We start from the raw sequence: 71,434 nt of genomic DNA on the forward strand, positions 1-71,434 counted from the left end.
TTAGAGCTCTGACTAAAATCAAAGAAATTGTTCATAAAGGAAGAACGATAAGCGGACCTGCAATCATCAGAGCTGGAGGTGAAGCTGCTGCAGGCGAAGGTTGCGTCGAGGTGTAGTCGGAGGTTGTGTCTTAGAGAGATGTAGTCGGAGGTTGCGTCGAGGTGTAGTCGGGGAGCAGCTTCGCAGGCGAATCAGGTTGTGAAGGGAAGAAGAATCGCACAGAGGGGGAGGAGAAGAGGAGGCGTGTTTTGGTGAAGGGTCGATGTTAGGGTATATTGGGAACGCGTCTTTTTTGTTTAAATTCAGATGATGTTTAATATCTGAAAAATTAAGAGGTATTTAGAGTTTTAAAAGGTAAATATTAAGAGGCAAACAAACAATCTTAATCTAAATTTTTAAGACATTGCCTCTTAATTTTTACAATTAAGAGGTAAACAAACAGCTCCTTAGTGGCGCAACTTGTTACCCGTTTATCTTCTTATTTGTTGTACGATGATAATTAATATGAGCCTATTAAAAAATAGATAATTATAATATTGTGATACGTTTGTTAAAATTACTATCGAATAGATTAATGATGCGTTATTATTAGTTAGAATAACTATACGTTATAAATATATGTTCTTGAATTAAATAATGTTTGTCCAGCTATAGTCTTTTAATTTTTTTTATGCCAGTCTTAAGTTTTTTAGGTATACAATTTCTACTAAATATTGAAAATTTAGGTGGATAAAAAAAAACAAACCTACCGAATACTAAAATTGCCATGTGAGCAGCTACTTTATAAATGATTATATAGTGTCTTGAAAAAAATGGTTAGATTTTATAGATATTGATACATTTTTAGAGTATATTGAAAGTAAGAAAACGTTGTTGATCACTTGATTGTCATTACAAACATCCAATTATGTTAAGCATATTTTATATAAGGACAATCACAGCATAGCTTTAAAATTTAAAGGACTGAAATTGCACATTAAACAAAATTAGAGCTGATTATCACCGTAGGTTGGTTGATACAAATCTGATCAAGAAAGAGCAACAAATCATTTGGGGGGAAATGGCGGCAACCGTCGTATCGAAAGAGATGCCTCCGGAAACCGTCGCAAAGGTCACTGGATTCTTCATGAGCGTCGGCGGTGGCTCCGTAGTTCCAGAGAAGTATGAAGGCGAGCGAGTCCACCCCGATTTGATCCGAAGCCTGCTTAAAGTTCAACACATCCATCGTGGCCGGCTAACCTGCATCCTCACCGTCAAACCATACGTTTGCGTAATTTATCTCTCTCCCTCTATCTCTATATATCTCTCTCTCCCTCTATCTGTGATTACAGTTCTTTGATAACGATTTATTTCCCTCCCTCAATGTTTCTATTTATTTCTGTAATTTGTGGTTATTTTGGTAAATTCGAATTTGGTCAAACTATAGATCGAGGTCACACGATCGTTGGAATAAGTTCGAAATTGCAGTCGAAATCTCGATTTAGTTCCTCTATAAATGGTGGAATCTCTATCATCAATTCAGTTCATATGAATAGTCGAATTTAACCTAATAAAGTGATATTAACTTCCAAACTCGTGTTGAAATTTGGGTTTATGATGCTGTAATGTCATGTTCATTGTTACTTCAGAACGCTTACAACACTTTACATGGAGGAGCAGTTGGATCAATAGCAGAGATTGTGGCCATAGCTTGTGCTAGAACTGTTGTACACAAAGATAAAGAGCTTTTTCTTGGTGAATTGAGCGTCTCTTATCTAGCTGCTGCTGTGAACCAAGTATGTGTTTGATCCAATTAAAGCTGTTGTGATTATCGAGTATTGAGTGTTGATATGATATTGAAATGCAAATTGTTTGTATATGAACAAACAGGCAGAAGTGATGATTGATGCGTCTGTGGTGAGGAGTGGAAGGAATTTGACAGTAGTTGCTATAGAGTTCAAGCTAAAGGATAAGGAAATATTGACTTACTTGTGTCGTGCTACCTTCTATAACATGCCTGTTGCAAACCTATGAGGAATATTAATATATTATACAAATATTACAGATTAATTGTAATATATATCTCAATTATGTGCTTTATTTCATCATGTTATTGTGTTTTAAGTTATTGAAACATAAAAATCAAATTTAATATATATCAGGAACTACTAGTAACTCAATTTATAATATAATACAAGTAACAAAACCTTTGAACTAAAGGTGTTATGATTACCAAACATCCGTGACCAAATTTTAGTTTGGATTAGGAACGATCTTCAGGGTTCATATTGTGGTTTTACCTGTTGAATGTCCACCTACACGATGAGGAAGATCTATCAATGTTTTAATGCATTCTAGTACCAAGAAAATCATAATAATGACGTTTTTCCCATAATAATGACCCTTAACTCTTCTCGTTAACCAAGAAGCCATCAAAGGGACAAACTTTGCAAGAAACAAAATATTTGAACTAAAAGGTGTTATAATTAGCAAACATTTGGGACTAAATTTAATTTAAGTTGGGGATAATTGTCAAGGGTCATATTGTGTTGAAGGTTCACTCACACGATGAAGAATATATATCAACATTTTAATGCATTCTAGCACCAAGAAAATTTTCATAGAGACCTTTCTCCCCTAACAATGACCCTTAACTCCTCTTGTTAACTAAAGAACCAATAAGCTATAGCTTAACTTCTATTTATAAATAATTAAACCAAAGATTAAGAAGCACAGTTATAGAATATGACATTTCCACATAAAGTTTTTGTTGGCTTTGGAGGTTTAGAAATGTATTTTGTTTTGAGTTTTTAATATATTAAGTGGTTATCGTTTAAGCTTCGAATCACCATCAAATGAGTACAAGGAAAAAAGTCAAATACAAAGGATGAGTGTTTTATCTAGGATTAAAAGAGCTTTCAATCTAAAAACGTCACTGAAACCATCTTTTTGAACCCTTCTGAAACTTGCTTTATGGCATCTTAGATCCTTCTGAATGAGAAAGGAAGAATAAGGGGGAGAAAAGGGAAGAAGTGAGTAAATTGAAGATCTATTGATGGCGGCAAGGATGTTTGATTATGCAACTAAGAAAGATAGATGTTGAACAAGAAGAACGATAGAGAAGATAAAGGGTCAATGTGAGAGGGTGGAAAACCACGTCAGCCATTAAGCTCAGTCAGCTACCACAATGGCAGCCATGTGGTGTAACGTCCGCAATTTCGGGCTAGACGTTTAAGATATAATAAATAATCTTAGCTAAAGATGTATCGTAATTAATATCTCGTGGATATAAGGAGCGCTTAAATCCAACTTCGTATGAAAAAGTTATGCTTCTTCAAAATTTCACGATCAACCCAACACAGATATGTGCGTCATAAAAAGTGAATCGAAGATAGGTTGCTTATTATCGTAAGTAAACAAAATGAAAGTTGTAGTATTCGTAAAAGCGAAAACGTACATATATTAAGAACGGCTAAATCTGACTTCGTATGAGGAAGTTATGATTTTTCGAAGTTTCAGTATAGCAGTGTGCGACACATATATCGAAATTTAAATTTGTTGAGTGTTAGCCAAAACAATCTAAACGAGAATTGAAGATCTCGTAAATATGAACTCGTTGATATAAAGACAGTCAAGAATGAAGTTCGTATGAAAGAGTTATGATTTTCGCATAAACTTTAATAGTCTAATCTCTATTAAAATATGAATTTAAAATGGAGTAAGAATTTGCTGTTGTGATCTAAAGGAAAGTTGTAGAGCTCGTCGAGAGGATTTTGGGATATAAAGAACGTTGAAAACGGAGCTCGTATGTAAAAGTTATAGCCATCCAAGATGTGCAAAAATTACTTAGTCTGATGGTGTGGCAGCTGTTAGAGGTGGCACGTGTCCATGTTATGTTGTTCCATTCTCTGCGAGACAATGTGACGTGGCACCACGAGATTGAGACACGTGGCAGCTTCTAGAAGAGGCAGATGAAGACACGTGTGTGTGTGTTCCATTGTGTGATTGAAGCTTGAAAAGAGGATTTTGGAGAGAGAAGGCTTAGAGGAGAAGGGTATTGGAGCAAGTGGAGTGTGGAAATCAGCTCTTATCTCAGTCATCGTCTTCTGGAGGTAACCAAATCGCCTTTCTTATTGTGAATCTCTTGCATTGTTGAGTTTTAGGGTTTTTGGTGAAGTATTAAGTTGAAAGGTTGAGCAATGGGCTAGATCTGAGGTTGTAACTTCAAATTTGGACCCTCCCTGGATGCTAGAATCATAAAGTTGTTGTATTGGTTGTGATTGAGGTCCCTCTTAGACTCGAAGCTTCATTAACGACTTAAAATAGACATTTAGAGCCTTTATAGCCATGCATGCACGTAAAGTTTGCAACTTTACGTGATAAGTATGCCCTAGAAGCTTGGATCTGTGATTTGGGGCCACTGCATGGCTCAAATCAAGTCTGTATGTAAAAAGAACTGAATGGACTCGGCGAGTCGCAAGATGACTCAGCGAGTCATATGAAGATGGTCGTGAAGTCGACGAGTTGGATAAATAACTCGGCGAGCCCGATGAAGGTCACCATAAGACTCGACGAGTTGAAGAACAACTCGGCGAGTCGGATGAGTTTTCCCTAGATTATGTATGCGTATGTATCTGTCGAGTTGCAAGGAGGGAACTCTACGTGTGACCTTAAGTTTGATCGAGGATCAAAGGAACTCGACGAGTCACTCCGATGACTCGGCGAGTTGGAATGTACTTCGGGGAAACTCGGCGAGTAGCCAAGGGTACTCGGCGATTTAAGGTCAACATGGACTGTTGACCTTGATTGAGGACTTTGACTTTGACCAAGGGTTGACTAGTGGTTTATTAAGTACCTCGTAAGGTTAAGGACTTATGCGTATGATGTACTATGATGATAGGTGGTGGAACCTATGTTAAGTGATCCGAGAGTTGGAGTTTACCTTTCGTGTCGACATCTACGAGGTGAGTTATCATCACTATATCGATAGGGTCTACGACACCAAGGCCGACCCTTTAGTTGTTATTGTTATGGTATGTTGCATGTGGTTATGATTTGTTAGTTCAAAATCGAGGTAGACAATATGTTATGCTTTTATGATCCATAGAGATTGGTGTGTTAGAGACCTGATAGGTCGGTACTCTAGTTACAGGAGAATTCTATGATTATGATCAGTGAGATAGATATGCTTGATGTTTGTATATGCTAGTATATGATAGCTATGCGCACATGGTTATTTGCTTGTTGGTTGGGTTGAGGCGGTCCTGCTTTGTGCTGAAGGCTAACATACCCTATGAGCGGTCCGGGGAGACTGTAGGCCCACGTGGCGGACCAGTCATGCCGAAGGCTCAGGATAGATTCAGACAGACTGTAAGCCCGATAGGGCGGTCCAGCCAGGCCGATGGCCCAGTATGCATGATGATTGATTGATTATTACTGATATGGTATTGTTAGTGTGGTATTGGTATTTTCAGGGTAGCTTACTAAGCCCTCGGGCTTACAGTTTTCAGTTTATTGTTTCAGGTACTTCAGGAGTCCATGGAAAGGCGAAGGCGTGACCGTACCGCTCCTCATCCTTATGTTATGATTTTTGGGACACTCTGATGGAAAATGATTTAAAAACATTTTGTAAACGATGCTTTACGGTTTTATTTATGATTGAAAAAGTTTAAATTTGACGTAAAATTTATGGATGTTACATATAATTATTATAGTCACTAGGATTATAAAACTAGACTAAGGTTTAGTGCTCTATACGTATAGGCCTCTTTAAAAGTGTGAAGCGAAGCGCTGCTGAAACCATTAGTCACCTATTTTATCAAGTGAGGGCATAATCCCATTCATGAAACCGTTAGTCACCTCATAGTTGTTGATGTCGACTTGTGTAAGACTGTTGAAACCATTAGTCACCCATTTTATCAAGTGAAGCAAGCAGCTGTAGATGAAGAGAGACTTGACATGACACATGGCCAACCGTGATAGGGTTATCCTCATCACATATCCAACTATTTTGTTATCTTCTAAGGTGTCTGCAGCTATAAATATAGCTCTCATGGATCTGTATTCCACACACAAAATCTAGTTCCTTTTGTTATCCGATTAATCGCTTTGCGTTTATCTCTTATTCTATAGTTGTTGGAACGAGGGATATTCTGCATCAAATCTTGGCTTTTACTTTGAAGCTTACAAACTTAGAGCGACGTAAAAACCTTTAAGGATAGGAGTTTCTTTTAGGGGTGTTGCTCGGGTAAAATTTTCGGGTTTCGGGTAGAACGGGTCAGGTAGTTAGGGTATTTCCTTAAAATAATAATACCCGATACCCGACCTATATTGTAATTCGGGTTCGCGGGTTTCGGGTATTCGGGTTTTAGGTCGGGTCATGTATTTTCGGGTATACCCGAAAATTACTTAAGTGTCACTTTTGATTTTTTTAAAAATTCTTTTTTACATTTCGGTTGCTTTAATAAAAAATTAGATAACAAAATATTTCATACAATTAACAAGTACATATACGATAACAATACAATTCATTACAATAAGTTATGTGATTTTTGCATTCCATTTTAAATTTTGATAAAAAAAAAACTGTTTATGGAGTACATGATCAATGTTTGATCAAATTTCAATTAACCAAACATGTTATATGATTTAATGCAAAAGATGAATACATAAAAGTTATAAATAAACAAATTTAGCATGTTATTTAAATCGCAGGACCAATTATATACCTATATTTCAATTCACAAAGAAAAAAATGACAAAAAAACAAACATGTACATAGTTGAAAAAAAGAAATAGATCCTTAGTGCACAAAGAAAATGAAAGAGAATCTAACATCTTATTAATTTTCGTTATATTTGTTGTAATATTTTTGTTCAAAACTTGATTTCATTTTTAACAATTTCTTTTGTATTTATTATATACCATTCAAATAACGAAGCCATATAACATTTGGTTTAAACTATAAGGAACACTAATTATGTAAAATAATGATACAACTTTAATAGTTATTATAGTTTTTTTTTTTTTCTAAATCGGGTATTTGGGTGTACCCGAATTTTTTTAAACCTACCCAATAAACGACCTATTTAAATATCGGGTTACCCGATTACCCGAATTTCAAACCCGAAACCCAATTTACCCGACCTAATCTACCCGAATTCAAAACGGGTCGGGTCGGGTAATCGGGTATTAGGTATTTTCAACAGGTCTGGTTTCTTTGGCCTTCGTGAAGTCTTACACGAGTCGTCATCAACAACTATGAGGTTGGTTTTACTTTACTATTTCGTATTTTAATTTCGTCCGACAACAGAACAATCTTTCTTTTACATTTCTTATAATCAGATCTGATCGCGGATGATTGATCTAGTTTTAAGATGAAACTTGATAACTATATTAATAATCATTGGATTTATTATCTGCAACTATCAACATATAATTTTGAATATTATTTTTGCCAATATGATTGTTTGTCTTTTCAATTTAAGAGGGTGTTTGACTTAGCTTTTCACAGCCCAAAAGTCTTTTTTGGAAAAGTTACAAAAAATCAGAATTTCCTGACTTTTCCAAAAAGTTCATTTTCCTTGTATAAAACTCAAAAAATAACTTTTGCCAAACATATTTTACTTTTTTTCTTTTGCAAAAAGAACTTTTGGACTGTGAAAAACTAAGTCAAACACCTCCTAAAATACAATAGATAAAAACTTCCTACCGTATATAAGATGTTGGTGGCTTTTGAAAAGAAAATATTGATTGCAGAATACCAAGAAAAGAAAAGTGAAGCGATTTGGGGCATACAAAAACCATGAGAAGATAAACAGATATAAAGACAATTCTCTTGAGCCTTTAAATATGGGATAATGACTTAGGAGGGTAATAACGTTTCCTGTTTGTTCATTTTAGGTCCCTAACGTATTTTTTGTGCGTATTACACCATTAAGGTTATTATAACCGTTTACAAATAGTCCTTTTAACAGGAAGAAGCCGGTAAAAGGATTATTTATAAACGGTTATAACAACCTTAATGGTGTAATATACACAAAAAATACGTTGGGGGACCTAATATGAACAAACGGGAAATGTTATTACCCTCCTAAGTCATTATCCCATAAAACTATAAACCCCTATAGTAAATTTTTACTTTTTAAATAAGAAACTTGTAGGTCTTGAGGTTGGTAGTTTGGATGTTTTTAACCTTGGTCTTCTTTATAAATGGAAGTGGCGGTTTCTTATTGACAAGAGAGCTCTTAGGGTTAAAATTGTCAAATTTTGTCATAGGGAAGGTGGTGGTTTTTCGGAAGATTCGAGAATAGGAATTAGAGGGGGTGTTTGGAAAAAGATTGTAGGATCCATTAATCACCTCCATGAGAATGATTGTATTCCTTCTAATTACATGTATAGAGTGGTGGGAGTAAGACTCAAACGAGGTTCTAGAAGGATGTTTGGTGCTTGGATATTCCTCTTAGGGAGCGGTTCGGGAGGCTCTTGGGCCAATGAAAATTACATCCCTCCGGATCCCATTATTCACTTACTCGAGCATCTTGATTAAAGGCCAAAGCAAAGAGCCTCCCGAACCGCTCCCTAAGAGGAATATTCAAGCACCAAACATCCTTCTACAAGATAATCAAATTGGGTCAATTCAGCCCCTCCTCTAATCCCCCGACGCCAATGAAAATTACACCCCCCCCCCCCCCCCCCCGGGATCCCATTATTCACTTATTCGAGCATCTTGATTAAAGGTCAAAGCAAAGAGCCTCCCGAACCGCTCCTTAAGAGGAATGTCTAAGCACCAAATATCCTTCTAGAACCTCGTTTGAGTCTCATCGCCCACCACTCTATACATGTAATTAGAAGGAATACAACCATTCTCATGGAGGTGATTAATGGATCCTACAATCTTTTGCCAAACACCCCCTCCAATTCCTATTCTCGAATCGTCCGAAAAACACCACCTTCCCCATGACAAAATTTGACAATTTTAACTCGAAGAGCTCCATTGTCATTAAGAAACCGACACTTCCATTTATAAAGAAAGGTTAAAAACATCCAAACTACCAACCCCAAGACCTATAAGTTTCTTATTTAAAAAGTAAAAATTTATTATAGGGGTTTTTAGTTTTATAGGATAATGACTTAGGAGGGTAATAATGTTTCCCGTTTGTCCATATTAGGTCCCTAGCGTATTTTTTGTGTATATTAAGATTGTTATAACCGTTTATAAATAATCCTTTTACCGGCTTCTTCCTGTTAAAAGGACTATTTGTAAACGGTTATAATAACCTTAATGGTGTAATACACACAAAAAATACGTTAGGGACCTAAAATGGACAAAAAAGAAACGTTATTACCTTCCTAAGTCATTATCCCTTTAAATATTTATCTTTACAATTACTACAATCCCTAAAAGAATGTTATAACGAGTTTTTAAACTCACATTATGAAATTTGCTTTCACAACTTTTGTATTTTTGTTTTACTTTATGTTATGAAACATTTTTTCTTATATATTGGTGTGACTGATTTTTTTCTTTTATCGTATTTTGGGGCCATGACATTGACGGATGGTCTAAAATATGAAAAACTGGAACTGCACATCAAATAAAAGTAAAGGATTTGGTGGTAGACGCAAACGGCAAATCTGTCAAGCAAGAGGGAAAATCCATTTGGGGAAATGGCGGCAAGCGTCGCATCTAGAGAGATGCCTTCGGAAACCGTCGCAAAGGTCAACGGAATCATCATAAGCGCCGGCGATAGCTTCGTACTTCCGGCGAAGTACGAAGGTGAGGGAGTCCACTCCGATTTGATCCGCAGCCTGCTCAAAGTTCAACATATCCATCGTGGCCGTGTAACCTGCATCTTCACCGTCAAACCATACGTTTGCGTAATTTCTCTGTCTTTCTCTAGCGGTGATTTCACTTATTCCGTGAAATTTTCTGTTTGCGTTATTATTCTAGTCGATAACCTGGAATTTTGTTTGTGTAATTTGTGGTTACTTTTACACGTTCGAATTTGGTCAAAGTATAGATCAAGATCATAGTTGATACGATCGATATAATTTAACGTAAAAGAACGATACTCACTTCCAAAACCCTTTTGAAATCCCAATTTTAGTTGCTCTATAGTTCTGGAATCTCTTCAATCACTTATCTGTGTAAAGGGTGTTTGGCTCTGTGCAGAATAGGTATAACACTTTACATGGAGGAGCAGTTGGATCAATAGCAGAGATTGTGGCCATAGCTTGTGCTAGAACTGTTGTACACAAAGATAAAGAGCTTTTTCTTGGTGAATTGAGCGTCTCTTATCTAGCTGCTGCTGTGAACCAAGTATGTGTTTGATCCAATTAAAGCTGTTGTGATTATCGAGTATTGAGTGTTGATATGATATTGAAATGCAAATTGTTTGTATATGAACAAACAGGCAGAAGTGATGATTGATGCGTCTGTGGTGAGGAGTGGAAGGAATTTGACAGTAGTTGCTATAGAGTTCAAGCTAAAGGATAAGGAAATATTGACTTACTTGTGTCGTGCTACCTTCTATAACATGCCTGTTGCAAGCCTGTGAGGAATATTACACGTACGTTCTTTTATAATACGGTTTTCTATATAGCCTTATACAAACAAAGAGGAGGGAGGGAATCTATAACAATGGATGTGTGAGCGTGTGAAAATACCAAAATGCCCTCATGTCACATGTGCAAGGCATATGAGGAGGAGTTAAATGGAAGCCACATAACGGCAGTTGGGGTTGGGGTGAGGGATGAAGAGTGCAAATCTTAGTTTGGATTAGGGACAATCTTTGTAAGAAACAAAACCTTTGAACTAAAGATGTTATAATTAGCAAACATGTAGTTTTTTAGTCCAACTATAATACATAGACAAAATTACATAAATTGTTTTACAAAAGTCAAAAGCTCAGTCCTTAAACATAAGGTAGGCGCTTTCACGACTCACTAACCGGGGGATCAAAATCTTTATACTCAGCCGGAAGAATAACTATCGCCTATCTCTGGTGATTATACTAGAGGGGTCCTTTTTTTCAACTTTTTTCCTTTTTCAATATTGTTTTTTTCTTTTTATTTATTTACAACAAGATCACAAGAGGTCAAGATACTATCAATAATATCAAATTAAATATGGCTGTTAGTACTAATGATGCTTGGTGATGTTTCTTTCCATTGCGACAAAACCAAAATGGCTATTAGTACTAATCATGCTTCTCCATTAAAATGGCTATTAGTACTAATCATGCTTCTCCATTTACATGATATGATCGCTTTTATATTGTCGTCTGAGAAAATAAGAAGATTGAGCATAAGCAGAAGAACCAAGAATGGGGAGATCTTTGTTTCTTTTTTCTTTTTTCATATATTAGTGTTTCATTAGATTTGTGCGTTTTTTTTTTAAAAAAATGTTTAGTATTCTCAAGAATGTATTCCAATATCATTGATAAGAAACTAAAATATTCGTGAATAAAAACTTGAAATTCATTTTTCAAACGTAACAGATTCTAAAGAAATTAGCGAGATAGTAAAACAAAAGCACCAGTGGTCTAGTGGTAGAATAGTACCCTGCCACGGTACAGACCCGGGTTCGATTCCCGGCTGGTGCATATCAAGCTATGATGTTATGTCTATTCTGATGGCGGGGGGTCTATCAGGTTGTCATGTTCTTACATTGATAAAATAGGCACTTCTGAGCTTAAGTTTTTGTAACAGCTTTAACACCCGTTTTTGTGTAGTCGTTTTCTCCAGTTGGTTTTTTATTGCTTTCTTTCTTTTTAATCTACTCTCACTTCACATAACATGGTAGAATAGTATTTTTTGCAATGAATGTGTAAACCACTAAACCTATCTTCGTGCCTTCCTTCAATTTTTGTACATAATTATGTTCAACTAGTTTAACATTATTTGGATATGTAAGATGATTTTTTTTCAAATCTAAAATATGTTACGCTTATTCTTAATACACAAATTATATCATTATAACTTATAAGAGCTAAGAATTTTTTGTTTTTCTTATATCATCGTTAGTATATATATTTTGAAGCTAAGTTGTAATTTACTAAAACAAAGTTAAACCTGGATCATTCACCAACAAAGAAATGAATTTTTTTCCAAAGCTACTTTAATCTTTTTTTAGAACGGCTAACACATATTTATCTAACCATATTCCTAAATCTACATCTTTTATCTGCCATTGAAGGGGTACAATCAACAGCATGAGAAGAGACATCATTCCAACACACATGACACAGTTAACTGACAAATGTTTTGAAAGTTGATAATTAAGTTTAAAAAAAAATAGTTGGAACCATGCGTTACTACTTGATATCGAATCAAAAATATCAAATGTTGGTTTTTGTATAACTTGTTTAATTAAATAGTTAAAAAATAAACGTTTTTATGGAACAACAGAATTTTATTAAAAAAACTATCAAGAATCTAGAACAAAAAAAATTATAAATAGGCTATAGCTAAATTGAGATTACACATCCAAGTATGAAGTATCCAACAGTCAAATGTCTCAACACCCTTGCAAACAAATCATTATTTGCACCAAATATTATTACACTGTTTCTCATGCAAAAAAATGAATGTGCTGCCATGAAGGCAAATAGGGACGGAGCAGGAGTTTCATATAAAGGGGGCTTACGTCTATATTTTCTTTGGCAATATTAGAATTAACAATTCTAAGTTAAAGACAATAATCTAAACAAGTAAGTTAATAATCAAGTCATAGATCAGAATATATATATATATATATATATATATATATATATATATATATATATATATATATATATATATATATATATATATATATATATATATATATATATATAACTAACAACCCCAAAAACTCAAGAACAATTAAGGCATAAAAGTTACATAGAAACATAGTCAAATATAGAGCTATAGAGCCAAGGTGTGTGTGTGTGTGTGTGTGTGAGAGAGAGAGAGAGAGAGAGAGAGAGAGAGAGAGAGATTTTGCAAGCGAGAAAAAAATAGAGAGTTACATACAACGAGAGGTCGAGAGTTCAAGATGGAAACCGATGAGATCTCAAGACAATAAGACAACGTCTACAGAGAGTAACGATTTACGAACGGCGAATTATTATCGGTGTTATGAGGGATTGATGGATGGTGCGGAGATGACATAGAGTGGTTAATGTTTATATTTTTTAATTTGAGATTTTTCTTCTTTAACATTTTGTGGATTTAAAAAAACGTTATGTGTTTTCTTGAACATAAGTATTTTAAATTTTTGGTAGAGTCAAATTTCTAATTATGATTTTTGAGACTTTGAATTTTAAATTCAGATTATCTTTTGTGATAACTTTTTGAATAAAATGAAAACCTGAAAACAAAAATCGATAATTGTCTGTCATTATTTGTTAATTTGTAATTTGTTTAAAAAAATGATTTTGAAAGATAAAGGGGCGTGTCCATTCTTTAACCACAAAAGGGGCATGTAAGTTCTATACACAGAGAATGCATAATTATTTAATATATAAAAAAATCTATTAAGTGTTAGGGGTGGCAACGGGCTTAAATGAATTAACAACCAGTCAATGTAGATTATACGTTTATGGCTATTAGGCTTTACAGCTATATAAATTGAAACTCTTGGGGGAGGCAGTGCACCGGCATGCCCCTGCATTGGCTCCGCCATTGATGGCAAACACATAGTTAAAAAAACATGTGTAACGCTTGAATGACATCAGGATAAAGGAGTTTTTTGTGGGAAAGGCACTTATTAAGTGAAGCTTAATAACATTGTCACTACACTCACAAACATCCTTGCAAACAAGAGTTATATCAACAACGAGAAAAGACACTTTGTCAGGAATTTTTGTTCATTAATACCGCAAATTTGCAATTTTTTTTTTTTTTTCAGTTTTACCCTTTTAACAAGTTCAACCGGTCACCGCCACGTGTGTTTTGAGTGGGTTTCGTTATATGAACAACGAGAAAAGATAATTTGTCAGGAATTTGCGGTTTCACCATTTGACAGAATTTTGATTTGTTTATACCGCAAATTTGCAATTTTTTTAGGTTTTACCTTTTTAACAAGTTCAACCGGTCACCCGCATACGTGCTGAGTGGGCATCATTATGTGAACAACAAGAAAAGACAGTTTGTCAGGAATTTAACAAAAATTTTATACCGCAAACTTGCAATGTTTTTTTCGGTTTTATCCTTTTAACAAGTTCAACCGGTCACCTGCATACGTGGCACGCTATGCGTGTGTTAAGTGGACGGTAGACACGTCACATGGGTGTGACAGATCATTTTTATTTTATTAAATACTCACAAAATCTTAAGGAAATGGGGTGCATGGATTGGAACCTCCCACTAAATAATGTATATTGTGAATATCGAAACATTTTAGATGACAGTAATTTTTTATATACCCTTATTAAACGAGTTACTATCGTATTTGTACGGCTTAAACTTTAAATATCATATTTGTCCTTATTAATGTTTTAAAATATTAAATTTGTCCAAATCTATTTTTTAATAGTTTTTAACTTTTTATTATTTAATAATTTTTTCAATAATTTTAAATCATTGTAAAAAACACTGTATGGACAATAATGTCCTTACCATCTAAATGGTTTGGCAATTAAATAACACGATCGTATGACCCTCTTCCTTCCCCTGTTGCACCTTTCTTCTTACAAACAACTATTCACAGTAGGTAATTGTAATTCCTCAATATTCCTATTTGCCCTCTCTCCATCCCAATTCCTGCTTTTGATCAATTTTTACTAAGCTAATAAGCAACAGGTAATTATGTTTACTATTATTTATGTTTGTGTTTGATCATAAACTAATGACAAGAGCTGATAAAACTTAGTGTAAAAGATTCCTGCGATTTAGAATGGAAGGGTGTTATGGACCATTTAGTTATTATTATTTTTTTAGTTTTAATGGTTTAAAATTATAATTGATTATTAAATAATAAAAATTAATAAAAACTTGATTTTGGCAAATTTGATATTTTAAAACATTAAGAAGGACAAATATGATATTTAGAGTTTAGGTTTGATACATTAACTTTTTTGTTAAAAATAAAAATGGATAATGATGATGGTGTTTTTTTTAATATGAGTATTTTTTAGAAAAAAAATATGAATAAAACCAGCAATAGAGGTTATAATGGATGCGAAAAAAATATATCCGAACGATGAATTTTTTAACAAAAAGTAAAATTAAATAATTATTATGACAAGTGTTTTTTATGTTATCAGCTAATAATTATATGAAATTTTCTTTGGTTTAAATTGTTTGAAATAAAATAATGATGTATTCCTATAAGATAGTGATAGTTTTAATATATAACTTGAGGAGATAATTGCAAAGCACCAGTGGTCTAGTGGTAGAATAGTACCCTGCCACGGTACAGACCCGGGTTCGATTCCCGGCTGGTGCATTTCAAGCTATGATGATAAGCCGCTTCTGATGGATGGTCCCATCTGTGTAACGTGAATCTCATGTAAAGAGGCCCTTCTGAGCTTTCAACTTTTTTTTTTTTTTTTACAATTTTAACATCCCATGTTTTGGATGTTTTATAATTTTATCAGCCTTTTTCTTTTCGATCCAATAAAAATCAAACCCAAAATTTTGATGTTCTTCCTTTTACGCCCTATTGTTTAACAGAAGCAAATGCTGTATAGTAAAATAAGTAAATTTCTTTAGTAACATTTAACTCCATGATACTAGAAAATTTTATTCAAGAGGAACATATTATAATACAATTTACAAATATAATACATGTAGTCTATTTTTATAATTTTATGTGGTCCTTATATCATGTACATACCATAATCGTGATAATTGCTACTTACAGCTAAATTGTGAATACTTTTCTTTAGACTCATTCACTTGGAAATTATACAGCTAATAACATAAACGTTCTTTTTGGAGTTGGACCCATTTTCAAATTTGAATCCCAAATGTTTCAAATATTTATTTAATTTTTCTTCCGATTTCTCTCTTATATTTTTTCCTACTTCAAAGTTCAAATCCTTGGATTGGTTTTTTCTAATTCAGAATTTTATAAAGGTGATTCACGTCTTTGTCGATTTTACTTGTCGATATTAAAGACATTTTATTTTATAAAATAAAGTTTTTTTTAATGTTTAAGATAAGCGTTTACTTAATTATATATGTTCAATCCACTTTACGGTCGATTTTACTTGTCGATATACACACAAGATTTATACCAGGCATATGATCGGCTAATAAACATAGCCCAAATAGTCAACAATTGCGCCAACACAACACACTAGCAAATTAGCAATCAAACAAGATAAAATAACACCCACTAAAAAGTAAAAACATAAATAAAATTTAAACTAGAAATGAAGAATCTTTATTGTAAATTGCAATCAAACGCTGTACTTTCTTCATCGAAATCCCAGAGTTTCTCCATATAGTAAAGTAAGTAGACTACAGCCAATATGCAAAAGCCACACTCAAGAACCTACACATAACAATGCATAGAGTACAACTCATAATGCACGTTGTAGAAACACCACGGATGAACTAAACTACACCTTACAAGTTACAACATGCACACGTCACTTTACATCTCCAAGTAAAATATGCCAAAATGGGAAGATTTTGTTGTATTAAAAATTTACACTAATATGTATTTTATCACATACCAAAGAGATGGCTTTTAAGGATGAAGAAAAAGGTTTATCAGTATATTTTTTTATACTTCATCACTGCCACTTTGGTTAGTGTTTTTGAGTATGTTGAATTTGCAAAGAGGACAGGTGGCATTAATGTACAGCCATTTATCAATGCACGGGGCATGAAAATGGTGACAACACGGGAGCTCACGGAGTTCGGTTCCATCATCATACGAACAAAGGCAAATGCAACATTCCTGTAAAACAAAACAAAAAAAAAAAAACTTATAAATATTACAATCATTAAAAAAAAAAAAAAAAGGATGGTTAACTGGACAGGCTTTTGTAGGGCTATTTATGTCTTTTCACAGATAATCAATCTGACTTACGGCATCTTCCTCGGATAAAGCGCGTTCAACGGGGGAATCGGTGTCACATTCTATCATTATTCCACCGTAACCTTTTTGAATCTCCCCATTTTGTTTCTCAAAATCATCGATTCTTTTGAATTTGTATTTAGGGAGTCGTTCAATGTCATCCTTGGTTGCACCCTCCTATTTCAAAATTCAAATTAATAAAATTACTTTGGGAAATATGAAATTTATTTATTGTGTATTTATCACTTAGATTCATGGTAAGCTTCAATAACATAATTTTAAAAGATACTATTATAAGTAGTTTTGCAGCTTGTTGTCAATCGGACATGTCACATTTTATCACAAACTGTATTTTTTGTGCTTAAATTCATACTACACTTCAACAACATAACTATAAAGATAATGAAATTAATTTTGCACTATTTTATTAAGTTTCTTCTTTGTGTGAAAACAACTCCACAAATTTGTTGCCACTTACCATTCCAGTTTGTGACCTTCTATCACAAAGGAATATGCTTTTCAGTTATTTTTCATGCTTAAATTCATAGTTAACTTCAATAACAATTAACATAGATTTAAAGATATTAGAATTAGTTTTGCACAATTGTAACTTAGTTTATTCTGTGAAAAAAGTGCTACAAGTTTGTAACCTATCACAAAGGAATATGTTTACCAGTTTTTGGTGCTCAAATTCATAGTAAAATTCAACGACATAATAAAGTTTATTATGTAGTATGTTTATCAGTTTTTTCTTTTTTTGTGCTTAAACTTATATTACACTTATATAACATAGTTCTAAAGATATTAGTTTAGCACTTTTGCACCAACTTAAATTTGTTTATTGTGTGAAAGGAGTTCTACCATAACATGAACAACTTGCTACCAGTCGAATTTGTGACCTTTTATCCTGAAGAAGAAAGCTTATCACTTTTTTTGGTGCGTAACCTTTGAGTAAACTTCTTTAAAAAAAATTAAAACCAGTCTTGTACTATTTAAAGTTTGTTTGCTTAGTCAGAATGCGTGAAAACAGTGTAATAACAATTAACAGCACAAAAGACTTGTCAATCGAGTTTGTGACTTGTTACAAAGGAGTATGCTCATTGGTTCTTTTTGGGCTTAAATTCATAGTACATGTAATATAACATAATTTTATAGATACTGAAATTAGTTTTGCACTATTTCAAGTTTCTTTATTGTGTGAAAACAATGCGACAACAACATGAAAAGACTTGTTTCCAATTGAGTTTGTGAACTTCTATCAGAAAAGAGTATGGTTATCAGTTTTTTTGATGCTTAAATTCATAGTAAACTTTATTAATAGTATAACTCTAGTGATATAACACTTGTTCTTGTACTATTTTAAGTATGTTTATTGTGTGAAAACAGAAACAGCACTACAACAAGAAATTACCTGATCAGCCACTGCATACAAGATGGCAATAATACAAGGTAGACAGCAGCAAACAGCAATTCCAACAACACATGCCACAGCAACGCAGATAACCACAAAAAACACATCAAATGCCAAGAATGTAATACACAACCTGAAAAAGAAGTCATGTATAAATCATCATGAAGAAAAGAAAACATTAATTTTTACATTGAACTTTATTGGGATGAAAAAGGAATAGAAAAAGGCAAACCAGTATAATTGAGGTGCATTCAGAGTAAGATGTTGACCACCGGAAGACACCCAATAGAATCCAACAATCCACCAAATGAACGAAAACATTGTATTAGCAGACTCCAAATGCTTTGCCACGCTGCCACAGGTAAATGTAATGAACTTCAAGTGTTATGCAAGAAGTAACTCAAAGAAAACTGGTGTTTGTGTTTCTTAAACACAATAGGAAAACTTGGTTGAAGATTGTACCTGGTATCATCATCATTCTGCAAACTATTTGATGGAAAATCTGCATTCTCCCCTTCATCGCTCCCTGAGCTAGAAGAGTTGGAACTCGAATTTGGAATTCGATTTCCGTTATTAACTTCCGATCTCAAATTGCCACCATAATCCGATGAACGCTGCTGGTATCTGTGCTTGTACTCAACACACACACAAATCATATGAAGCAAACACTGGCACGCGTATCCAACAATCCAAAGCCTCAAAGGCCTCTTTGGATTCTCCTTTCGGCTCATAATCAGTACAGAAATCGAAACAACAATAAACGCAAGGTTCCAAATTAGGTCTAGGATCACAATCGGGCGTGAGTAAGCCCAATCGGTCTGCCGTTCTTCGATTTGCTCAGCCGCCGATTCCCTCACACGCATCGACGGCTCACGGAGCATCCGTCGGCTACTAGCGCGACGGAGGAATCTCGCGGCGCCGCGGAGGGAGGGAGTGCCTCTGACGAATTGGCGGCTGCGGAAGGCGCCGTCGGAAGTTGGGCTGAGCAACGGCGTCGAATCGATGGTGGTGGAGGTGTCTTCGGAGGAAGATGACGGAGATTGAGATGGCATCGTGGTCGACATGGTGAAATTGACAGAAAGGGTTATCGATTGGAACGATGGATCGAGTAACGGAGATTGTAGAAAAACCCCAGTTGTAGTTAGAAAGTTATCGATGAAGACAGTTGGTTGATGAAACGGACGGCCATGGATTGGGTTGTTGGGTGAAATGGGGCACGGCGGTTGATTGGAGAGTTGGAAGAATCCCTCTCAATGTGTCATGGATTGGAGGTGCATCACAGTTTCGATTATTCCAATAATCATCACTAAAAATTATTACAAGGAAATTGGTTTGTTAATCCTAAAAACTTACTGTATATATAAAAAATAATATTGGTTTTTAATGACAATAAATTTCGTCTACTGTATATAGTCGGTTGCTTTTTTTTAATGGGATGATTACTTATAAAATAAGATAGTTTAAGTTTTTTTTTTATTTAATCTTTAATCTTTTTACTACTGAATTTGTTTAGACCGCTCATATTACATTTTTATAATTGGTCGGTTTAGTTGATATAGTTTAGGTTTTGTTCGTATTTAGTTATTTAAGTTTTTTTTATCTAACATTGAACATGTTTGTACTATTTACGTTATTTACATTACATCATTACATCCCACATTACATCCTTATGAATTCGTCTTTTATGTTACCATTGAACAATATTTCTACTAAGTCTCTACGAAAGGAGTTTTAGTTTGAATCGGTCCTATTGAATCTTTCATCTTCTTTAAATTGTTATAACTCTTTTGTTTGAAGTCGAAATACTATGATTTTTTGTCAACACGTAGCTTGATGTGTGTACTTCGCTTTAGACCATATAAACACTTTATTTTTATTACATATTGATTTAGTTATAGAACCTATAACATATGGTATCAAGTTATAGAACCTATAACATATGGTATCAAACCTAAATTTGTGTTGTTTTAGCATTGAGTTTATTGTTTGTACTTCATTTTAAGCTATATAAACACTTTATTTCTTATAAATTGGGCTAGTTTTTGTTGGTTGATGTGGTATATTTTAATTATGTGGGCTCAAAGCAATAACTAGTTTTACAAACTCCATAAGAACATGTACTAGTTCCAATCGAGTATTTGACCGAAAACTGGGACCGGCATCGACGTAGTTAACTAGTCCAATTACCGATTCTCATCATTGATGTTTTCTCATACACGGTTTGTCCTTCACTTATATCCATAACCTAATTTACGAATCGGTCAAATGATGTTGGTGCCCTAGTTTTCTCCAAGCAGAAGATGTCTCCGGCTTTGATTTCATCTATCTCCATAGAAGACAACGAGATTATTTGTGACTACTTCCTCCTAACTCGAATTTTCACTTCCAAGACAAAAAACACTTTAGCAAAAAGTTTCTTCTATCTCTATAGCAGACAACAAGATTCTTTGTGATTGCCTCCTCCTAACTTGAATTTGCACTTCCAAGACAAAGAATCTCGTTTTCTCCTATGGAGATAGATGAAACTAAAGTAAAGATATCTCCTACTTGGAGAAAACTAGGGTACTAACATCATTCGATTGCTTCATGAGTTAGATTACTTATATAAGTGAAGCACGAGTCACGAATGAGAATACCTCATTAATTATTGTCTCATGTAGGATGTCGTGAGCAAAATCTGAAGACGCCGGTCATAAGGACTAAATTTGTACAAAAACATTAAAGACTAAATGTGTACAAACTGAAAATTATATTACCCTATTATATAGTTTTTTTTTCGGCTTAACATGGAGTAACCGGTTATAAGTACTAAATATGTATAAAAAAACAAGTTAAATGGTAAAATGTAGAAAAAAAAACTCAATAACCAGATGTGTACAAATAAAAAATATATATTACCTTTCTAATTCGTTATCCATTTTTTAAATATGCAATAATTTTCTAAATTTTCAAAAAAATAAAATAAATAACTTATTACGATTAGATATTTTGTTTGTCTCAATATTTAAGGGCATAACGAATGACATATGTCGCCGCCAAAGGTATCAAGAGTTGTCGCGGTTACTTTTACAAATAACATGTCACACTTAATATGTCATTCATGCTGCTTTGTTTGAACTCTCTCATCCTTATATCTTTTGATATAGTTTGAAACAGATGTTTTGTATATAATGTGCACAAATAGTGTTGTACAACACTTCGTCGAAAATAGCATAACAGTTTGTAATATATATATAATCAAGATAAAATGAAAAGGAAATTTTTGATAGAAATGTAACAAATTTTTTGTATACATATCTTTTAGAAACAAACAAAATGAATCATAGATGATTTAAGAGTAAGATGATTCACAAGATTTTTTTTTCTCGAAAAAACACATTCATGATTCATTTTTAAATAAATCAAAAACAAATTCATTTTTTAAACAATTTTAGTGAATATCAATAAAATCATCGTAAATATGAAATATTGAGATTTTTTTTTGGATTTTTGTTATGAATCATGTTAATTTTTATTAATTTATGTAGTATAACTATAAATAAAAACATAAAACATGGAACGAATAAAAAAAACTTTAGTTAAAAGTTTATGTTATGGAGTAGGATTAAAAGCATAATCTACAACATGCTTATGTGCTACCTTCTATTTTGTGTTACTCCTTGTAAACATAACAAAAAAACAAATTAAAATCAAAATTATTAATCTAAGTAATTGCTACTAATAGACAAAATAACCAAGCGATGAATATAAAAAGGATAATAACTTGAAAGGATAATGGATTTTTAATTTTGTTTATATTTATTCAGTGAATATTTTTAATTAAGTTACTACTGTTTTATTTGAAATTATTTATATTTTAACTGTTGTAAGCCGGTAAAATATAAATAATTTTAAATAATTTATGAATAAATGAAGTAGAAAAAAAATAATCACTAAACATTAACAAAATACAAAGTTCTTTGTTTTTCAAAGTGATTATCCCCATTCATATTTTACATAACAACTTTTTTTTTGTTGACAAACCGATTTTAAGCGTTTTTGCGAAACAATTATTCTTTGACTATTCAAGATTTCGATTTGTGTTCTTTCTTGTGCGGGGGAATTTTATCCAAAAGATTTAAATTTGGAGCGGCGTCATCCGTTATTTTCAAGTATAAACTCATATACATGTTTATTCCACACAAAGCTTGGCATCATCGACATGTTTGTGTAGAATCCGCGCGGAGCTTTTACAAAGCTGCTACTTCACGCATACCCATAACAGAACCTGTTTACTACTCGAATCAGAAGCTGAATGAGCTCTGGAAATCAGGTCGAATCAATGAAGCACAACACCTGTTCGATGAAATGCCTGAGAAAGATGAGTTTACTTGGAATACCATGATTGCTGGTTACGGAAATTCAGGGAAAGTAAGTGAGGCACAAAAGTTATTCCATGATACTCCAAATAAGAGTTCCGTTACATGGTCTTCACTAATTTCCGGTTATTGTAATTTGGGATACGAATATGAATCATTGAGCCTGTTTTCCCAAATGCAGTGTTTAGGGTATAAACCGAGTCAGTTTACATTAGGGAGTGTTCTTAGAATGTGTTCGATATACCGATTGTTATCAAGAGGGGAGCAGGTTCACGGGTATGCAATCAAGACTCAGTTTGATGCAAATGTTTTTGTTGTTACTGGACTTGTTGACATGTATGCACAATGCAGACAGATGTCTAAAGCTAAATATTTGTTCAAATCGATGACTTATGGAAAGAATCATGTCACATGGACTGCAATGATCACTGGATTTTCACGAAACCAAGATCAAATAGGAGCTATTGAGTGTTTTCGTAATATGAGAGCTGAAGGAGTTGAAGCAAATCAGTATACTTTTCCTAGTGTTTTAACCGCTTGTGGTGATAGCTTGGCTTTTAAATTCGGTTTACAGGTCCATGGTTGCATTGTGAAGGGCGGTTTTAGTGGTAATGTGTTTGTAGAAAGTGCATTAGTAAACATGTATGCAAAATGTGGGAGTTTTGATAATGCTAGAATCGCATTAGAATCAATGGAGGTTGATGATGTTGTTTCTTTGAACGCCATGATTTCGGGCTGTGTAAGGCAAGGTTTTAAACAAGATGCGCTTCTTTTATTCAAGAAGATGCACACCAAGAACATGAAAATCGATGATTTCACTTACCCATCTGTGCTAAACTGTTTTGCTTCCTTACTCGACCCCAATACTTCAAATTCTTCAAAATCCATACATTGTTTGGCTATGAAAACGGGATTTGACGGATACATTCTCATAGGCAATGCTCTTGTTGACATGTATGCGAAACAAGGCGAGTTACAATGTGCACGCAATGTGTTTGATAAAATGCCTGAAAGGGATGTGGTCTCATGGACTTCATTGATGACTGGCTATGCTTGCAATAATACCCATGAAGAATCTCTAAAATTATTCTGTGAAATGAGAATTTCTGGGATCAAACCGGATCAAGTTGTAATAGCCAACATCTTGAGTTCATGTGCAGAATTAACTGTTCTTGGTTTCGGACAACAAGTTCAAGCCGATTTCATCAAATCAGGTTTTCATTCATCATTATCAGTGGATAACTCTCTTGTTTCATTCTACACAGACTGTGGTTCCATAGAAGAAGCCAACAAAGTCTTCAATTCAATGAATACAAAAAACGTGATAACATGGACTGCGATAATCAAGGGGTATGCTAAAAACGGTAAATCAACCGAATCTTTAAAGTTGTACAATGAAATGATAAAAAATGGAACAAAACCAGATTTCATAACTTTCATCGAGATACTATTCGCATGTAGTCACGCTGGATTCGTGGATCAGGCCCGCGAATACTTCGACTCGATGATGAAAATTTACCAAATTACCCCCGGCCCGGATCACTATGCGTGTATGATCGATCTACTAAGTCGATCCGGGAAGATAGACGAGGCTGAAAAGCTTTTAAATGAAATGGTTATCGAACCGGATGCAACGGTTTTAAAAGCATTGCTTTCGGGGTGTAAAATCCACGGAAAAGTCGAGCTTGCGGAAAAGACGGCGAATACCCTTTTTGAATTGGCACCTCAGGATGCTGTCCCGTACATTGTGCTTTCTAATTTGTACTCTTCAATGGGTAAATGGGAAGAATCCGCAAGGATTCGGAGGTTGATGAAAGCTAGAGGGGTAAATAAGGAACCGGGGAAAAGCTGGATGGAAATTAATAGTAAAGTTTATACATTTATGTCGGAAGATAGAAGGCATGAAAAGTGGGATGCTATTTATGGAAAGATTGATGAGATTATGATGGCGATTAAAGAAGCGGGTTATGTTGCGGATATGAATTTTGCATTGCATAATATTGATGAAGAAGGTAAACAATTGGGTCTTGCTTATCATAGTGAGAAGTTGGCTGTGGCTTTTGGGCTTTTGGAGTTGCCACATGAAAGGGAGATAAGGATTTTTAAGAATTTGCGAGTCTGTGGTGATTGTCATACCGCCATGAAGTTTATATCGAGTCTTTATGGGCGGGTTATAATTTTGAGGGATTCGAATCGGTTTCATCATTTTAAAGATGGAATTTGTTCTTGTGGAGATTATTGGTAAGCAAAGATGAATTTTGTTTTGTAGCAATCTTTTTATAAAAATTCATTTGATTGATATTGTTGGTTTAACATAATGTTGACTTAATTGTGTAAATAATGGAATACATTTTTAGTTTTTCATCTAAAAAGAGATCAATTCTTGTTGATTCATCCATGTAGGTTTAGACTCAGACCTAAAGCAAATTTACTGGAATACATGACAACTTAAAAGAAACTTGAAAAAAATATACCATAAAACTATAATTAAGTTACAATTTTTTATGTTTTCATCTTTCGTTATTCGGGTATGGATGATTACACTCGATTGAAAACCAATATTCTTGTTTGATATGATTTAGAGTTGGATATACTCATACACATACGTATTTGATTAATTTGATACTTGTATATTTAGACCTTCTCTAATTCGCATTCATTAATAACTTATTAAATTAAATGTAGGTTGAGATTTAATGATTAATTTGGATGTGACGTGTCAAAAGAGAGCAACGATAAACAGAAAGGAAAAAATCCAATGTTATAAGATTTATTTGCATGTTTGTGCAGTCTCAAGAATAATTACTATATAACCATTAGCATGAGCACAAGGATGAAGGAGCACACATAACATAACATAAGATAATGAAACTAAGAAATAAAAAAATGAATTGATTAGAAATAAATTCTTCATGTTGTAAGCAACCAACCCATCATGAATCGAACTTTAGCTACACCATATCGTTGTTGTTAAGAGTCATATATAAATATATTTATATGAACCAGACCAGACCCGACCTGATCTGACCTCCATTTGCACCCTTTGATCGAGGCCGATAACTTGATTAGATATTGTGTTGTAGTGTAGCAGCAAAAGACAGAAAGAGAAAAGTATAATTAATTAATGACTATGTTTTTTTTTTATGGGCAATTAGTATGTATTCAAAAACCCAATTTTTTTTTGGAACGCCTTTTATCACATTTTTATTTTCTAGCATGTGCATGTTCGGGTATCAACCGTTGAAGTAGTTCGGGTGATGCGTGAGCAAGCTCTGTAAATCAAACATTTATATAAGTATTTGTCGGTATAACTTGTAAAAATTTAAATAAAAAATAGTATATATGGTATTTTTGTACCTTGTGGTGTGAAGTTAAAAAGGGGAGGGAGAGGATCGCCATTTGGTAGAGTCGTGGTCGGATCCCTTAAGTTGTCAAAGAACGGGTGAGTGCACGCCTCCAACTGTACACAAAACAAAACAAAACGCATATAAGTATCCCTTGTTTTTTCTCAACATTTAGAGTAATTTACAACTTTGGTCCTTGAGTATAAATGATTTTTTTATTTTTGGTTTCAAAAACAAAAACCTCTCCTAATTTTGGTCCTTAATTTGTCCCCAAGTAAAACTAAATTTCACAATTTGGGCCCAAAAAGTTTCCTCTTACAATTTTTACCCTCCTGATTTGAGGTTCTTATCAAGTAAATGAAGCTGATTTTAAATAATGATCAAATTTGCAAGATAAAAACTTTTTAGGACCAAAACTAAAAAACCAGCTACACTGAGAGACCAAAAAAGTAATACTCTCAAATACTTTAGGTAACTTTTTGTCCCAACCAAGTCCAAAACTAGATTTTGACTTACAGCTGTACAACGCAGCTTTGGTGAGTATTGTAGCAGGCGAGAGACAAGATCGACTGCTTCGGATGGCATGCGCTTGTAAAATATCTGATAAAAACCATTCCCAAAAAGTAAATTTTTGTTATCATTTCTAAAATATATATAAAAAGAATTTAAATAATGTTAATATGATTTGATTGATTGTTTAGTATAAAGATTATATCTATGAACAAACCTTATGCCATGGATGAGCCTTGATTTGTGGGAATTTAAACTCGGTGTAGTGAGGATTCATACACTTGATTTCCTCACGTGTTGGGGTTCCCAAAATCTATAAAAAAAAAAAAAATGGTTGTTAAAAATGAGTTTCAAATATAAAATTTATTAGACAGAAGAGAAGTTTGGTACCTTGATTATCTCCACCAGCTGATCCACACCACTTTCACCAGGGAAAAGAGGCTGCAATGCATATTTTGATTTATTTGTATGTATTAGAACAAGTGTGATAGTGGAATTTAGTGAACTAGAAATAACAATTATATAAAAACATCAAATAACTTGTTAGGTGGCACCTGTCCAAGGAGCAGCTCAGCCAAAACACAACCAGCAGACCACATGTCAATTGCATTTGTGTATTCTGTTGCTCCAAAGATCAATTCTGGAGCCCTGTAATATCTTGAGCAAATGTATGAAATATTTGGTTCACCAGGTACCTACATTCCCACAATAAAATCTCAATACCTCACATCATCATCATCATATTAAATGGAATGGAACGGGTGACGGAATTGCCCATTCCATTCCTGATTCCATCGTAATAAAGAGACTTTGTAAACTTACCAACATTTTTGCACTCCCGAAATCACATAGTTTCAGCTGATGAGTTTGTGGATTAACCTGGAAAAAGCAAAAGGGTTATATAATTATTATTATTATTAACAAACTTAACACATCACCAATACGCATCAATGTAAACAAGCAGGTTTCCATTCTTACCAATAAGTTTTGTGGCTTAATATCACGATGGCATACACCAATCACATTATGAATGTAGTTAAGCGAACGACAGATCTGATCAACAAAGACAAAGACATATATAAAATGAGATTACAAGATTAATTAAGTTGATGAAAAGAGATTAGTAAGAGAGTGAGCTGACCTGATATGTGTACAATTGTACATACAACATGGGCATGTGTTGATTCATCCTAACATAATGCCTTGACATCCTGTAGACTGTTTCAGGTACATATTCCAATACAACATTCAAATACACTTCATTTTTGTCGGTTGTTGAATAGAAACAATTTTTCAGTGGAACAACGTTTGGATGTTCCAATAAACGCATGATTTGTAGCTCTCTGTTCTTGTATCTTTTATCCTGTAGCACTTTCTTTATAGCAACAGCTTCCCCTGTTTCAAGACATTTGGCTTGAAAGACCACACCAAATGAACCGGTACCCACAACCCTCTCCGCTATGTAAGACAAAGTCTGCACCACCACCACCACAAAAAAATTAAAAATGGAGTATATCATAAGCCATACTGTTTAAATTTTTTAAATTCTTCCAGCAGATGTCAGATGTAAATAAATGAGGTACCTGTTTTGGTTTTCCATTTCGACCACCAATTGAAGTGACAATGATTTGACCTGTTTCAGTACCATTACCATTTACAAGAGTCGCCTCGAAATCCTGCTCACAAATCACCATTCATGAGTATCGACATGTCATATAGTCAACATTAGAATATTATGATTGTATTTATTACCTTGTCATCAGCATTATCTTCCATAATTTTCATTCCATTCATTTCTTTTGGGAGCTTGTCATAGTCAGACTTTCCAGGTCTAGCAAATGATGCGCTGGCAGACATCTTTACAGATCTAGCACTCCCAGGCTGCTCTAAACTCCCAAAATCTGACTCACCCTTCACCCTTTTAAAGTTGGGATCTCCACCCTACAAAACCACCAACTTCAACTTCAATCAATAAGATCATATTAATACTACGTATATTCAATTAAAAGGAAAGCATCTATCTGTATGATGTATCTCAGAAAAAATAATAATCATATGCCCAATGATTTTGACATCCTCCTAATCAAACAATAATGATATTGTTGATGATTATTATTATATTACTATTATATTCATAGCCAGCGAGAACACACAACAGCTCAAACTAAGTCAAAAGAACACAATAAACAAATAAGCTATTTCCGTGAAACTACTTCAATATACTGAAAATGGATGGATCCAAAAACAACAAAATCAAGAAAATTTAGCTTTTATCAAAAAAAAAAAAAAAAAAAAAAAAATCAGAAAATGAAATTTATTGGAAAAGGATCTTGAAAACAGATCAATCCAGAAAATATTTTGGCTTTCATCAATCTAGCAAATTGTTTAAACTTTCTCCGAATACATGGATAAAATAAAAACTAATGGATCTTCAAAACCTTTTTATCTTCATTGATCAAAACCAAAGGAACTAAAATATTTTTGAAACGTTTAGTTTCCAATAATAAAAAGGTAAAAAACAAGGCATAATCGAAACTTTCTCCATCTTTTAAAAACTTACATCTAAGTAATCCAAGTCAAGCAAAACGATAAAACGTGTAGTAACCGAAACGGAAAAGCGACCAGATTCAATGATCTTCCGAAAATGAAAGACATTCATTATCATTTCCATGAAAATTAGTTGAATGTGACTCAACAATTGAATTCAGAGAACAACACGAACAAACGATATTTCAAAAAGAAAACATTAGCTTCCATCGATCGAAAAGCAAAAAAGCCAAGATAACACGAAGTTCTTCAATTCTGATAAAATTCACATCAAGTCATTAGAAACTTACGGTATCCGAAACAGAAGTACGACCAGAGGCGATACTCTTCAAACGACGCATCACATTCATTATGCTTGATTAAATCGTAACCCTAAATTCTCCCTTCTCTCTGGATCTCCCAACACTTATCCAAACCCTTCTTCAACAAAACAAAACCAAAATCAACTAATGGAGGAGGAATCTGCGACACAACACGCAATCCTCCTCCACCTTCCTATTCTTCTCTCTGAATGTATTGCTCTCCCTCTCTCTCTTTTTCTCTCTCTAAAAACAATCCCTTTCTCTCTCTATATCTCTCTTAAAATTCTCCATCTCTCTCTAAAACTGTTTTTCCTGGTCAAAGGTCAAACCTGAAAAAGCCCAATCATTCATTCTTTGCCTCATTTCGTACACCAGTCAAACTTTCATTCTCAACCATCCATGTCATCCTGATTTCATGATCTACGGCTGACAAACCACGCAACTCTGTATACTAAACGACAACTTTTTCGCTCTAATTACTGAACTACCCTTATTAAAAGACGCTTCCAGATAAATATTGATAATTTTAAAGTTTTGTACAGCTATTAATGCGTGTTTTACAAGTGAATTTGGAGTGTCAGTTTGGATTACAAAAGTTTTTTTCTGGACAATGAATTTATTTAAATTAGATGATTCGCCGAACTACAATTTTGTCCACAAACTTTTTTGTTGGCAGTTAGAAAAGTCGAGAGATTTGAACCTAGCAACCCATTTATTATAACTTTATTACAACATAGTCCATATATTATTGGGATATTAACAAAAATGACAACCTCTAAACATATATCATAAAAAAAACATATTTTTTTTGCTTATTGAAAAATGTTCACATGACCCGAGATTCAGCGAATCCTACCGATTTATGTATTTGCCCTTGTTGAATGGAGTTTGACATGTAGAACCCACCACATTCCGAAAAAACATTCTCAATTCCATGAAAAAAAGAACTAAAATATCGACGAAACAAATAATAGATTTGCATTTCGCTAAGCATACTGTTAATCATACTAGTTTTACGTATTTTGTTGTATGTTTGTACTTTATTAACTGATATTGTCATGAATTTAATGGAAAGTTACATGACACTGTTTGAAGTTCTCATAAAGAGTGTTACTAAAGTCCTAAGTCCCAAATACACTTTGGTATTACCTATAACACAATAGGTAATGTATTTTTTAATAGTAGTATGTCATTTTTTTATGATGCTATTCATATATTTCATTTTTTTACTCATACCAGAAAGATATAATTTGATATAAGAACCTATGTCGTGCTAAAAATATATATAAGAACCTTAGAACATATCCAATGTTAGCTTTTTTTTAAAAAATTAATATTTTAAAAAGCTTGTTATGTTTGAAAAATAAGACTTTTTCTAAAGATCACTTCAAACACTTATTATCCACTAACCTTTTAATTTTCTTTCATATCTTCTTTAATGTGTTTTGTTTGTCATATTTGATTCATACATTAGTTAACATTATATTTTATACCTCAATAATATTTAGATATTAGTTTTTTTATTCTATTAGTTAATCAATTGATTTAAAAAAAAATATATATATACTTTATAAAAAAAGTTATATAATTTAAAAGTAGTTTTAAAAAATGTCAAAATTAGTGTAATTGAGAGTTATAGATGTTCAAAGCTATATGAGTAACTTTTTTCTTCTCTAGATGATTAATATTTAAATATGTGATAATTGTTGTATATGTTTATAGTAGAATATAATATTTGATTTGCTATGAATTGATACTATATCCATTGAGTAATTAGTGTAATTGAGAATTATAGTTGTTTAAAGCTATATGAGTTATTGAAAAGAGTTACCGAGAATTTTAACGATTTATTAATATGTGAGTAAACTAGTAAGTGTAGTTGAGATATATAGTAGAGTATTGTTATATGGGTTAGCTAATGAGTATAATTGAGATATATTATAAAGTATTACTATATAAGTCGATGAAATACATAAATTTCAGTCTAAAATATTAGATTCTCGACCACTTTAGCTTGAAATTTCTGATTCTCGATCAACTTATGTCCAACTTATACATAATGGTGATAGTGTGAAACAAGTTTGTACTAAAAAATGAGTTGTTCCAAATATGATGGTCATTTTCCAAAATGAATAAAAGTTTGTTATTTCAGCTTAATAATTCATTCCTAATTATCATTTTTGTCAGTATCCCTATATTATGGGTGATGTCATTTAGGTTATTAGAATTATCTAAATTTTATTAAAATAAGAGAAAACTATGAATTTTTTCTTTGTGTTTTATTGTTTTCCGTTGATTCAGTAAAAAAAGTAACTTATACCAAACATTCAAAACAAGGAATTTTTTTATGGATTTGACTCTTAAAATAATATACGTTTAATTCCCTCGCCCACTTGCCTCGTGCGTAAGGGAAAGCTTTTTTTTTTATTCTCTCTGTCCTTCTATGTGATGATGTGTATTATCATCATTTTGAAAGATCATAACACGCTATTATCTCATTTATGGTTTTCTTTACATATCTAGCTTAATTGATCCAATTCTAAAACCTTTAAACCTTAATCCAAAATACAATATTCTTTCAATCGCTTCTACATTTCCTTCCTTAGCGGTTTTAACAATGTGCTCTTTTAGGCCAAACAATCATATTTTTGATGCTCGGAGGAACTATAGTAATTTGCTCTACTTCTATAAACTAGCAATTAATACGTTATACACATCACAACGAAAAAAACATTAACTTTCTTTCTTGTTTGCTTTTATTGTTAATAATTGATACCCCACCATGTTCACCATTGAACTCCATCATATTGGGAAGTTCACAAAATTCTAAGGAATTAGATACATTTAAGGACAAGTGTGATACATGATTTGTTATATATCAATTAGTTATTTGTCCACGGGCTGGACGTAGTAATGGTAGAACTTGGTTATGTGGGACCACAGTCATATACTACCAATTTTATTTTCCCCACTATGACTTGGACCTTGGACTTAGAGCATTAAGCAACGATATTGATATGTTCAACCTTAAAAAATACAATGGTATCCTTAAAAAATGTATACACATAACCTCAAACACATTAGAAGCTTTTAAGGATGATATGGAAGTTATGCTTAACCGTCAAGAAGAGAATTTCAAGGTGATGATGTTATCATAGAACCTAGAAACTATTCAGAAGAGTAAGGTAAAGTAATCCCAAGTGACATCCTCAAGGATTGGAGATAACTTTTCCACGAAATAGTGCATAAAGAAAGAATAATGAGTTGGAGAAAAGAAAGGAAAAGATGATAATGTCGGAGAATGAACACAAGATTAGAAAGATTTTTCAAAGGATAAGAAGAAAATAACATACAAGGAGTACTACTGTTATCATTGCAAAAAGGAAGGACATATGATTTTCGAAAAACAGAATATATAGGAGAAGAAATGATTTTCAAACATGATCATGTTTGTGAAGATTATTATGTTCATGATTTTCGAAAATAAAATATTTTGATGTTTTTATACTATCAAAAATATAATAAATAAACCAAAGAACTGTTGTTCTAGTGGTATGAAGATGTGTAGAAATGTGTCTATCCCAAATGCTTCGTCATTGACAAATATGTAAACTTAAGAGTATGATTAGAGAAAGTTTTATTTGAGAATGGAAAACACATCACTTTAAATGGGGCGGGGGTTTATTGTTTTGGAAAATGATAATGTAGTTATAATATGGTAATTTTCGAAGATGGTTGGCAATTTGGCATATAAGGTTTCTTCTCGAATATGTGGCCATTATGTGATATTTTATTTGGGTGGTTGAAGTGAATATTTTCAAGATATTTATTTTAAATATGAAAAGTACCATTCAAATTACATGTTTTATACGTCATCTAGATGTTTGATGCATAAACTATGTATTATGATTGCTTTCATTTATTTTAGGCAAATACCTTTTTCAAAGCAAATAGTGGCAAACTTTAAGAGCACTTTTGTGGTACAAAGCTATACACAAGCAATCTCAAGGGTCAACAAAATAAAATCATTGACAATTGTACGAATCTCCTTAAGCCTGTTTTAACAGTTTAAACGAGCTTTGTAACTAGTTAAAAGGTTGTACACATCATAATTCACTTTTGGACAACTTTCAATCAATCTAACCCATTTCCTCAATTTAAACAAATTACCACCACCCATTTTAATATAAAAACAATCTTTAAATGAAGAACAAGCAAGAAAGCTACATCTATTGATACATAGAAATTTTCAATACATAAATTGGTATATGCTCCTTTTTGAATTAATGAAGTTAATATGGGCAACCGTATATAGTTGTTTCTTTTTTATTTAATCCAAATAGTATGACTTGAATACTTGATGGGTTAAGCCAAAAAAAAAACATGACTTAATGTATTTAGACACTAACCCTTTTACCTATATGCCCTTCTTTCCTTTCCTCTCAACTCCCCTCATGTTAAAATTGATGAATATTTTGAAACTTGATGTATGGAATGTAGGTGTAAAATGGTCATTTAGCCTCATTTAAACGGTTTATAGGTAAAAGAAAATCCCACTAGATAACTTACACATAAAGCCATAGAGAATCGCACAGTTTGATGCACGAAAAAAGTTTCTATAATTTATAACATACACATCAAGAAAGAGTATACCAAAAAGAACTTTTGTTTACCTAATATATATATAACGTGTATCATTGGGAAGATGAAGATAATGTCCAAAGTAGTTTTGTAGCAACTAAGACTCTTTCATTTGTGTGTGATTCGGGTTCTGTATTATGTATTGTAGATTCCCATCTTATGGAACGCGCAACACGATCCAATTTTTTAATCATTTCGGGTGAATCACGAGCCACAAATGTTCCTTCAGGCCGTAATAACCGGTCTATTTCAACCATCACATCTAAAATATTACATCTGCAACCAAGGGTATTTTAGACATTTCACATACGATAAGTTGAAAAAGGCAAAAAAAATATAATACCTTTTCTTGCCAGTGAGTGGATCCTTTATGAGTGACTCAATTGAAGCCATATGGATGAAGTCATAAGTCCTTGGGTAACTTGAGAAAGGCTCACACCTAAAGGAACAATAAAAATGAAGTTAAATTATGAAGTGTGTGGGTATTTGTTAAAAATGACCAAAATAACCTCCCCTTATACTGACCAATCATGATAAACGCCTATGAGGCCTCGGTCAAATATAACACCAAGAGTTGAGGGCTTGTTGTGAGGAACAACATTCATGACCCACACAGGATCAGATATGAGTGCAGCAGCAAAACCACCAAAATATGCATCCATGTCCATCACATTTCTCACAGCTTCACTCCCAATCTTCAAGTTCAATGTCTTTTTGTAGTACAACATCCTCTTTTCCCATATACGAGTATCGGATTCAAACTCCTCATTTCCGTTTTTACCCCCTGCCCTTGATGGACTTTTTGTTAGTCTGAGGGGCCATTTCGGAATTTCACCAACCGCAAGTTTTCCACCCACAGAAGATAGCCGACTCACACATCGTTTTAACTTGAAGTACCTGCACAAACAACATGTTTTAGGGTTTTTTTTTTTTTCCCATTAAGCTCTCAATGGGTAATGATAAAGTGTTGTATACATAAGGTCTGTGTAAATAAACCGTCTGAATGACCATATTGCCCTAACATTCCAAAAAACAAAAAAGAAAAAAGGGTAAATAGGTAAAGAGTTAGCGACTTAATACATTAACCCAGGTTTTTGGCTTAACTCGTTAAGTCACTATGTCTAGATTAAGTAAAAAAGAAACAATTATATATAGCCATCAACATTAAGTGCTCAAACCATTAAGCTCATAGAGCAAAAAAGAAACAACCCCTAACTCTTTACTTATTTGCCCTTCTTTTTTCCCCTCCCAACGTCTCTCACTTTAAAATCGATGAATATTGTGAAATTTATTTTTTGGAATGTGAAGGTAAAACTAAAATCGTCATTTAGTCTCTTTCAAACGGTTTATTCAGTCTAGAAAAGAAACAGACCTTATGTATACAACACTTTATCCAGACATACATCATTACCCATACAGAACTTCATGCACAAAAAAAAAAAAAAAAAAAAAAAAACCTAACTAACCAACAGGAATATGTATATTAAGTTACCATGCATAGCTCGGGTCATCAGACTTATCACACAATTCAAAACCACTTTGATTTTGGGTCTCTATACAAGAGTTATCCACAGGCTTCTTCCAAATAGCAGTGTTTGCATTTACAACAACCGACTCATAACACAATGCTTTAGCCACTGTCTGTAGCTCTTCCCATTCTTTATCTAATCCATGCCACTGTACAGGTGGGCCTGAGATTATCAAATACCCTCCTGGCCGTAGCAACCGATCAACTTCAATAAAATACGTAGCATCTGCAAGGGGAAAAGTTGCAATGTTCATAAAGTGAAGGGGGTATTTTGGAAGTGTATGTATATATATAATATACTTACTGTATGCGGTGAATGGGATTAAGCAACGGGAGCAGTGGATCAAGTCGAATGAGAATGCGGGAAATGGGAGTCTGCGGGTCCCGAGCATCAGAACAAAAGCGGGAATTCCTCTTTCCAATGCGAATTGGATTTGTGATTTGTGTGAGTCTCTTGGAGCAAAAGAGACTGTTAAAAGGTCTTCTGCTAATAGGTATCCTCCAAAACTAGCAACCTACAATCATTTCACCAATTTGTCCAATCGGTTTTCCAAAGTACAATGTTGTGATATCAGAAAATGAAAAGCAGCATGAAAGCACATTGATATTTCAGCTCTCCAAAAAAGAAAACAACAAATCTTACCCCACATCCCATATCAAGAACAGTCCTGAGGGTCCCACCAGAAATAGGAATATAATGTTCAAGTTGCTCGATATATTTTACAGCTCCATCTGGAAACATAGTGCCACCCCCGGGAAATATGAAGTGTGCACCTTCTTTTTTCATCCATCCCTGATGACCTTTCCTGTCTGCTAACTTATTATATGGCATGTTTTCATGCCATATCTACAATCAAAGAAAAAAAAAAACGTATTATAAGTTGTAATTTTATACGCAGTCAAACTATAACACTTTTGGAGTTTAACTACATGATAACATAACATATAGACGAAAAGGTTGAATGCAAGAAATAGGTATTAATGTATTCATAAACTATTTACCATGGTTTATTAAATGAGTTAAATAATTGCATAATGCTGATAGAGGGAAAGGACTGAGATATAAAAGGAAAAAAGAAAGAATCAAATTATGCTTGGAATCATGCAAACTATTCGTTATCCACAAATTTTCCCTTCCCTTTTGTTGTAATTATTTATTTTTCCAACAATCTTTATATAAAATTACACTCAAGATCCTTGAATTCGAACATGGGATTTTTTTGGTTTTACATAACTTCTTCATCTAGTGAATTTGAATATTTACGTAAAACATAAAGTCTCAGTAAGTGGATCGATCTAGCAAGATAAACGTGTGTTGCATTTTTAAGGGGTAAAACAGTAGGCATTTTTGTAATCAATGACAGTGGTTGACATTACCATTAAACTCACCACTCTTTTCCATTTTTAAGTGAGATAATATCATCATAAAAAGAAAGAGTGCCAACTAATCACATGTATACTCTATAAAAAAAAAATAACAAGATGAGTTCGATGGTAACTTTTTGTGAATTAATCACATGAATACTTCATTAAAACAAATGTTCTATGTCACCACTCACCGCCACATTCTAAGTGTTTCTTAAACTAAAATTGAAAATGTCTCTCTGCAGAATGTCTTTTCAACTACATACAAATCAATTCTTTTGTAGAATTACTAAACTTCAAATGTGAATCCAAGATACCAAAATGCCAATAGCAATATCATCATAAAGTTAGGAGACACTAAAGAATAAGTAAAAATCACCTTGTACAAACTAGTAGGCCACTGAATCGGAATGTTATAGCCTACAGGCGGAGGGATCAAGCACAACGGCCGCTCTTCCGGCGGCGGACAATGTCTTTCCCGGTAAGAATTCATCTCCCTGCTGAGTAATCTGTTCCGGGTAGGATCTTCACAGGGCATGTAATCAACAGCATCAGCAGAACATGATTGAAGCGTAAGGTTTCGTCCGGATTCAATTAGGGTAATGAGGTGGTGTCGTCGTTTGGCACCGGTGGTGGAGGTGATGAGAGCTTGGCTGCCGGTGGCGGCGATGGAATCTCCAAGAGGGGTAAGAACAAGAACTAAGAAAAGGAAGATGGCAGCGAAGAAGACGAGAGATACGAAGTCCAGGAACCGCCATTGTCGGGCCTGGGTGATGTGGTGCTTTGATGAGGTGAGATCGAAATTACCCATATCATAAGAGATTCAAAAATACGATTTTTAGATATTACAAATTAAGATCTGATTGTAAGAATTTGATGTGTACAAGGGTTTTGTGTGAATTTAGATATGTCTGTTGGAACTTGGAGCAGAGTGAAGAAGATCAGGCGACCATGGACGAGTGTTTTTTAAGCCTATTGTTTTTTTAAAGATCCCCTCACTCTTGTTTACAGATCGTCTGGTAAAATCAAATTAAATTTATAACTTGGTAAATATATACCGAATAACAACCTTTTATTAATTTTATAATAAATAAATTGCAGAAAATCATTATAGTTTTATAAAATTTGATATTGATATTGTATTATTTTTTTGCTATACATTTCTAATATTTACAAATGTTATTGTTAGAAAATTCTTATTTTTTGGTCTTTTTATGAAAAAAAATCTTATTATTTTGACATAATTTATGAAAAATTTATAAATTTTATTTTTTTAACAGAGAAATATCGAGTACTAGAAAAAAAAATCGAATCAATATTTTTATCCAATTTCACATATTTTAACCGGTCATCAGGACTTTTCCATTAAAAAGATAGGGACTTTTCCGTTCATTTGACAAAATATTATGATTTTTCTAATGACAACCTAATATAATAATATGTAAATTTTTATCCAAAACAACCTATTCGTTGATATGTATCCCTTCATTTATTTTCTCTTTATGTATGTTTGGGTATGGAATATATAGTTTATTGTAAGGATGATGAGAGTGGGTCCAAACCCGGACCGGTAGACCCAGACCCGGAAAACCTGGGAACCGGTTAACGGGATTTTGTAGGATCAGAAACCAGACCGGTATATAGGAACCGATTTCGGTTCGGTTCCGGGTAAGGTGGGTCTAGAACCGGAAAACACAGGGAAATCTTGAATTTTTTAGTAATAACTTAGTGGTTGAACTTCAAAAATTTTCAACTTTGATATCCCAACTTCAGGGGACTGTAAGTCATTGAATATTAAAACAAAAATAACAAAATTATAGTTTAAAATCATGTACAAAATCTAAACTACATATTGCAAAAAACCTCATGATAATCTGAATTCCAACGAATTAGATATGCATTTTTAAAATTTCACAAAATATAAAAATAAAGCGGAAAAACAAAAAATTCACAGCATTGATATGCCAACTTTGGGGGACTGTAAGTCAATGAATATAAAACCAAAAATGACAAAATTATAGTAAAAAATCATGTATAAACTCTAAACTACACGTTGCAAAAAAACCTCAGGATAATCCGACTTCAAACGAATTAGATATGCATTTTTAAAATTTCACAAAATATAAAAATAAAGGTGAAAAACAGAAAATTCACAGCTTTGATGTCCCGACTTTGGGGGACTATAAGTCAATGAATATTAACTCAAAAATGACAAAATTATAGTCTAAAATCATGTACAAACTATAAACTACAGTATGGAAAAAAAAATCCATGTCAATCCGACTTCAAACGAATGAGATATTCATGTTTTAAACTTTTCATAAAAACGGTTCCGGCCCCTAAAACGGTTCTGGTTCCTAACACAGTTCCGGTTCTTAAACTCAGTTTACCCATACCCGAAGGACCCGCAACCCGGATAAAGTCATTCTTTAAATCTGGGACCCAGACCGATTCTACATATTCCGATTCTAACGGTTCTAGTTCTGATCTGGTTTTCCGGTTCTAAATCTCATCCCTAGTTTATTGGTTTTGAGTTTAAGCAAAATCATCAACATATGAAGGAGATGAAAAAACTTGTCTTTGTGTTGAAAGTTCTGTCAATTTGACTACTCAATGGCCCACTATTGTCTTCTACATCATGCATGTGCTTTTGTAGTGATGTAGTTTTGGTAAGTAGGTTATGTAAAACATAATCTTCATGCGTTCAATTTGTTATTCTTGTTTTCTGGGTACAAAAGAGCAGCTAGATAATAGACTCGTACATATGTTATTAAATTGATATCAACTATTAATTTTGATGATGATTTTGGCTATGCTCCAATTACAGAAGGACATGTTGAAGTTCTAACATAAAAGTTGTGTTATTATATGGTGGTTATCTTTAGAAATATCTTATTATATTTCAAATACACATAGTTCTGTTATTATATTGAGTTAACATCAGAAAAATCTTAAACTCAAAACCAATGAATTATATCTTCCCATCTTAAATGTATGTAAAAAGATAAATGAACGAAAGGTGTACATATAAACAAACGGGTTATTTTTTTATAAGAGTTTATATTTTATTATATTGGGTTACCTTCAGAAAAGTCCTACTCTCTCCATCCCATATTAATAGTTTATGTTTCATTTTTGGTTTGTCTCAAAATAATAGTTTATTTCTAAAAATAAATATCATTTCTACCAAAATACCTCTCATTATTAGTTAACCTACCATGGAATTAAATGTTACAAAATGATGGAATTAAATGCAACTAAAAGGTACAATTGTAATTTCATTTAATAAAGTTAGAGGTAATTAATGTTTCCTTAATCTGTGTGTTTTTTGTCTGTGGACAATAATTTTGGGACGGAGGGAGTAATATATTTTGACAAAAATAACAGAAAAATACTTACATTTTTTAATGGAAAAGTCCTGATTACCAGGTAAAATATGCAAAACTGGACAAAATGGTTGATATTGAAATTTTTATTCGGTAATTAGGAATTTTTAGTTCAAAAAATAAAACTTTGTACTTTTTCATAAACTATGCCAAAATAATTGGATTTTTTCTAACAATATTTTTTTACAATGTTGACCACTGTTAGGTTAACTAAATTAGCCGCTTACATGTCTTTGGCGAAATGAGATGCTCACCTGTCACTATTTGGTTATGTCATGTAACATCATGTTTCCTGTTGTTTCTTATTTCAGGGTCGTGGGCCGGAATCGATTGTGTAAATGCTTTGGGCCTTATGGAGGCAAAGTTTAGTTCTTGTGGAAGGAGATAATGATGGTTAAGAGATTTAACCATTGAATTGTGTTCTAGGCCGAAGGGTAGAAAGGGAAAAGTCATAGGTCGGGTTCTTGCATGAAATATGGATTTTTGTTCGAGAAGTTTTTAGCCCAAGATATTTAGATAATATTGTGGGGCTCTTCAATATCTTTATGTAGATATAAAGATCGTCGAAAACAGATTTGGAATGAAGAAGTTATGACTATTAGAAGTTATGAGGGTTTTGGGTTTAGCCTAGTACGTTGGGCGTACAGGGTGTACGTTAGGCATACTAGGCAAGGATGATCGCGGAGATTCAACATGTACGTTGGGTGTACCAAGAGTACGTTGGGCGTATGCGATCAGAACCCAAACACTAATTTCAGGGTTTTGAGCCCTATTTAAGGTCCTTAACTGCTCTAACTCCTTTCCATTCTCATCCTCCACCTCTCCAATGCCCTCCCTTGAAACCTTAACCCTAGTTTAAGCCTTGTGGGTAAAAGAATGTGCTTTTAAGTGCTTTATAGTGTTCTTGGTGCATCTTGGAGAAGAAGGAGCTTATTGGAGAAGTGTTGGTTGTATTGGAGCTTGTAGATTCGAACCTTCTTCACCTTGATATTTCTTCTGGAGGTATAAAGCTTGAATCTTGATGATATAATGGTTAGATCTAGCTAGTTTTGGGTGTTATAAGCTTTTGGTCACTTTAGTGCATAAAGTTGAGATCTTGAAAGTTTGTGACCTTTTTATGGATAAAGTTGGATCCATATAAACATCATATTGATTCATATTTGAAGGTTGAAGACTTGGACTTAATGGATTAATTAAGTTGAGAGAGATGCACTTTTGGTCCCTTTGAGACTTAAAGAATAGATCTTGGTTGTATAGACCATCCTAATGGATAAAGTTGGAAACTTTATCCATTATGGAACTATTAGGAACCATAAAAATGTGATTTTGGTCTTTCTATCCCTTCCATGCAAGAGTTATGATGTATTAATGGATTAATAAGTTAGGGTTTTAACTTTTGGACCTATTCTAGCCATGGAAAGTCAAAAAGATGGAAACTTTATGACTTAAGTCGATGTTTTGAGTCTAGACCTGAGCTATTGACAAAAGGCCTTAATGGATAAAACGCTTAATGGAGGAGTGAGGACAGGCCGTGTACATTAGGCGTACGTTGAGTATGCTAGGCATACTCCGCAGCCTTGGACTTTAACTTTTGTTGACTTCCGTTCCGTTGACTTTTTGACCAAGTTTGACTTTGGGTCAAACTTAAGGGTTTTGGACTGTTGATTAAGGTTTTACCTGGTTATGAAGATTAATGGATTCACAGGAGCAAGCAGTGCAGAAGGGAGAGTATCGCAGTGTTTCAAGGTTCTTCGATTCAAGTGAGTTTTGCCTCATTGTACCCATAGGTCGAAGGCACCAATACCGTCCCCCTAGTTTTGGTTATTTTTTAGTGGAGGGATGTCATAGGGATTGTATATAGTCATGTAGGATAGACGGAGGACTCTTGATCTAGGCTTTCTTTCATGTTCCTTATTTGGTTGTGGCTCTAGAGTAGGATCACTTGGTCAGGTCTCCATCTCACCTCTGATTATATACGGTTATGTAACCCCCCGATTCTCGAGTATCAATTTGTGGTTATTATTTCTCATGATTTCAAGGTCTACTCAACGAGTTAGTTGCATGACTCGTCGAGTAGCAGTGGGTTGGTCCACGTGTTTAAGTGACCTACTTGCCGAGTCCAAGAAGGTATTCAACGAGTAGGAGCTGGCAGATGAAACCCTAAATTTCGGGGTTTTGCACCCTATTTAAGGATCATTTATCCCCCTAGCCTCTCTTACTGCTCCCCTTGAATTCAGAAACCCTAATTCGTGTTGTTCTCTATTTTGGTGTGCTTCTTAGCTTGGAAGAGGGATTTTGGTGAAGAGAGGTTTGAAGACCAAGAAGCTTTGAACAAGGAACAGTTGGGGATATGAAGTCTGCCTTAGTTTATCACCATTTGGAGGTATCAAGTCATCACCTTGAGCTTCTTCTAGTTAAACCCCCTTTCTATATTGAGTTTTGGGACCATTTTGGGTACGGGTGTGTATGGGGCGGTTTGGTTCGGTTATTGGTTAAAACCGAACCATAACCATTATGATTGGTTAATGCATTTTGGTAGTCATTGGGTATGGTTAATATTGGTTATGGTTAGTGGTTTTTATCGGTTAACGGTTTTGGTTAATGGTTAATATTGATTAACCATAATGTTCAAAATAATATAAACGACGAAAGTATTTTGGCATGAAAAATGAAAATAGAATACCAAAAAGTCCTCGACGCCGATGTTTGTAACCTAACTTATAGTATAGTAATAGAATAAAATGTGTACATTTAATACTTAGAGTGAGATAACACATAGTCACATTTAAAATAAAAAATATTCAATAAAAATATAAACATTAAAAAAATTGACATTAATAATTTCATATATTGATAATTGATATTAATATTAAAATAAAGTCAAACATTCATACACGTTCAATACGATTAAATTAAAACTATTAAATAAAAGAGTCAAACATTCAAATTATGTGTTATTAGATAAAAAAAAAAGCCAATCACTCGTCTACATTCAATGTGATTAAGTCAAAAACACTAAAAAAAATTAAAAAATTCAAAATAAAATACATTCTTAATATATCACATAGTCAAAAAGAACCAACAACTTAACTTACCTAGAAGTCTTGATTATAAAATCAAAAAAAATCCTTTGAATAGGACTATAAAGTCCAAACAATCTTTGATTAGGATTAACGGTGTGAGAAGCCTTCGATTAGGATTATGAGTATGGAGATTAAATTAATTGTGAATAATGTTTACAAATTGTAGAATTAGCCGATTATGAATTACAACATTAATTAATAATCTAACTCAATGTATGATTGGAAGATTATGTGTGTCTGAGTGATCAGTCTTTAATGGTTTGATTGCTTGTTCGTCTCCTGATAAATGAGGATTAATGGATTATATTTTCAAAATTTTAATGGATCTTAAATAATTTTGACTATATTATTTTATATATAATTTATACTTTATATATATATATATATATATATATATATATATATATATATATATATATATATATATATATTAAAATATAAAGTCAGCAGTTCGGTTAATAATGGTTCAGTTAACCTATAAAACCATAACCGAACCATTAGTTATCGATTAACAAAAATTAGAAGCCGAACCAACGGTTTTTAAAATGGTTCGGTTATATCGGTTAATTTGGTTTTGGTTCGGTTTTTCGGTTATTATGCTCACCCCTAATTTTGGGCATTTGGTGTTGCATTTCGAGTGATGAACCAAGATCTGAAGTTGCAACTTCAGATCTAGGCTCATCTTGGCCTTTATCATCATAAAGTCTCAATCTTTAGCATGTTGGTGAAGCTCTTTTGCCTAGAACCTCTTCTTTAGCTTGTTTTGGGTCATTATCACCTTGCATGCACGTAAAGTTTGCAACTTTACGTGATAAACATGCCTTGGGAAGCTGGATCTACAATATAGAGCCTTAGCATGGCTTAAAAAGCATCTGTATGGATGAAGGATTGATCGCAAGGTCGACTCGGCGAGTCATATGAAGATGGTCATGAATTCGACGAGTTGATGAATAACTCGGCGAGTCCGATAAATATTGACTTGGGCTCGGCGAGTCAGTCGAATGACTCGGCGAGTCGGCTAGGGTTTTCCCAACCTTTAGACACGCATGAACTCGGCGAGTTATAAGGAAACTCGACAAGTCAACCACGTATTTCACGACTTCTCGAGTTCAGGAAGGACTCGACGAGCCGGTGAACTGCACTCGACGAGTCGGGTCAACATGGACTGTTGACCTTGACTGTTGACTTTGACTTTGACCAAGGGTTGACCAGTTGGCCTCTGGGGGTATTTTGGTAATTTGGAAATTTATGGAAAATGGTTTTATGGTGACGATAGGTGGTGGAGTTCGTGTTGGTGATTCGGGAGTTTGAGCCTATCACTTCAGTGCGACATTATGAGGTGAGTTCTCCTCACTATATCAACAGGGTCTATGGTACCAAGGTCATCCCTTTATGATTTACATCCTGGTTTTGGATGGATGTTATGTTAGATTTCATCCTGGTTTAGGATGGTTTCTATGTTAGATTTTATCCTGTTTGTAGGACGGTTTCTATGTTAGAGATCAGTTAGATCTGTATGACTATCTGTTATTGCATGCTAACATATGATATTTATGTGCACATATTTATTGGTTTGGGGAAAGGGTTGAGGCAGGTCCTGCTGTGTGCAGTAGGCTAAGACACCATGGGCGGACCGGGTAGACTGTAGACCCGGTCCAGGCAAATCTAGTCAGGACGAAGGACCATTGAGCGGTCCGGATAGGCTGAAGGCCCCAAGGAGGGCGGTCTAGACGTGCCGAGGGCTCGGAGAGCGGTCCAGATAGACTGAGGACCGGGAGTCTGTCCAGTCAGACTGATGGCTCATTGTGCATGTTGTGTCTGTTTGCTTGTATGTTTATATGATATGGTTATATCTGTATGACGTTGGTATTTTGGGGGTAACTCACTAAGCCTTCGAGTTTACATTTATCGATTATTGTTTCAGGTACTTCTGATGATCGCAGGAAGGCGAAAGCGTGATCGTACCGTTCCTCACATTTTATGATTTTATGATCTGATTCTGGGATACTCTGACGATATACTATTTTGAAAACAAGTTTTGTAATAGTCATGTGTTTTGAAATGTTTAAAAAAAAGTTTTAATTTGGCATATTTTTTTGGGTGTGACAAGTTGGTATCAGAGCCTTGATTTGAGTGAACTGGAGGAACACTTGTGTGAATCTAGTCTCAAATCAAGGAAAGAATTTCAAAATGATTTTTAAATGGTTTTCAAAATAAGTAAAAGAGGATACAAAGTGTACGATCAGCCGGAGCCAGTAAGTGGACCCTAAAGTACCATACAAGTTATTTGATATTATGTGATATGTTAGAACAACATGCTAGTGATAAGATAGGGATCGTTAAGAATCGTATGATAGAATTACCTGATATTTGATGCCTTATCTTATGTAGAGTACCTCAATTGATTTGTTGTGACTCTTTCGCGTGTTAACTAACTACTGGGTAAATACTCTAAGTCACATGCTACATGGGTTAAATGGTCTTAGGGTAAGGGATTTGGTCCTGCTGCGCAGCTCTTGTATGAGTCCAACCATTGTGGGATTAGATCTTTTAGTCTAAGATTGTTTAAGTCGTGCATTATGTGATTGTATTCATGCAATAGTTAACTGGCACCAATGGAGGGTCGTATGGCAGTTGGTGGACGGGTGGGTAGTGAGAGGCCGGGAGGCCAGTTATGAGATATTTAGCATTCCTCTAGGAGTGAGGATTTATCGCTCGCTATGTATATGTATATTGTAGGGTGTTGTGGTGATACTTGAGACAGAATGGGTAGGCGTGGAAGGTAATATGGGCCCGTACTATTGAAAGCACAGGACCCATATACGTATCAAGGAAGTCACAACCACTAGGGTTTGGTTAGGAGTAAGTTCCCCGTCGTGTATGCGGATTATCTGATATCTTCCTGGTATGGTGATGGCAAATCAATTTGAGGCGGGATCTGGATTAGGATCGGGAGCGAGTGGCCAGGATAGGCCAGTAGTGATTGTCGATCAGATACGGGAGATGATTTTCGTAGAGGTTTCACAGATTTTGCGAGAAGAATTGTTCGGTGTAATGGACCGGGTCATTGCCAGGGTGATCGCCACGCTCGAGGAGTAAGTTGCAGCGTTGCAATCTGTGAGAGATGTTGCTACCGAGACGACTATTGGGGGAGTGCCGGTGGTGGGGTCACAACTAGGAAAGAGGAGGAGAGACTATTTAGCAGAGGACAGAGAGTTAGAGATAACTAACCTAAGTACTCGAAGTCAGGAGGGTCAGGAGGTGTGTGGCAAGTGTGGGGAAACCCACATATTTGCTTGTCACAAATTCAGGTGCTACAAGTGCGGGGAGAGAGGTCATGTGCAACCGGATTGCAAGAAGGACCAGATATGCTTTTACTGTCACCAGCCAGGTCATTTTAGGTCCAGTTGTCCTGCGTTGAGGACGAAAGGAATTCAGATTCCAACGGTCATCATTCCTCAGGAGGTCAAGGTCGAGCCGCAAGAAATCTCTGGTATGTAACTGGAAAACCCCATTTTGTAATAATATCGTGGTCAAATCGTCCGTGATCAGTATTTATTTTGTCTTGGAATATTGTTGAATATGGATAAGCAGTAATTTCAGGTTAGTTTCCTGTTCTGTCTGATCTATGTGTTGTGGAGTTTCATGAGTTGTTAGGCCATTGGAGGTGTCAGGAGAAATTTATTATCAACGGATTGTAGGTGAGTAGAGTTTAGGGATTCATTAAAAGAGGGGAGGTAGAGCGATTGATTAGAATTTTATCATCTATGGCAAGGGTTGGGCCCTTCAGTTTTTCGAGTTTGAAGGAGTGAGCAGGCTTGTGATCCCAGGATCAGGCTATATTCCAGCTCGGGTCAGTTGGTTGTAGGGATTGGCGATATTATTTTCAGCGCCGATGAGCGCAGGTGGGTCGATGTGGCATAAGTATTTTGTGAGGTTGGTTTGCCTTGGATCTCTTGTATTAGGCGGTAAGGATTGAGTGTGCGGCCTATTGCACTTTTGGGATTGCAGACTCTGTTTTGGGAGTGGTTGGTAGCCCGGTTTAAGGCAGAGGTTGCTTCAGTTGCTGCAGTCCAGTTATGGACGTTTGAGCGGGTGAGTGAGTCAGGGTGAGAACCCTGAATAAAATGATCTCTAGAGCCCGAGAGCAGGAGGCTTGTTTGGAGCACATTTGGAAAAAGGGGTATTATGTGGGAAGTCTGCAGATAGAGTCCCACAGAAAGGTTATTCAACATTTTCAGGAATCAGTGGTTTTAGTAACCGTTCGTGATTGACGAACGAAAGTGCCAAGGGCAGTGGTTCATTGTCGAGGTATTAGTTGGAGCATTTATCTTTTGGTATTCAGGACATGTGTGTGGGGTCATTCAAGCATCAGTGGTTTTTAGTTTCACTGGGATTCAGGAAGTGTTCATCTGGTTATTAGAAATGTGTGATCAATTGGGAAAGAGTTCGTTGTCATCAGATCGATCCTGGGGAAGTGAGAAGGGTTGGGAACTCTCTAATGTCCATGTATTATGAAGACTTAGTCGAATCTAAGTAGGGGAGAATCGTCCCGGGATACAGAAGCAGGAGTGGTGTTGAAAATGGGGTAAATCTTTCATCGTTGTCGGGAAGGAAGACAACCTAAGCGGCTGTTTGGTTTGAGTATTGTGTGAGTTGGGGGTTCGGTAAAACTCCCCAGTATGTGTATCACGTCTTCTCAATAGTTGATAAAAGAATTTGGGGAATCAGGTTGGAATTATGGTCATGATTTGAGTTAAGTACGAGTATTAGCTCGAGGGTGTGCTCAACTCTGAGGGTTTTTGGATTAATAGATTATAGGTTTTGTTAGATGTCAGGGATCGGCAGCATTTCACCACGGGTATGCGGGTTATTTAGCGTATGTGGTAGATACACGGGTCAGGGAAACATACCACAAAATTTTGAGGGGGTGGGCGATCGACATGAGGCCTAGGGTTAGGACGGGGTTAGATTCCACATAATGGATCAGGAGTTCGGAACCCCAAGTGGATGAGAACAGTCTGCATGGGAAGGATCACCATGAGGGGTGGTCTAGGGAGATGCTCAATAGTTTAGAGCGATCCAGATAGACTGAAGGCCGGTAGGGCGTACCAGTCAGGCTGAAGGCTCGGAGAACAGTCCAGACAGGCTGAAGGCCCAGAGAGGCGGTCCAGACATGCTGAAGGTTCTGACTTTTGAGAGTGGTCCAGATAGACTGAAGGCCTGGTAAGGCGTTCCAGTCATGCTGAAGACTTTGTATGTGTTTATAGATCTATGTGCGGATATTGAGTATGTTGTTATGCTATATCGACCAGTAGGTCTGTCCCCAAGTATTGAACATGTTGTTGGAGTAGGCTGAAGACTCCGGTGTATTTTGGTTTGATCGGAAGTTGTTGTTAGAGGTCGGATGGAGTACAGAGGATCTTGGTGATCTCATTAGTTCGAAGTGTCTCATAGGATTAATCCTCTTGGATCAGGTAAAATTCCAGTTGGGGACTGGAAGTAGATCCGAATGGGCATTCGACAGCTTTAGGAAGACTTGGGATTAGAATGTTCCATCATTCAGGTTCTGGTAACCAGGTTAGATCTTTCTCATGATTGTCTATGGCATTTGGATAAGGTTGAGGCGGTCCTACTTTATGCGGTAGGCCAAGATACCTGGTACGGTCCGACTGAAAGTCGTAAGGCATGCCTGGTATGCCAGCCCGAGGCTGATTGGGCCAAGCATGAGTGTTCTTGTTTAAGTGGATTGATTTTTGTATGTTGTTGGACAATTGTCCTATCAGCACAAAGGGTTCGCCTTAGGGAGAGGGAAAGTTGGGTTTCCGATGCCATAGATCATCAGGATTTTGTTAGTTGGCAAAGTGACTTGTATGATAGAACTTTTTAAAAGGTTCGGTTGGGTTTCACATCATCTTTCACGTTTCGCAGTTGCGAAAGTGCTTCAGGGATCAGGAGGCGGTAGTAATGTTGGACGACATTCATGTCGGTAAGCGCCTTTGTTATGTTTAGAGGCCTATGACCATTTTGGAGAGAAGGGTGAAGGTTCTGCGGAACAATGAGGTACCTTTGGAAAAGATACAGTGGGAGCCCCATAGGGGGTCCGAGTGGACGTGGGATTCGGAGTCAGAGATGCGGGAGCACTATCCAAGGTTGTTCACCGCAGGAGACGTCGAAGACGAAGTCTAGTTTAAGTGGGGGAGAATTGTAACGCCCCGATTCCCGAGTATCAATTTGTGGTTATTATTTCTCATGATTTCAAGGTCTACTTGACGAGTTAGTTGCCTGACTCGCCAAGTAGCAGCTGGTTGGTCCACATGTTTAAGTGACTGTAACAGCCCGGAATCTCAGGTATTGTTAAATTATGTTTTTGGGGTGATTTAAGAGGGGACTCGGCGAGTTGGAGCCTAGACTCACCGAGTAGGATCGCAGACTTGGTCGCGGGATCGCGACTGGACTCGACGAGTCCAGATATGGACTCGGCGAGTCTACGCTGTTTAGCGAAAACCCTAACCGTTCAGGTTTGGGTCGTATATAACGCATTATATGCCGTCATTGTTCGTCTTTTAGTCGATTAAGAAGAACCCTAAGCGGCTGTGGGCATCTAGAGCAAGATTGAAGGCCATTGGTGACTTGAAGAAGTTGTGGTGCAAGGAGGAGAAGAGTTTGGCTAAAGGAATCTTCAAGGGATTCGAGTTCTGAGGTTTGGGGACACAGAGGGTGCGTTATTCAGGTAACATTTCGGATCATTTCTGTTATTTTGATGTGTGCATGGATCTAGGGTTTATGGAACCCATTTGGTGATTAGATGGATTATTACCTTGTTACCCAATCGAATATAACCCTGTATTAGGACCCTTAGAGGACCAGAAGGCCCCATGCTTGTGTATTTCGGAACCATACTTATCCCAGGAAGCAGTTTGATCGACTGCATGGTATGGACTCGCCGAGTCCGATGAACAGACTCGGCGAGTAGCTTGGAGATTGACTGGAACTCGTCGAGCTGTTCTTCAGAATCGACAAGTGGAGTCGGGGTGGCCCCGCGATTCTTCCACGAGGATCTCGTCGAGCCAAGAGGGATACTCGACGAGTAGAAAGGGAACATCAAGGGAAGTTGGGGAGGACGTCTAGACTCGCCGAGTCCGGTCGAGTTGACCGTTGACCGTTGACCAGAGTTGACCTAAGTCTGCCTTCTTAGGGATAGTCACACTCATAAGATATAAGTGTTAATGAGAGATATGTGATGTTATAGGGAGGTTGTAGCTCGTCGGATTGTGCACGAGTGATTTCAGGATTTGCTAGCTTTCAGCATTTTCGAGGTGAGTCTTCTCACTATACTGTACCCGGAAGGGTTTGACTGTGTGACCGGAAGGTCGGATATGATATGTGATATGTATGCTATATGTGGTAAGTTATTTGTTATATGTGCTATGTATGTTATGGGCCGGAAGGCGAATATATTATGGGCCGGAAGGCAATATGTTATGGGCCGGAAGGCAATATGATTGTGTGATGGACCGGAAGGTCGGCGTGGGTAGGACCGGAAGGTTTACCCAGCAGGGACGGAAGTCCCCTGAGACACATGGACCGGAAGGTCAGGGCCTGGAAAGGCGTATGTGCGTAAGTTGTATATTGGGGAACTCACTAAGCATTTATGCTTACAGTTGTTGTGCATGTATTTCAGGTACTAGCGAGGACCGTGGGAAGGCGCCGGCATGATCGATACACACTGAAGAATGCTTTTATGATCTTGGGATTTTGATTATTTGTATTTGACAGAATACTTAAACTATTTATGCCTTGTTTTGAATGGAAATAAATATATTTTTAGAATGAAAAATTTGTTGAAAATTTGCGTTGTTACAATTGGTATCAGAGCCTTGGTTTGAGGGATTCGGGTGCACCTTCGGGGGTAACTGAACTCAAACCGAGGATTTGAGGAAAATTTTTTTAAAAATAAAGGCATAAACTTTTGTAAATGGTTTTGTGGTAAGCAAGAAAGAAGCAGTGTGTACGATCAGTCAGCGCCCGAACGGTAAAGATCCCCAAAATACCTTACAATATTATATGATATGAATTGTTATGCATGCTAGAAGACTAGGTATTCATGATAGGACTAGAGTGGCCTGATTTGTGATGCCTTAGTCTAGGGAAGTTTGCCTATATGAGATGCGTTGCTAGTATGCGGGTAGATAGTGCATATCAGAAGTAGAGTACTCACTATCCGGAGTTTGGGGAGGAAGACTTGGGATGAACGCTGATGCGGTGTGGTCGGTAGTATTGGGCCCGTACTACCGAGGACACCGGGTCAGTGGGAGACCCAAGTAAGAATCCCTGGATATCGGGGACTGAGTAGGGTTGTGTATCGAGTACGATTATACTTGGTGGAGTCTCTGATAGTTTTATGTTGTATTTCAGAGACATCATGGTTAGACCGCGCCACGGAGCGAGTTCGAGCGGTGTGAGTGACGAGGAGATTCGTCAGATGATTCACGAGGAGGTAGCGGCGGCGATCCGGGCTGAGATCCCGGAGATGTTTGGGTCTATTAAGACCACACTGATGGAGACGTTCGATGAGCAGTACGCCGCATTGACTGAGGCTGCAACCGCTGCAGCTACCGCAGCTGTGGCCGCTGCTAGGCCACAGGGGGGTGACTCGTTGCTGTTCCGAGAGTTCAGCAACACGAAGCCACCAAAGTTCGATGGGACGCAGGATCCGATTGCTGCGATGAGGTGGATCGCGGATATAGAGGGGTGCTTCTACACTTGTTCATGCCCGGAGCACCTGAGGGTACGGTTCGCATTGAACCAGCTCCGTCTGGGAGCGAAGGACTGGTGGAAGTTCGTGACGGCGAACTTCACTTTGGCAGAGACTACAGCAGTAACATGGGAGGGGTTTACTGCCATGTTCAGAGATGAGTACGTTCCCCCGGTGGAGAGGGAACGATTGGTTCAGGAGTTCTTAACCCTCAAGCAGGGTACTGATTTTGTTGCGGTGATCACGCGGAAGTTTCATGAGAGGGCGATGTTCTGCCCCGAGCTGGTGTCCACTGATCAGGCTCAGATGAGCCGGTACTTAGGAGTGTTGAGGAGGGATATCCGGGAGTTTGTGTCAAACTCCACTTACCATACTTTTGTTGAGCTTCAGGCGAATGCCAGGAAGCGCGAGATCGAGTTGGAGACCCAGGCCAGGGAGGAGGCCGAGTCTTAGCGGGTGGACCGGCGACCGGCTCAGTTCCAGCCGGCAGCCAAGCGGATAAAGTCCGCCGATGCGAGCAAAGGAGGTTCGAAGGGCCGCACTTACGGAAAGTGCGGCAAGGGTCATGAGGGGGCGTGTCGATCTGGTGCTTGCTACAAGTGTGGCAAGGAGGGGCACATTGCTAGGGAGTGTCCCAAGGGATTTACGGTTTGCTTTCATTGCAACCAGACAGGCCATAGGAAGGCCGAGTGCCCTCAGCTTCTTCAGGGATCTGCACCTGCTGCCGGAGCTACTGCGACTCGACCGGTGAAGGCCGAGGCCCCGAGGGCTCAGGGAATAGCCTTTCGGCTGACTGCGGAGGAGGTCCGCGCTGCGCCCGATGTCGGGGCAGGTACTTTCTTTGTGAACCCTGTGCCTGCCTTAGTGTTATTTGACTCGGGTGCGAGTAGGTCCTTTGTGTCCTTAGCCTTTAGTCAGCATATCAGCGTTAGTCGTGAGTCGTTGAGTCGACCTTTGAGAGTTTCTATAGCTGACGAGAAAGTGATTTGTGCCACGGAGGTTCTTCGGGGATGTGTACTAGAGATTTTCGGGGTTGAATTCCCGATTGACCTGATTCCTATTGCGATGGGTGATGTCTGTGTCATCGTGGGCATGGACTGGTTGAGCCGAGTCGGCGTTGTCATCGACTGTGAGCGTCAGTTGATGACTATACGAGACCATAGTGGGGGAGTTCTTTCGGTATACGGCGAGGGTACCCGTTCGGGATCAGCTTTTTGTTCGGCCGCTAGGGCGAGGCAGTGTCTACAGCAGGGCTGTAAGGGTTTTGTGGCGTATGTGATGGATACGCGGGAGGTTTCCGAGAGACCGAAATCAGTTGAGGAGGTCCCTGTGGTGCGCGATTTTCCAGATGTTTTCCCCGAGGAGCTGCCGGGAGTACCTCCTGTGAGGCAAGTAGAGTTTGGTATCGATCTGGTTCCGGGGGCCGCGCCTATTGCTAAGGTGCCTTATCGTCTTGCACCTCCAGAGATGCAAGAGTTGTCCTCGCAGCTCCAGGAGTTGCTGGGGAAGGGATTCATTCGGCCGAGCAGCTCGCCGTGGGGAGCACCTATTCTGTTCATCAAGAAGAAGGATGGTTCACACCGGATGTGCATTGATTACCAGGAGTTGAACAAGTTGACGGTCAAGAACCGTTACCCGTTACCGAGGATCGATGATTTATTCGATCAGTTGCAGGGAGCGTCTTGGTTTTCCAAGATCGATCTGAGGTCAGGGTACCATCAGGTGAGGGTACGGGATGGGGATGTCCAGAAGACAGCGTTTAGGACGCGATATGGGCATTATGAGTTTGTGGTGATGCCCTTCGGGCTCACCAATGCCCCGGCTGTGTTCATGGATCTCATGAATAGGGTATGCAGACCGATGCTGGATCGGTCAGTGATTGTATTTATCGACGACATTCTGGTGTATTCTAGATCTAGAGAGCAGCATGAGGAGCATTTGAGGGAGGTCCTCGAGGTATTGAGGTCGGAGAAGCTTTATGCAAAATTCTCCAAATGTGACTTCTGGCTGCGGGAGGTCCAATTTCTAGGGCATGTTGTCAATCAGAAAGGGATATTGGTCGATCCGGCCAAGGTTGAGGCGGTGATGAGTTGGGAGGTGCCGAAGTCACCTTCTGAGATCAGGAGCTTCCTTGGGTTGGCAGGGTATTATCGGAGATTCATCAAGGATTTCTCCAAGATCGCAGTGCCACTCACCAGATTGACCCGGAAGGGTGTTGCATTCTCATGGGGGCCCGAGCAGCAGACCTCCTTTGAGACACTTCGCCAGAGGTTGTGCGAAGCCCCGGTATTAGCTCTCCTAGAAGGGATGAAAGATTTTGTGGTATATTGCGACGCATCGATTTCGGGACTGGGTGCAGTGTTGATGCAGAGGGGTCATGTGATAGCTTATGCGTCGAGGCAGCTGAAGCCTCATGAGGCGAGATACCCTACGCATGATTTAGAGTTGGGAGCAGTAGTGTTCGCTCTCAAGATTTGGCGTCACTACCTGTATGGGGTTCGATGTACGATATATACGGACCATAAGAGCTTGAAGTATTTGATGGATCAGCCCAATCTAAATATGCGTCAGAGGAGGTGGCTGGATGTGGTCAAGGATTATGATTGTGAGATCCTGTACCACCCAGGTAAGGCTAATGTGGTAGCCGACGCGTTGAGCCGCAAGGCGAAGAGCACTCCATTGCGAGATGTATGCTTGAGACTAACTGTGATGACTCCTGTATTGGACGCTATTCGTGGGGCACAGGCCGAAGCGGTGCGACCAGAAATGCAGAATAAAGAGCGGGTTGTGGGGTTAATTTCAGAGTTCGTTAAGGATGGTCGAGGGCTTATGACGTTTCAGGGCCGGATTTGGGTACCGTTCGTGGGCGGTACACGTATTACTTTGATGGAAGAGGATCATAGATCGAAATTCTCGGTCCATCCCGGTGCTACGAAGATGTATTTGGATTTGAGGAAGGAGTATTGGTGGCCCTGTATGAAGAGGGACGTCGCATGGTTCGTTGAGAGGTGCTTGACCTGCCGTAGGGTTAAGGCCGAGCACCAGAGACCACATGGCAAGTTACAGCCATTGGAGATTCCCGAGTGGAAGTGGGAACAAATCGCTATGGATTTCATCACCAAATTGCCGAGGACTGCCAGGGGAGTTGATGCAATTTGGGTGATTGTGGATAGGTTGACGAAGAGTGCGCACTTCCTTGCCATCAGTGAGAGTTCTTCAGCGGAGAAGTTGGCGGAGATATATGTGAGAGAGGTGGTATATCGGCATGGGGTACCGGTCTCGATTGTTTCAGACCGTGATGTGCGTTTCACTTCCAGGTTCTGGAAGAAATTTCATGAGGAGCTGGGTACTAAATTGCATTTTAGTACCGCATACCATCCCCAAACAGACGGTCAGAGCGAGCGGACGATTCAGACACTGGAGGACATGCTTCGAGCGTGTGTGTTAGACTTCGGGGGTAGCTGGGATGCATATTTACCCTTAGTAGAGTTTTCCTACAACAACAGCCATCATTCGAGCATTGGTATGCCACCTTTTGAGCTGTTGTATGGTAGGAGGTGTCGGACCCCCATTTGCTGGGGAGAGGTGGGACAGAGAGTGATGGGCAGCACGGAGATCGTGCTTCAGACGACAGAGCAGATTCAGCAAGTTAGACAGAGGTTATTGACCGCCCAGAGCCGACAGAAGAGTTATGCAGACAGGCGCCGATCCGAGCTTGAATTTCAGGTCGGTGACTTCGTTCTCCTGAAGGTCTCTCCTTGGAAAGGAGTGATTCAATTCAGGAAGAGGGGCAAGTTGGGGCCCCGGTATATTGGGCCATTTTGTGTGATTGCAAGGATAGGCCGGGTAGCCTATCGGTTGGAGTTGCCAGCGGAGTTGGGACAGATCCATGACACCTTTCATGTGTCGCAATTGAGGAAGTGCATAGCCGATGAGTCGACAGTGGTTCCATTAGAGGATATTCAGGTGGATGCGAGCCTGAATTATGCTGAGAGACCAGTGGCTATCAGGGATCGGAAGATCAAGGTTCTGAGGAACAAGGAGGTACCCCTGGTGTTGGTTCAGTGGCAACACCGTAAGGGATCAGAAATGACTTGGGAGCCGGAACGTGAGATGCGGGAGTAGCATCCGGAACTATTTTCAGAATGAGACTTCGAGGGCGAAGTCTAATCCTAGCGGGGGAGAGTTGTAACAGCCCGGAATCTCAGGTATTGTTAAATTATGTTTTTGGGGTGATTTAAGAGGGGACTCGGCGAGTTGGAGCCTAGACTCGCCGAGTAGGATCGCAGACTTGGTCGCGGGATCGCGACTGGACTCGGCGAGTCCAGATATGGACTCGGCGAGTCTACGCTGTTTAGCGAAAACCCTAACCGTTCAGGTTTGGGTCGTATATAACGCATTATATGCCGTCATTGTTCGTCTTTTAGTCGATTGAGAAAAACCCTAAGCGGCTGTGGGCATCTAGAGCAAGATTGAAGGCCATTGGTGACTTGAAGAAGTTGTGGTGCAAGGAGGAGAAGAGTTTGGCTAAAGGAATCTTCAAGGGATTCGAGTTCTGAGGTTTGGGGACACAGAGGGTGCGTTATTCAGGTAACATTTCGGATCATTTCTGTTATTTTGATGTGTGCATGGATCTAGGGTTTATGGAACCCATTTGGTGATTAGATGGATTATTACCTTGTTACCCAATCGAATATAACCCTGTATTAGGACCCTTAGAGGACCAGAAGGCCCCATGCTTGTGTATTTCGGAACCATACTTATCCCAGGAAGCAGTTTGATCGACTGCATGGTATGGACTCGCCGAGTCCGATGAACAGACTCGGCGAGTAGCTTGGAGATTGACTGGAACTCGTCGAGCTGTTCTTCAGACTCGACGAGTGGAGTCGGGGTGGCCCCGCGATTCTTCCACGAGGATCTCGTCGAGCCAAGAGGGATACTCGACGAGTAGAAAGGGAACATCAAGGGAAGTTAGGGAGGACGTCTAGACTCGCCGAGTCCGGTCGAGTTGACCGTTGACCGTTGATCAGAGTTGACCTAAGTCAGCCTTCTTAGGGATAGTCACACTCATAAGATATAAGTGTTAATGAGAGATATGTGATGTTATAGGGAGGTTGTAGCTCGTCGGATTGTGCACGAGTGATTTCAGGATTTGCTAGCTTTCAGCATTTACGAGGTGAGTCTTCTCACTATACTGTACCCGGAAGGGTTTGACTGTGTGACCGGAAGGTCGGATATGATATGTGATATGTATGCTATATGTGGTAAGTTATTTGTTATATGTGCTATGTATGTTATGGGCCGGAAGACGAATATATTATGGGCCGGAAGGCAATATGTTATGGGCCGGAAGGCAATATGATTGTGTGATGGACCGGAAGGTCGGCGTGGGTAGGACCGGAAGGTTTACCCAGCAGGGACGGAAGTCCCCTGAGACACATGGACCGGAAGGTCAGGGCCTGGAAAGGCGTATGTGCGTAAGTTGTATATTGGGGAACTCACTAAGCATTTATGCTTACAGTTGTTGTGCATGTATTTCAGGTACTAGCGAGGACCGTGGGAAGGCGCCGGCGTGATCGATACACACTGAAGAATGCTTTTATGATCTTGGGATTTTGATTATTTGTATTTGACAGAATACTTAAACTATTTATGCCTTGTTTTGAATGGAAATAAATATATTTTTAGAATGAAAAATTTGTTGAAAATTTGCGTTGTTACAGTGACCTACTCGCCGAGTCCAAGAAGGGACTCGATAAGTAGGAGCTGGCAGATGAAACCCTAAATTTCAGGGTTTTTCACCCTATTTAAGAATCACTTATCCCCCCTAGCCTCTCTTACTGCTCCCCTCGAATTCAGAAACCCTAACTCGTGTTGTTCTCTATTTTAGTGTGCTTCTTAGCTTGGAATAAGGATTTTGCTGAGGAAAGGTTTGAAGACCAAGAAGCTTTGAACAAGGAACAGCTGGGGATTTGAAGTCTACCTTAGTTTATCACCATTTGGAGGTATCAAGTCATCACCTTGAGCTTCTTGTAGTTAAACCCCCTTTCTATATTCAGTTTTGGGACCATTTTGGGCATTTGGTGATGCATTTCGAGTGATGAACCAAGATCTGAAGTTGCAACTTCAGATTTAGGCTCATCTTGGCGTTTATCATCATAAAGTCTCAATCTTTAGCATGTTGGTGAAGCTCTTTTGCCTAGAACCTCTTCTTTAGCTTGTTTTGGGACATTATTGATGGGTTTTATGCATAAGAAACAGTCTTATGTGCTCATACAAACCCTAATGCTTGGATCTAGGTTTCTCTATTGTACATGCTTTGAATCCAAGACTAATTAACTTAGATCTAACATATTATAAACTGAATTAGGGTTTATAGAATTACCTTTGATTGTTATATAGCAATAAAAATCAATTCCCGGCTTGGATTGGCCTTAGAAAGCTTAGTGCCTCAAGTGTTGCACCTCTAATGGAGTCACAAACACCATATGCAACTTGGATGAAGAGGAGAAGAAGAGAGGCTGCCCAAAAACGGCTGGAAATCCTAATGGAAGACTTATCCACGTTTTTGGGGCATAGGGGCCCTTTATATACATGTAGGCTATTAGGGTTTACAACTAGGAAACCCTAATTTGACTGCTTAGGCCCTAAGCAGCCCATGGACTCCTTAAACATATCCCTTGGACGATTTCTAATGGGCCTCCCATAGAATTCGTCCAACCTATATATTATTAGGTGATCCATAGCCCAATTATAATTATCTTATAATTACAACTTCAGTCCCCTAAGTTTAATTAATCTCTTTTAGCCATAAAATTAATTAACAATTAATTCTTGACTAATATTAATTAAACAATATGATTTCTCCTTTAATATATTATTCTCATAATATATTAATAAATCATAATTAAACCTTTCTCTCCTTAAATCATCCTACATATTGCTATGGTGAAGGCAACCCAAAAGGACCATGCTCATAATCGGGTCAAGTACATACCAAAATAGTTATGGACTTAGACACTAATCCAACAGTCTCCCACTTGGATAAGTCTAATAACTATTTTCCGTATGACTTCAGAACCTGATCAGCAATCGTAGCTTTTAAAAGCCGCTGTCAACTCTGATCTTATCAGATAGCGTGTCCTCTAGATAAGGGATTATATATTCCTCCATTCTCAAGATATCGTATAGACATAAGACATGAATTTCAATCATTCTCTCTATACTATTTCCCGACTTCCGATTTATGACGACTGACAACAGACTACAATTGAACACATCAACTTAGTCTCGGCTTGGCCAAGCTCTTAGGTGTCATCACTAAATCATCGAGAGGCCCATAGATATCGCTTTTATCCCACTTTGGGTAAAAGGAATGGATAAACTTCGACTCAAATGCTCGCTTCCATTTATTGATTGAATCACACACAACGATAAGTTTTATAACACCAAGTTACTGGTGCGTTTACTTATTATCAATGTGTAACCGACCAACAAATAACAACTCACACGTCTCGGTTTCAAGAATATACAATATTATCGTCTCACTAATCACTCGTGATAAATCCATGAAGTGATCCAAGTGAGCGTGGGTTTAATCCAATACTCTAATCTTATCAAAGCACTCATGAATTCTGCAGCAAACTTGTGCCATGTCTCAACGCTTCAGACAATCTACAGACAGATTCATGACAGTCTTTATTCATACCTACTCCCAACGTATGACCGACTGTGGATGTTTGAATAACCTAGTTATTCTGGAAGTCAAAACATGCAAACTGAAACATGACAATAATACTTAATCCTATATGGCCCCAAACTTGTGAGAGTAAATAAAACACTTCTATTTATCCACCATATTGATCACTCATTATTTATCATTTAATGTTTCGAATAATCAACTCATTACTTGAATTACAACAACAATTGTCCCATCCTCTAAGCATGCACACTTTGTTTCCTATGGTCCATGCTTTGTGAAATAGAACAATTGAAAACTTTTCCAATGATTCTCATTTCACAATTCCTCAATCCCCATTATTAGTGTAAGAACACAAGGTTCTTCCACTACTAGAATATGCTAGATTCTAACATTTTACGCAACGATCCTTTCGTAAAGTCATAGCACAAAAGTCACCAAGACTTGGCTAATGAAATTACAAAGTACTTTCTTAGAAATTGTTACAAGACAATTCCATAGACGTGAAGTCTCACATTCAAAGTACATTCCTTTGAACATCCTTCTTGCATAAAGTTTTCTAATCTAGACACAGAATCTCAATATCCAACTCCCAATATGGGAACATTTCCACATTTGCCATATGACAGCTCATTCTTAATAGAATCTTATCTATTCATAATAATGTCGATATGGTCCATCCAATACCATACTTCCAACTACTCGCAAGCGACCAATCCTCAGTGAACTTTGGATCGTCCTTTGATAGTTGTTTAATAATTTTAGTTAAAATCCATTCTAGTCCTTTTTCCCTCTTAATGTGCTAGACATTTGAAAAATTTTAGAATGGTAAATATTATAGCATTTGCAATCGATCCTATACCCGAAGCGTATGGGACACGATGCATAATGTCTTACATAAAGATATGATACTTTACCAATCTTTTGCCATAATATTTTATGTGTCATGTTCTCACAATTCGAACTATGAAGAGGGATGCCGTAATCATAATCAAATTTTAAGAACACATAATGTATCCTTTGACTGAAAATGTTAAAATTTCTCAATCTAAGCTTTAGATTTTGAAATGAAGTATAATATTCTCTCCCTTAATTATATTAAAACAACTTTTCAACCCATGCAACTTTGCAAATTGAATCTTTGTTTTTCTATAATTAATATTGCTAATTTGCAATACTCGCCATAATAATCATACAAGCATAACACTTATGCTCCCACTATCATGATGATTATTATCATATAAGCATAACACTTATGCTCCCACTAGCTTTGACATGTATTCAGAAAACAAATGAACTTTCAGAAAACAATGCCTATTGAATTTCTGAAATTCATATTTCTAATACCAGATGCTTCGATAAGCCTTTATCTAGGCTTCTTAACCTTATACACCTTTGTCTTAGATAACTCATATGTGTGTTTAAACAATTCAGAACTTATGTTACTAAGTTCCAAATGTTGAAACTAATTGCCAAATCTCATAATTCGAACTATGGAAAGGGATGCCGTAACCATAATCGAATTTGAGAATACAATTTTCACAATTGCTATCTTCTTAAGATTTCTCTTAGTGAAAGCATTTCCTCACAGTCATTTTCATGAAGGAGGGAATCTTATGACACTTAGATTTTATGGTGTATGAGTTCCTATCCATGTGACTTTGCCAAAACCAAGGTTTGCGACAAATCCAAACTCATATGGACTGAACTTTCTTAATCTTGATTTCTTGCCCTATGGTAACACGAGTGCCCACCATGTCTTCCAAGTAGTTTAGTAACTTGTCCTTACATATCAATGTACTTTCCATCGACTAAGGCTCTATTATGCATTCAAATGAGAACTCATAGAACTCACATACGCAATTAACTCAATTGGAATGGCACAAAAACAAAATAATGTCAGCACGATAGGTTGTAAACCTCAAGTCGTGTGCTAGTGATGATCGATAAGGTATATTCTTGATTTGTTCTTGAAACCTTTCAAGACCATTAAGACTCCCACTGACTCCTTGACATATAAGATTCTCTTGTCAAGAAACATTTCTTAACAAAGCAAATATTCAAGAGTTAGTGTAGTTCTTATCAAGACAAAACACTTCACATAATTGGTCCTAGTTGGTCTTTGTCTTATCCAAGACAGCATAACTTACCAATTTCAAATGTGCAAGAATAAGAAAACATTTCCAAATTCCACATTTGATGAGTGTTATAAACCAACTTAAGACTTGTCACTCAATGTCACAATCTTGGAGTATGACTCTAAGACTTGATATTGGAACGAAGTATGATTGGCTCTTTGATTTAACCATTTCTACAATTCTCGATTCCTCTTCTTAGACATGCAAATGCACTAAGACTCACTTAGAAGATCAATTGAGATATGGTTCTTAATCATTAAGACTTCATCATAAAACACAATAAAAGGTACTCTCCCTTCTTCTTAGAATGGAGAAACTTTTATCTTTCTGCCTTCCTGATTCTTCTTATTCGTTCTGCTATTGATTGAAACTATTTGAGTTAACTCAGAATTATACTCAATCTTATAAGTATAACCATATTTACTAAACTTTAGTAAATTATGACGAATATCTTTGTCACTCTTGTGGTAGACTTGATCAATGTACGACCTAGTGTACTCGATCTCCTAGTCCTTCAATTGACACTTTGTCAAAGAATTAGTCTAAGTTTCCCAAATGTGAAAGTTTTTCATTCATCATACAATACACATTGCATGATTCCAAGTTTCTGTCCAATTGAAACTTGGGCGATGAGAAACTCTCCCTATTTGGTAAACTTTTGATATGTCCACAAATAACATAATTAAGAATCAAATCCATTATTGCTAATAATAGAAACATTCGAACATCAATTTTTCATACATGCCATTGCAAGGATAAATAAATAAGATAAAATCAAAATTCATTTTATTGCGGAAAATTTTTGTCCTTACAATGCAATTCAATTGAAAAACTATGTTATTACATATTTCTTAACAATCTATTCTAACTCCAAGTAGTGGCTCAAGAATCCATTCTTCAAGTAATGCGATCGAAATCCATTTCATCACGATTAGATTCAGCTCACTTCTTCCCTTAAGCTTCCTCACTTTTCTTTGATCCTACAAAACATCAAAATGTAATCTTATTACATCATGTATTAAGAATCTAGAATAGGAACTTAAAAGAGTTAGATAATGGATTTTACCTGAAGCAGAGCCATACTTCCTGACTGTCCCATCTCTTAGATCTCTCAGGTAGTTAGGGCAACTTCGTCTCCAATGCCCCTTCTCTTGGCAATAAAAGCAAATGGACTCCTTTGGCACAGCACATCGGACAATCACAGACTTAGTTCTTTCTGGACTTCCAATGTTGCCAGTGTCCATTGAAGTTTGGGAGTTTGATTCACCAGACAAATTTGCTTGATTAGCACGCCAAATCATTGTTGATTCAGCAGCTATAAGCAAATAGGTGAGATCAATAAGGGTCACGTCGTGGTCCATCATATAGTACTCTCTAACGAAATCACTATATGATTCAGGAAGTGACTGAAGAACCCAGTCAACAGCCAACTCACTTGAAATCTTGACACCCAACATGTTTAATCTATCAATGTGTGTTTTCATCTCTAAGACGTGCGCACACACAGGTTTCCCATCTTCGTGTTTTCTTGCCAAAAGGGCTTGAGTGAGCTTGAACTTTTCAAGCCTTTGAACTTGTGGGTCAGGGAGAACAATTGGAGGAGGTGGAGGAAGTGAAGCATGACTCTCATTTCCTTGATCGTATCTCGGAACGTCATCTTCATTCGGAAAACTTGTTCCATGGGATTTGGGAAGACCATTGTAAGATTCAGACATCTACAAAACGGGAGAAAATTCAAGTTATGTTGATTAGAATTCTTGATGTAACACCCAAATGAAACATCAAGCTAGGATCCAACACAATACTCTACAACCTAGAAGAGGGATGTCGTAATCTAGTTGCAGAATATTTGAAGGTAGGTAAATGACGATTTATCAATTTCCACCATAAAAAAACGAAAAGGAAGATTAAGTTTTAAATGAATTGAAACTCCTAGATCTTTTGAGATTCATTGAACATTTCAATGGCATGTTTAATCTCGATTATGCCCTACTATTTGTGACTGGGATGCCGAGGATCACAAACAAGGTGTGAATAACCATACGAATCACGTGGTGCACCCAATGCTACAATCACCTAATCAATGTGCCGGTTAGCCACACACGCTCCATTGATCTATGACAAACATCGAGTCACCCTTCGCTACCAATGTCATCCCTAAATTAGTGTGCCGGTTAACCACACACGCTCCACTAACGTTTGACAAGGGTACGAAGTGTAATTCCATGGGTTAGCATACAATTTCACATTTTGCCTAAAGTAACCATGATTTGGGAATTTGAAAAAGCATTTAGTTACTTTGTACTTCATTATACTTATAATGGAAGGTTTCTGTCCTATCCTACCCGTTCGGCTAACGACCCTCCACTAGTCAAGAGTGCGGTGGGTAAGAGTGGATACCCATTCAATCGCCATTTTATAGGCAATTTCCTTAAACACCCCTTATAGACCAGCTTCGTGAATGAGGCCTACTAACGGTAAGACTGACTGGTTACTCATACATATATAATATTAGACTTTTAATGTTATATATAGTATAGGGTGTATTTTACACTTTTAAAATACTAGGTGGTTTAACTTAGTAAATTATACTTTTAATTTAATTAAATGTAAACCAGAAACTTTATGGGTTTATTAAATCACCTTTAATTATGCACTTTAATTAATTTAATAAAACCATAAGGATGTAATTTGAACTTTTTCAAAATTAGGATTTTAGAATTTAGACCTTTTTCAAAATTAAACCTTTTAATCAAACAATTTAAATTCCAAAACCTGAGGGCAAGTTTTGAAACTTTTCAAAACATAAGCAAGAACATTCTAGATCAAAATACTAATAATAATAATTAACCAATTAATTAGTAATTATCTAAATATGACCTAATTTAATTTCTTGCAAGATAATCTATCAAATAATTCAAATAAATCAAGTTTATCACATAAGGCAATGATTATCTAATTAATTTGACAATTATCTTTTATTTTGGTAAGGATATCTTTTAAATTAAACAATTAATTTAACCTAATCCCTTAAATCCCCTAGAATTCAAAATTATGGGATGGGATATTCAAAATCTTTAATTACCAAATTTAAATATTTAAAGGATAATTACAAGATATGGCAATATCCAAATCCCTAAAATTTAGGATCTTATCTTGGGGGGCAAGGGATTTTCGAAATCCCTAGGGTTTCCTAACCCTGATTTCGAAATTTGGAGGCTAGGCAAAAAAAAAAAATTAAGAACCCTATCAAAAATCGCCAACTAGGGTTTTGCAACCCTAATTTGCGAAAAACACCATGCCTTAGGGTTTACATGCCATAAACCCTAATTTGTCAAATTCATAAAACATATAAGCATCAAATACAACCGAAACCAATCAACGCTTTGATACTACTGATGGGTTTTATGCATAAGAAACAGTCTTATGTGCTCATACAAACCCTAATGCTTGGATCTAGGTTTCTCTATTGTACATGCTTTGAATCCAAGACTAATAAACTTAGATCTAACATATTATAAACTGAATTAGGGTTTATAGAATTACCTTTGATTGTTATATAGCAATAAAAATCAATTCCCGGCTTGGATTGGCCTTAGAAAGCTTAGTGCCTCAAGTGCTGCACCTCTAATGGAGTCACAAACACCATATGCAACTTGGATGAAGAGGAGAAGAAGAGAGGCTGCCCAAAAACGGCTGGAAACCCTAATGGAAGACTTATCCACGTTTTTGGGGCATAGGGGCCCTTTATATACATGTAGGCTATTAGGGTTTACAACTAGGAAACCCTAATTTGACTGCTTAGGCCCTAAGCAGCCCATGGACTCCTTAAACATATCCCTTGGACGATTTCTAATGGGCCTCCCATAGAATTCGTCCAACCTATATATTATTAGGTGATCCATAGCCCAATTATAATTATCTTATAATTACAACTTCAGTCCCCTAAGTTTAATTAATCTCTTTTAGCCACAAAATTAATTAACAATTAATTCTTGACTAATATTAATTAAACAATATGATTTCTCCTTTAATATATTATTCTCATAATATATTAATAAATCATATTTAAACCTTTATCTCCTTAAATCATCCTACATATTGCTATGGTGAAGGCAACCCAAAAGGACCATGCTCATAATCGGGTCAAGTACATACCAAAATAGTTATGGACTTAGACACTAATCCAACAATTATCACCTTGCATGCATGTAAAGTTTGCAACTTTACGTGATAAACATGCCTTGGGAAGCTGGATCTACAATATGGAGCCTTACCATGGCTTAAAAAGCATCTGTATGGATGAAGGATTGAAGGGACTCGGCGAGTCGCAAGGTCGACTCAACGAGTCATATGAAGATGGTCATGAACTTGATGGGTTGATGAACAACTCGGCGAGTCCGATGAAGATTGATTTGGGCTCGGCGAGTCGGCTAGGGTTTTCCCAACCTTTGGACACGCATGAACTCGACGAGTTATAGGGAAACTCGACGATTCAACCAAGGATTTCACGACTTCTCGAGTTCAGGAAGGACTCGACGAGTCGGTGAACTGCACTTGACGATTCGGGTCAACATGGACTGTTGACCTTGACTATTGACTTTGACTTTGACCAAGGGTTGACCAGTTGACCTATGGGGTATTTTGGTAATTTGGAAATTTATGGAAAAGGGTTTTATGGTGATGATAGTTGTTGGAGTTCGTGTTGGTGATTCAGGAGTTTGAGCCTATCACTTTAGTGCGACATTGTGATGTGAGTTCTCCTCACCATATCAACAGGGTCTACGACACCAAGGCCGACCCTTTATGATTTACATCCTGGTTTAGGATGGATGTTATGTTAGATTTCATCCTGGTTTAGGATGGTTTCTATGTTATATTTCATCGTGGTTTAGGATGGTTGTTATGTTAGATTTCATCCTAGTGTAGGATGGTTGCTATGTTAGATTTTATCATGGTTGTAGGATGGTTGCTATGTTAGATCTGTATGACTATCTATTATTACATGTTAGCGTATGATATTTATGTGCACATATTTATTAGTTTGAGGAAAGGGTTGAGGCAGGTCCTGCTATGTGCAGTAGGCCAAGACACCTTAGGCGGACCGGGTAGACTGCATGCTCGGGTTGGGCAAATCTAGTCAGGCCGAAGGCCCAACGAGCGGTCCGGATAGGCTGAAGGCCCCGAGGAGGGCGGTCCAGACGTTTCGAGGGCTCGGAGAGTGGTCCAGATAGACTGAGGACCGGGAGTCGGTCTAGTCAGACTGATGGCTCATTATGCATGTTGTATCTGTTTGCTTGTATGTTTATATTATATGGTTATATCTGTATGGCGTTGGTATTTTGGGGGTAACTCACTAAGCCTTCGAGCTTACATTTATCAATTATTGTTTCGGGTGCTTCTGATGATCGCGGGAAGGCGAAGGCATGATCGTACCGTTCCTCACATTTTATGATTTTATGATCTGATTATGGGATACTCTGACGATATACTATTTTGAAAACAAGTTTTATAATATTCATGTGTTTTGAAATGTTTAAAAAAAAGTTTTAATTTGGCATGATTTTTATGGGTGTGACAGGTTATGCATTCCTTGGATTGTTGTATTTAGTATGTTATTGTGATGTAGTGATATGTTAGATTTGTATCTTAGTATATAGGATGTTGCTATGTTGTAGTGATCTGTTAGATCTGTATCCTGGTATATAGGAGGTTACTGTGATATAGTGATCTGCTAGATCTGTGTATATATTCTTATATGATAGGATGTTGTTGTAGTGGTATACTAGTTATCATTTAGTGGAGTGCCCTAAGGGTTGCATGTTGTCATGTAGGATAGCCTGAGAACTCTTGATCTAGGTTTTCTTGATTGTTCCTTGTTTGGTTGTGGCTCTAGAGTAGGATCATCTGTTCGGGCGGCTATATCACCTATGATTTACTTATGGTTATGCACTTCATGGAGGTTACCTTTAGCGGTACAGTGTGCTGAGAGAGGACTTGTAGGCGGTAGTGAGTTGTATGATTGATGTTTGCATGTATTATGTGCCTACTTGATCCTTGATTGTTATATGTCGACATATGGTGGTAGTGGGTTGAGGCGATCCTGCTTTGTGATGTAGGCCAAGATATCTAGTGCGGGCCGACTGTAAGCTGTAACGTCCCCAAAATCACGATAAAATTTTTTCATTTTAAAATCAAGTAAAATCATTGCTTTCAGATACCATCCAAATCAAAACCATTCATTTACAAAACATTGTTCTAAAAAATAGCATTATATATCAGAGTGTCCCCAAATCAGTATCATCAAAACCAAGAGGATGTGCACGATCACACCTTCACCTTGTCATGATCATCTGAAGTACCTGAAATAATAAACTAAAACTGTAAGAATGGAGCTTAGTGAGCCCCTCTCCCCCCCCCCAAAAGTACCACCACACAACCATACAAATAACTTCATGCATACATGAGCCTTCATCTTGACTGGACCGCCGCACCGGGCCTACAGACTATCTTGACCGCTCTCAGAGCGTTCAACATTATTGGACCGCCGCATCGGGCCTGCAGCCTATATGGACCGCTCTCCGGGCCTTCGGTCTAACTGGATCGCCTCGCAGGCCTTCAGTCTATCAAGTCTGCCCTGGGTATCTTGGTCTTCAACATAGAGCATGACCGCCTCAACCCAATCGACCATATCACATAAACATATACCATAACAATCAATAGCCAACAAGTATGTAGTCATACAGATCTACAAATCACTACCGCACAACAACATATATCCTATATACCAAGATACAGTTCTAATAGATCACTACAACATAACAACATCCTATATACTAGGATACAAATCTAACAGGTCACTACAATATAGCAACATCCTATATACCAGGATACAAATCTAACAGGTCATTACAGCATAGCAACATCCTATATACCAGGATACATATCTAACAGACCACTATAGCATAACAACAACTATACACTAGGATACAGATCTAACATGTCACTACAACATAGTAACATCCTATATACCATGATACAGATCTAACAGATCACTACAGCATAACAACATCCTATATACCAGGATACAGATCTAAAAGGTCACTACAACATAGCAACATCTTATATACCCTGATACATAACCAAGTGGGCCGACATTGGTGCCTTCGACCTGCAAGTACAATGAGGAAAACTCACTTCTCAGCCCGAAAAGGTAATTAAACAGGACACTGCTATGAATATCAACACTATCGGTCACCTATTCATCAAATAGTGACCAAACTCAAATACAACTCAAAATACCCAAAATACCCTTCGGTCAAACTTGGTCAAAGTCAAAGGTCAAAAACTCAACCAAATCAACTCAAGCTGAGTACGCTCTGCGTACTCAGCATGTACGCACGACGTACTCACAATCCAGATACGGGCTTCCAAGGGAGTACGCACAACGTACTTAGATGTATGCCCTGCGTACTCAGCCAAAAGTCGTTTCCCCATTAATTGCTTGTTTCATGAATTCCTTTTATCCAATTGAAGATCTACCCCCAAATATAATTCCAAACCATAAAGTTTCCATCTTTATGAATTTGCATGCACAGAAAATGCCCAACACCAAAATCGTAACTTGTCTTAAGCTCTTAAGCTCTTAAGCTCTCTAACATTTGAATGGAAGGAAATAAGGGACTAAGATTACATTTTTATGCTTCCAAATAACTCCATAATGGATAAAGTTTCCAACTTTATCCATTTGAATGGTCCAAACAACCAAGATCTAGTCTTTAAGTCTCAAAGGGACCAAAAGTGCATCTTTATCAACTTAATCCATTAAGTACAAGTCTCCAACCTTCATATCTGAATCAAAATGATGTTTAGATGTATAAAGTTTTCAACTTTATCTATAACAAGGTCACAAACTTTCAAGATCTAAACTTTATGCACAAAAATGACCAAAAGCTCATAATACCAAAAACTAGCTGCACTTTCCTCCACTTATTTTGTCGTGTTCCACTTTCCATCCAACACTTTGTAAAATGTCACTTTTAGCCCCTCATTTTTGAACAACGACATTTTTCATCTCTTTACATTTTGTATATTTGCATGTTTCTAGGTTTCATATGTTTGGACCCTATATAGAAAATAAGTTACTAGAACGGTCCATCTTATTTACATAGTAGGTCATTATGAATAATTATATTATAGGAATGATGCATATGTTTAAAAAAATACATAAATGCCCCATTCCTAATAACAAATTTTAAAAAGTGAGTTTTTGTCCCTATGTAGAAAATGAATTTGAAAATGGTCCTTATGAGTTTTTTTCTTAAAAACAGTCCATGTAATTTTATAATTAAAACCTTATTTGCATCCCTACAAAACGAGGATGAGCATTTTCTAGTTAGTTATTATATTTTTATTTGAGAATGGATAAATTATTTTCTTTTTTTGTTACTGTGCAGATTTATTAAGATAAATGATTAGGATCGTGACACCATAGTGAGTCTCGATTTTTGCCCCTCTAATTTTTGTATATGTGTTCCGCCCTACCTTCAACAACGACCACCTCCTCCATCACCAGATCTCTCCACCTTAATGTATTGGTGGTTGTCCAGCACCACAATCATACCATATATCTCTACCCGAGTGTGGTTGAGATTGTCCCACTAGGACTCTAGCTAGTTAGCTTGTACCCCTTATGTCTAGAGATTTAAGGTTGTATGAAATGAGAAAGAAATTTCATTGGCTCAATTTATTCTTCTTCATGACGGTTCCTAAACACTCACTTTTTTTTTTATCAACGACCATCGGAGAATACCACTAGAAAAAATACCAACAAGGAGACATCAACAAGGTTATGGCCGGGGATGGGGAGTGGGGTGGGTGTGGGTCTCATTTAATTAATAATTAAAATAAATATAAAGGAAAAAACAATATCAAAAAATGACAAAAAAATATATTTTTTAAATAGTATATATACTTAATAATCGAGGGTATTAACGATAACCGTTCAAAGAACCATACACATAACTTTTGGAAACTATAAAGACAGGCCACATCAGAAATTAAAATGGTTAATTAAAACTATAAACCTTAAATACAAAAAGGAAAATGATTCGTATACAATAATTTTTCTCCGTACATAACAAATTTTGTTTTAAAATGTTGTATTGTATAATTGTATAAAACATAATTTGTTGCATATGGAAAAAAAAATGTTGTGCACCAAATCCAATTCCAAAAGAATTTATGTTTTCTGGAGTTGTACAATATAATATTGTAACGCACAAATTGTCATGTATAAAAAAAATTTGTTGTGTACGAATCGATTGTTCTAAAAGTATAATTTACCTTAATGATTTCTAATGCTTTAA

General features: G+C 36.7%; 6 protein-coding genes and 2 non-coding genes across 9 annotated transcripts; 5 read left to right on the forward strand and 3 right to left on the reverse strand.

The window, feature by feature from the left end:
* Positions 1 to 1,023: 1,023 nt before the first annotated feature.
* Positions 1,024 to 2,087, forward strand: LOC145062009 (uncharacterized). Its single transcript, XM_079009620.1, has 3 exons — positions 1,024 to 1,270; positions 1,629 to 1,775; positions 1,870 to 2,087. Exons 1-3 carry the CDS (start codon positions 1,061 to 1,063, stop codon positions 2,011 to 2,013), a joined length of 501 nt encoding a protein of 166 aa, XP_078865746.1. The 5' UTR covers positions 1,024 to 1,060; the 3' UTR covers positions 2,014 to 2,087.
* A 7,431-nt stretch (positions 2,088 to 9,518) lies between these two features.
* On the forward strand, positions 9,519 to 10,866 carry LOC145062010 (uncharacterized). Its single transcript, XM_079009621.1, has 3 exons — positions 9,519 to 9,858; positions 10,154 to 10,300; positions 10,395 to 10,866. The coding sequence occupies exons 1-3, from the start codon at positions 9,649 to 9,651 to the stop codon at positions 10,536 to 10,538; spliced, it is 501 nt and encodes a 166-aa protein (XP_078865747.1). The 5' UTR covers positions 9,519 to 9,648; the 3' UTR covers positions 10,539 to 10,866.
* A 648-nt stretch (positions 10,867 to 11,514) lies between these two features.
* On the forward strand, positions 11,515 to 11,585 carry TRNAG-GCC (transfer RNA glycine (anticodon GCC)). The gene has a single exon. It is a non-coding gene; the product is annotated as a tRNA-Gly (tRNA).
* Positions 11,586 to 15,341: 3,756 nt separating this feature from the next.
* On the forward strand, positions 15,342 to 15,412 carry TRNAG-GCC (transfer RNA glycine (anticodon GCC)). The gene has a single exon. It is a non-coding gene; the product is annotated as a tRNA-Gly (tRNA).
* Positions 15,413 to 16,331: 919 nt separating this feature from the next.
* Positions 16,332 to 19,718, reverse strand: LOC145061746 (E3 ubiquitin-protein ligase At1g63170-like). Its single transcript, XM_079009301.1, has 5 exons — positions 18,870 to 19,718; positions 18,640 to 18,759; positions 18,408 to 18,540; positions 17,009 to 17,173; positions 16,332 to 16,876 (listed from the first exon to the last, which is right to left on the reverse strand). Exons 1-5 carry the CDS (start codon positions 19,469 to 19,471, stop codon positions 16,700 to 16,702), a joined length of 1,197 nt encoding a protein of 398 aa, XP_078865427.1. The 5' UTR covers positions 19,472 to 19,718; the 3' UTR covers positions 16,332 to 16,699.
* Positions 19,719 to 22,405: 2,687 nt separating this feature from the next.
* Positions 22,406 to 25,064, forward strand: LOC145061875 (Tetratricopeptide repeat (TPR)-like superfamily protein). The gene has a single exon (XM_079009454.1). It carries the CDS (start codon positions 22,575 to 22,577, stop codon positions 25,008 to 25,010), a length of 2,436 nt encoding a protein of 811 aa, XP_078865580.1. The 5' UTR covers positions 22,406 to 22,574; the 3' UTR covers positions 25,011 to 25,064.
* Positions 25,065 to 25,631: 567 nt separating this feature from the next.
* Positions 25,632 to 29,756, reverse strand: LOC145061876 (shaggy-related protein kinase theta-like). Of its 2 annotated transcripts, none has more exons than XM_079009457.1 (12): positions 29,457 to 29,756; positions 28,372 to 28,575; positions 28,203 to 28,295; positions 27,761 to 28,093; positions 27,598 to 27,672; positions 27,442 to 27,498; positions 27,174 to 27,314; positions 27,010 to 27,060; positions 26,837 to 26,932; positions 26,626 to 26,709; positions 26,123 to 26,225; positions 25,632 to 26,037 (listed from the first exon to the last, which is right to left on the reverse strand). In XM_079009457.1, the coding sequence occupies exons 2-12, from the start codon at positions 28,474 to 28,476 to the stop codon at positions 25,970 to 25,972; spliced, it is 1,206 nt and encodes a 401-aa protein (XP_078865583.1). In that variant the 5' UTR covers positions 28,477 to 28,575; positions 29,457 to 29,756; the 3' UTR covers positions 25,632 to 25,969. The 2 variants fall into 2 exon arrangements, with proteins under 2 accessions (XP_078865583.1, XP_078865582.1); XM_079009456.1 differs by having other exon boundaries at positions 28,372 to 28,560; positions 29,457 to 29,755.
* A 4,209-nt stretch (positions 29,757 to 33,965) lies between these two features.
* LOC145062167 (putative pectin methyltransferase QUA3) lies at positions 33,966 to 38,011 on the reverse strand. The gene is made up of 7 exons (XM_079009795.1): positions 37,382 to 38,011; positions 36,281 to 36,484; positions 35,942 to 36,152; positions 35,602 to 35,863; positions 34,635 to 35,006; positions 34,453 to 34,548; positions 33,966 to 34,385 (listed from the first exon to the last, which is right to left on the reverse strand). The coding sequence occupies exons 1-7, from the start codon at positions 37,811 to 37,813 to the stop codon at positions 34,163 to 34,165; spliced, it is 1,800 nt and encodes a 599-aa protein (XP_078865921.1). The 5' UTR covers positions 37,814 to 38,011; the 3' UTR covers positions 33,966 to 34,162.
* Between the last annotated feature and the right edge of the window lie 33,423 nt (positions 38,012 to 71,434).

The sequence above is a fragment of the Lactuca serriola genome, chromosome 7 (assembly GCF_051521515.1).
Source record: "Lactuca serriola cultivar US96UC23 chromosome 7, Lser_US96UC23_V15, whole genome shotgun sequence".
Taxonomy (NCBI): Eukaryota; Viridiplantae; Streptophyta; class Magnoliopsida; order Asterales; family Asteraceae; genus Lactuca; species Lactuca serriola.

Coding starts and splice junctions, on each gene's coding strand:
- LOC145062009 (XM_079009620.1), top strand. CDS start 1,061: ATGGCGGCAACCGTCGTATCGAAAGAGATGCCTCCGGAAACCGTCGCA. Junction 1,271..1,628: donor CCGTCAAACCATACGTTTGC/GTAATTTATCTC, acceptor TTGTTACTTCAG/AACGCTTACAACACTTTACA. Junction 1,776..1,869: donor TAGCTGCTGCTGTGAACCAA/GTATGTGTTTGA, acceptor ATGAACAAACAG/GCAGAAGTGATGATTGATGC.
- LOC145062010 (XM_079009621.1), top strand. CDS start 9,649: ATGGCGGCAAGCGTCGCATCTAGAGAGATGCCTTCGGAAACCGTCGCA. Junction 9,859..10,153: donor CCGTCAAACCATACGTTTGC/GTAATTTCTCTG, acceptor GGCTCTGTGCAG/AATAGGTATAACACTTTACA. Junction 10,301..10,394: donor TAGCTGCTGCTGTGAACCAA/GTATGTGTTTGA, acceptor ATGAACAAACAG/GCAGAAGTGATGATTGATGC.
- LOC145061746 (XM_079009301.1), bottom strand. CDS start 19,471: ATGTCGACCACGATGCCATCTCAATCTCCGTCATCTTCCTCCGAAGAC. Junction 18,760..18,869: donor CAGAATGATGATGATACCAG/GTACAATCTTCA, acceptor TACCTGTGGCAG/CGTGGCAAAGCATTTGGAGT. Junction 18,541..18,639: donor AATGCACCTCAATTATACTG/GTTTGCCTTTTT, acceptor CTTCTTTTTCAG/GTTGTGTATTACATTCTTGG.
- LOC145061875 (XM_079009454.1), top strand. CDS start 22,575: ATGTTTATTCCACACAAAGCTTGGCATCATCGACATGTTTGTGTAGAA.
- LOC145061876 (XM_079009456.1), bottom strand. CDS start 29,516: ATGAATGTGATGCGTCGTTTGAAGAGTATCGCCTCTGGTCGTACTTCT. Junction 27,673..27,760: donor TACAATTGTACACATATCAG/GTCAGCTCACTC, acceptor TTTGTTGATCAG/ATCTGTCGTTCGCTTAACTA. Junction 26,038..26,122: donor TTTTAACTTCACACCACAAG/GTACAAAAATAC, acceptor TTTGATTTACAG/AGCTTGCTCACGCATCACCC.
- LOC145062167 (XM_079009795.1), bottom strand. CDS start 37,813: ATGGGTAATTTCGATCTCACCTCATCAAAGCACCACATCACCCAGGCC. Junction 35,864..35,941: donor AATCCCATTCACCGCATACA/GTAAGTATATTA, acceptor TTCCCCTTGCAG/ATGCTACGTATTTTATTGAA. Junction 34,549..34,634: donor ATAGGCGTTTATCATGATTG/GTCAGTATAAGG, acceptor TTGTTCCTTTAG/GTGTGAGCCTTTCTCAAGTT.